This window comes from Chanos chanos, chromosome 7 (genome assembly GCF_902362185.1).
Source record: "Chanos chanos chromosome 7, fChaCha1.1, whole genome shotgun sequence".
Taxonomy (NCBI): Eukaryota; Metazoa; Chordata; class Actinopteri; order Gonorynchiformes; family Chanidae; genus Chanos; species Chanos chanos.
In genome coordinates, this window is record NC_044501.1 from 6928123 (window position 1) to 6983896 (window position 55774).

Below are 55774 nucleotides of genomic sequence, written 5' to 3' on the forward strand. Positions count from 1 at the left end.
TCTAACTCTGCGTGTGTGTGTGTTTGGAAGTGGGGAATGTTTAATGGTGCATTGCCACTACGGGATCTTAGACGTCTTGTTCTAGCATTAGTCAGCGATGCCTTTAAGAGGCTTTGGCCATAAAAGTTTTAATTTACTGACAGCAACACCGCACCTGATTCACCTATTCGAATTTAGCCATGAACCTGTAATAGGCTGGACAGGTGTGGAGAGCAGAATGAAAAAGATGACTGTCGAAGTATGGAGCATTTTATAAGATGGACTAGAATGTCCAGCTTAACTAGAATCAACTCACCTTCAACTGAGTACAGTAGTTACCCTTAATTTAGAATTTTAATTCCCCTCGCTTTCTGTTTCTAAGCTTATATTAGATGCATAACAGAACCAAACAGAATAGAACAGAACAGGGTGGGTTAACTCAGGACATTTAGAGAACCAGAGGCGTTTTCAATAAAACTGACACAGTTTGAAAATATATTCGTTTATTTTCTGTGTTGATTTGCATCGGGTGTTGTTGGTCTTTGGTAAAAGAGAAGATGTCATTTACTTTCAGCACCAATTTGGAGGGCCAGAAACAATTTCTGGGGTTTGTCCTCCAAAATATACACACTGCATTCAAAATAAAATACCAAGTAGTCAATAAATTAACATTTCTGTACATTTTACAAGGGCAGGACAGATTAACATCTCGGCATTTTTATTCCTCTCCTTTCCCTTCCTCGTTGCCATCATTCTCTCGGTTTTTAAAATTTTTTTGGTTGTCGTGTCATCATGCGACCTCGTGCTTAAGACAAAACGCAATTTCCGAAAATAACAGTTGCACAAAAACGTCCCACGATGACCGTTGGGGGGGTCGGCAGTGGTTTGCCGTCGCCCGGCTCCCGGACGAGATGGTACGCCGTTTGCGTTGCGTTTAGAAGCACTTGCGGTGGACGATGGATGGGCCGGCCTCGTCGTACTCCTGCTTGGTGATCCACATCTGCTGGAAGGTGGACAGAGAAGCCAGGATGGAGCCGCCGATCCAGACGGAGTACTTACGCTCGGGGGGAGCGATGATCTACGGCGGAAAGACGAGAAAAGAGAAGAAAGATGAGAAACGGAGCGATCCATGACAATCCGAAACAGCATCGGAAAAACACCATTATGGCCTCTCCTTACGATGCACTTATTGGGATTACGCGCAATAACTGACTGTGTAAATCATACAAATTCTTAGAAGAGTGCGTGCAAATGCAGTTACAACTGTGCAGGAGGTAATTACAGCGGCATTAAAGCTATTACTATTAATGATTGTAGTTCTCATAGTAGTAACCTAGTTGTTACAGCAATAATAAAAGAGAAATAGCATCAGTAAGGAGTAGAGACAGTAATATTTATAATCATAGTCACAGTAAAACTACCCGTAATGATGGCAGTTAGTGTAAGTGTTCTGATGATACTAGATGATGGTACTGGTTACAGCAATACTGATTTACTTATCTGTCTCCCGGATTGGCTGTAACTGCAATGATCTAAGTCTCTGTGTCATTGTAGTTATTATATGTATCGTTGTTGCGTCATTACCTTGATCTTCATTGTGCTGGGAGCCAGAGCAGTGATCTCCTTCTGCATGCGGTCAGCGATACCAGGGTACATGGTGGTACCACCAGACAGCACATTGTTGGCGTACAGGTCCTTACGGATGTCAATGTCGCACTTCATGATGCTGTTGTAAGCGGTCTCATGGACACCAGCAGACTCCATACCTGCACAACAAATCCAGAGTCCGGAGACAACGGAACTCAGAAGTCGGAACTCGAGGGGAAATCAAAGCACTTAGAGAACACTCAGAGGCTCAAAATGGAAACTTCAGGTGTGAGACCCGCGATACAAACAAATCCTCACAGACAATGTTCGCGTACCAATGAAAGAGGGCTGGAAGAGGGTCTCGGGGCAGCGGAAACGCTCGTTGCCGATGGTGATGACCTGACCGTCGGGCAACTCGTAGCTCTTCTCCAGGGAGGAGGATGAGGCAGCGGTGGCCATCTCATTCTCAAAGTCCAGAGCCACGTAGCAAAGCTTCTCCTTGATGTCACGGACAATCTCACGCTCAGCTATGAGGATCGTAATAAAACAATGATTTGTTAGCTACAACACTAAAAAGACGCATCTCTGCCCCCGCAAAGACCTTAATTACAACTTTTCGTTGTAAGATGCTAAACTGGGAGATTTAAGCTCGAGTGCTGGGCTCATGCAGGACGCAAAAAAAATGTGCGTCAGAGTCCAGGTGGGAGGAGAGGAGACGAAAGCTTACCGGTTGTGACGAAAGAGTAGCCACGCTCGGTCAGGATCTTCATCAGGTAGTCGGTCAGATCGCGACCGGCGAGATCCAGGCGCATGATGGCGTGGGGAAGGGCGTAACCCTCATAGATGGGCACGTTGTGGGTGACACCATCACCAGAATCCAGCACAATACCTGAAAAGAACCAATGAAATGTCTCACAGGTGAGTCAACCTCCAGAACAGGTGATTGGACAGAAGCTCGCACAGCGAACCTCATTACACAAAATAATAACCTCTGTGTGTAAGAGCACCAATAATGTACGCTACCATTAACTGTGTGTAGTTTTATTCTTGGTGTTTCACTATGTTGGTAAAAGTAAATTATATACTAAAATCGTATACTTATGAAAATGCTTTACGAATATACTATTACAGTGAATATACAGCTACTTCTATGACTATTACTACTACTATGACATCAACAGTAACAGCAGGTGATTAATGGCAGTGTAGTCTTAATCAGTGGATATCCATATAATGAAACTACAGGTGTGTCGACGGTGTTGGGCGTTGGCAGTCGAAGGGCTCTTACCGGTGGTACGGCCAGAAGCGTACAGGGAAAGCACAGCCTGGATGGCGACGTACATGGCAGGAACGTTGAAGGTCTCGAACATGATCTGGGTCATCTTCTCTCTGTTGGCCTTGGGGTTCAGGGGGGCCTCGGTGAGCAGGGTGGGGTGCTCCTCGGGGGCCACGCGCAGCTCGTTGTAGAAGGTGTGGTGCCAGATCTTCTCCATATCGTCCCAGTTGGTGATGATGCCGTGCTCGATGGGGTACTTCAGGGTGAGGATACCCCTCTTGCTCTGAGCCTCGTCACCTACGTAGGAGTCCTTCTGACCCATACCCACCATCACACCCTGGAGAGGAAGAAGACGAGGAGGAGGAGGAGGAGGTGTGAGATAGGAGCTGATGCATCACAGAACGACAGAACAACATCAAAGAAACTGATGGCGTGTGGCTGTTATGACAGCATTACGTTGCATTAGTACAGGTGTGGGTGGTCATTTTTTATGTGTTTTCATATTTCTCATAGTGCCTGGTAAAGTGCTTAACAGGGTTTACCAGGTAGGCTACTGAGCCAATAACTTTGAGACCATGTGATGTGTCGATTTTTGCGCTGATTCAAACGGTTCTGCATTTTATGCAACCGAATTTAAATACGAGAGTAAAAGACCAACAAAATGAGATCTGGTGGTGAGTGGCTGGATGGGTGGGTTGGGGTGTGTGTGATGTATTCACATACCTGGTGACGGGGGCGTCCGACGATGGAGGGGAAGACAGCCCTGGGAGCGTCATCACCGGCGAAGCCAGCCTTCACAAGACCGGAGCCGTTGTCGCACACCAAAGCGGTAGTCTCGTCGTCGTCGCACATGTTGATGGGTTCTAAGAATAGAGGCGAGGAACGCGATGAGGTCAGGAGAGTCAGGGAATCGAACTCAGCCTAGACACGGGCTCGTTGTCATTAACTTGGACTGCCATTAAACGTGACTTTGGAGATTTACGATTGGACCCCCTGCGGCATTACATGACTCAGCGTTGAAAACTATGCCAGCAACGCTCGAAAAACAGAAACTAAGCACAAACTGCTGGAGATGAAGAGACACTTGTTAACGCTGATCTACAGACATAACTGATCATTTGCTTAATTGACGTTTTTCTTTTTTTATCACTCATTCGCTGTTCCCAGATTTAATTTGGTGTCACTCAGTCTTAAGTAACTGCAGATATCCCTTTGAACGTAACAAAGGTTAGAAAAGCTCAGCATATCCCCGTTATATTCACTAGGCAACCGTAGCAAACGGAATAATATATATCAGATATCTGACAGCAACGCTGAAGTCCACTGCTCTCCATTAACCACCCCCTCCCGTCGCTGAACTGATAGAGCATCTCTTTCCATTCTACAGCATCTCAGTGTCTCCCATATAATATGTAACTGAAAAGAAGACTAATTGAAAACAAGTATTTTTTTTTATTTAACTGCTACAACTAATCTGCAGTTTCTGGTTCGAGACAAAGTTCAGAAAGCATTGCTACTATGCCTCCTCGTTTTCGGCAGGCCAATTCAATAGAGCATGAGAATAAACTAGAGGAAGACAGGACTAAAACAAGTTTTATAGAACTAATTTCTAGCAAAATTAACTCTAGTGAGAACCCTCGAGCACTGGTCGAATTAAATGGGGGGGGAAATCCAGTTTCCCTCAACTTTCCTAATCAAACTGAATTCCAGATCGCTTTCTTTAAATCTTTATTCCCCTTGCTGATAATTTCAGATTTACTGAAACTCCAAGTCAGTTATAGCGGTCCACGGTGCAACTTGCTGCCATGATGCGAGATTTACAGAAAAAAATACAATCCAACTCCACTTTCAGTATAGACCTCATAGCTCCGTTCCAGCGCACGCTGCCGTTCCCTGTGGTCTTACCTGTTCCTGCCTTAGAAGAAGCTTAGAGTTGCAGAACTCAACCGCTACTGCTGGGTCCAGCTAGGGAGTGACAGTGACTTCGGTAGCTTATATAGCCTGTGTCGTCCTCCTCTTTTTTTTTTGCTTGCTCGGACAACCGTTTGGAATGTCCATGTATTCCACGATAATTCTTCCCGTCCTTTACCCATATTAGGATCTCGGCTGGGGGTGGAGGGGGGGCTATCAGCCTGCAAACTGCGAACTGCGAAGCGTCGCGGTACCCAGTGCGCTGGACAGCCCATATATGGCGCTCCAGACCCGAATCCAAGGGGAGGTCGTCGGGCCACCGTGTATGGAGCGCTAAGGGTTGTAACCCGTCTAGTTCTTGCATGGCATATGGAGAAGTGAAGCTCCTTTAGGCGCGTCTACAAACCCATTGCCCTCACCTCTACTCCTCCAATAAAGACAGAAGCCAACTCGACTAATACTGCTGCAATGATGTCTAAGTAAGGGCAAAGCGACAACTTTGGAAAGTAGTAGACTGTCAGTATACTCATCGGGTAATTTATCAATCGATTCCCTGCGGGGGAAAAAACCCCGCATTGTTTATATTCATTAAAAGGGTTTATTGGCTCTCTAATTTTAGCGGTTTCACCTGTCATAATGTTGAAATAGTAAATATATTAACATTTCTGTGTTTTTAACTGAAGTGTTTGCTCATGGGGGGAAAACAATTTGGATTTGAGAACGCTGCAACTATTAAAATCTTTAAAGGCTTTGATTATCAGCGCCGCATCACACATGGAGTGGGGTGGGGGGGTGTTTCTGGGTCAAACACAGGGCGGGGCGGATTCAATTCGCATTTGGCTCAGTCACAACTTCCGCCTATCCCAAACTAGGATGGTTTCAATACTGGACAGCCTAGTGCTGGGTTGTCTCTGCGCACGCGGGGAAGGAGAGACAGGGAAAGATGCACCGTGTTTAACGGTCACTTCGAGCCTATCAGTGCAGCCTTTCTAAAGCTCGGGCACACTTCCCCACGTACAGTACCGATTTGGTGAAGTGCTGATTAATAGTCTGACTGCACGACATTCAAGTTCGGCCCTTTGGTTAAAAATAGTCAGAGGACGATACCGCTAAAACAGTGTCATAGCCAGGCCTCAAGTCTGTTGCCATGACAACCATCTCTACTTGCCAAAGCTTTTCAACATATTGAGAGTAAGTTTTTATTGTTGTTATTGTTGTGTTGTTGTTGTTATAGTTTTGAATGCAAGCAGTCTGTTTTACAGGATCAAACTATAATGAAAGTTCCAAGAGCAGCTTACACTGCATTTCACTTTCACAAAGCAAGCAAACACGATAGCTACCTATTAAAACCCAACTGCGCAAGATTATACGAAGAAAATTATACAGTTCCAGTGAACTTTAAGTAAATATTTGGATTTTGTATGGAAACCTATTCAAAGTTTAAAACGAGAAACTCCCCTCTTTTGGGTTTCCTCTCGCCAGCACCCCATATAGGGAGTCTGATATCTCCCATAAAACTAGAGTTATTTATTATAGATATGTCTCATTTACCCCTCCATCACTATTTATAGAGAGAGGGAGGGAGGGAGGGAGAGGGAGGGAGAGAGAGAGAGAGAGAGAGAGAGAGAGAGAGAAGGGGGGGGGGGCAGAAGACATTTGCGACTGCCAACCCCACACTGCAAGTAGATCAGAGACTTCCTTCAGGACTGGAGAAGGGAGTGACAGAAGGTTTTGAGAAAGAGAGAGGGAGAAAGAGAGAAAAAGAGAAAGAAGGTGGGGGATAGATCGCAATGAAGAGACTTGGAAAGAGAAACTGGGTGAAGACAGAGACAGAATGAGAGAGAGAGAGAGAGAGAGAGAGAGAGTGAGGACACTCACAACCGAATACGTAAGGTTGGAACAGACGCCCTGTCACCCTTTATACTTTTCATATTCGATATATACTCTTCAATTAAAAAAAACCAAAAAAAAAACCAGACAGATGCCAATTACAGAAATAAACAATTTATTAGGAAACTGCCATTTTCACACAAAAAAGTAAAAAAAAAAAAAAGAGGGAAAAGATAGTTGTATTCAAGTGTAGACTGAGAGCATGTGATTGGTGGGTTACAGTTGGGCTTGTAGGTAATGTTCATAGTTTGCTTTGACGAGAAACTCAAAGTAGGGCTTTGACTTCATACTCTCCAGTTCTTCCATTTGGAGCAGGTCCTTGACATCCGGCAAATACGTCTGTAGAGAAACACCTGGAGGGCAGAACCAGAGATTGGTGTAAGAGCCTGTGTGTGTGTGCATATCCGTGCCTGTTTAATTAGTTTAATTTCTAAACACAGGAACGGAGCAGAAAGAAAGAAAAAAAAAAAGGCAAAAGTTTCTGCTTCTGCTTGTACGTCTCTCGTTTTATTTAAGGCCGACGTCAAGAGCTGCTTGAGTGACGAACGTTTTCAGTTACAGACGTACATCCATGTCAGTCTATCTCTAGTTATACAGAGGGAATCCACAGACAGTAAAGAACAACCACTCCACCTCATAAATGCCAGCTCTGAAGCTAGTTCTGTTCCTAAACCGGGTAGAGGTATCGGCATGACAGAACTGGTTAGTTAATGTTGTGTGGTGTTGAGCACAGAATTGCGCATTCAGCAGAAAAAAAATATAAAAGTGTGCGCGTGTGTGTGTGTGTTTTTGTCTAAGTGAGTTTAACAGTACCCTCTGGTATGAATTTCTGAAGATGAAGTAGCTATACTTTGTGAGTGGGTGGGTGTGTGAGTATGTGTGTGTGTGTGTGTCTCTGTGTGCGTTTAACAGTACCTTCCTGTGCGAGTTTCTGGAGGATTCTGATGAAGTTGCTGTCTTTAGCTGCCACAAGAGGATCATCATTAGGATCAGCAGATGACCAACTACATAAAAAAAGAAAAAGAAAAAAAAAAATCGAAACATCAGCTTAATGAAAGCCCAACAAGAACACACACGCACATTTCAAACTAATACGGCAAACCTGGCCATTTCAGCACACGAGTCCCTGACAGTAAAAACAGTTTTGTGTTCACATCACTCTGGCGTTCCAGCTGCACTAGTGTTGAGATGTGAAAAGCATTAGAATGGCTTTCCAAGAAAACGATTAAACGAACGAGTGAGCGAGAGGGTGAGGGGGAGGGGAGAGAGAGGGGGGGGGGGGGGGAGAGAGAGAGAGAGAGAGAGAGAGGAAGCCATCTTCAGTCAAGAAAAAAGATAAGAAGAAGAGGGCTCGTACTTCTCTTTCCAGTCTTTTTTCAGCGCCTTGGCGAAGATCTCACATTTAAGAGCTTCAATGTCCACAGCGTCCTCCTACAGATACACACACACCACACACACACACACCACAGTCAGACACCTTTTCACTGCCGATACAGCTCTTACACTGGCCTCAAATATTATTACTACATTAATATAGATCTTACACTGGCCTCAAATATTATTACTACATTAATACAGATCTTACACTCACCTCTGATACCTATTAATACAGATCTTACACTGGCCTCACATATTATTACTACATTAATACAGATCTTACACTGGTCTTAAATACCTATTAATACAGATCTTACACTGGTCTAAAATACTTACTAATATAAATAAAGATTAAAAACCAATTTCAAATACCTATAAATACACACATACACAATGTCAAACATCCATGTATTATCAACAGAGATTATACATTAATGTCAAATCTCTATACATTAAAAAAAAACATATTGTACATTACAGTCAAACATCTATTTGTCGTCAATATAGATAACACACTATTGTCAAATGGTGGTTTGCTCTGAACACAGATAAGATTATAGTTACCAATACAGATTACACACTATTGTCAAATGGTTGTTTGCTCTGAACACAGGTTATAGTATCTACAGTATTATTATAGTATTGTTACTATTGTATTACTATTACTATAGTGTTATGGTATCTCCGTTTCACAGTGTGATTCTTCGCTGCGCCTGTTTTTTTCTATAGGCTGTGATAGAGGTGATGCAGTGACTACCTATAGTGACTGTGTGTCATTTACACATGCGGAATCTGTTCATACAGATCTGTTACCTCATCGATATACTCCAGCAGGTCCAGCGCCTTTTTAAAGTCGTACTCGTTCGCATCACGATTCTCATCGCAAATGTACAGCTACAGGGAACGAGGGAAAACGGCAAAAGAGACGAGCGAGAGAAAAAAAGAGAGAGAGAGAGAGAGAGAGAGAGAAAAGGCATCGTTAGCTGGAGTTTGTGGGCGGAAAACTGAAAACAGAGGAAAAAGAATGAGTGAGTGGGTGGGTCACTGTGTGTGTACGTGGAGAGGGTTATCTGTGTGTGTGTGTGTGAACTTTTCAGTGAGTAATGCAGTATAGGCAATACTATTTCAAGTTCAAGTTCAAGTTTATTTAGAGCCCAATATCACTGTTTACAGTCTCAAGGGGCTTTACAGGCCACAACAGTCAAATCAAAATATGATTTGTGCCGAGCTCGTGTGTGTAGGTTTGTTTTGCTTATGAATATGTGAGGGACTTTGTATTTACATAAATAAGAATGTGGTGAGGTCATGTGCACTGAGTAAAGGCGTGTATGTGTGTGTGTGTGTGTATTTTCTCACATTAATGAGGTTGTGTGCGCTGAGACAAGGTGTGTATGTATGTGTGTGTGTGTGTGTGTGTGTGTATGTGTGTGTAGATGTTCTCACATTAATGAGGTTGTGTGTGCTGAGAAAAGGTGTGTGTGTGTGTGTGTGTGTGTGTGTAGATGTTCTCACATTAATGAGGTTGTGTGTGCTGAGAAAGGGTGTGTGTGTGTGTGTGTGTGTGTGTGCGTAGATGTTCTCACATTAATGAGGTTGTGTGCGCTGAGTACAGGCATGAGATCTGGATTCAGTTGTTTCTCCTCCAGGAGCTCTTTGGGCAGAGTCTCTTGATGTAGTAAGAATCGCTCCTGCTCAATAATGTCTGCACACACACACAGAGACAAACACACACACACAGACACACACACAAATCCACAGAGACACACACACACACACACAGACCCACAGAGACACAAACACAGGTAGAAGCACAGGCACAGATACACACACACAGACACAGACCCACAGAGACACAAACACAGGCACAGACACACACACACACACACAGAAACACAAACACAAACAGACACACACACATACACAACCAACATATTTATTCAGTTATGCTATTCACTTATGATAGTCAAGACTTGGCTTGGTGAGTCATTGTGTGAGGACATAGAAGAGCTGCCAGTAAAAACAGGTGCAGTTGTAGAACAGAATACAGTAGTAATGCAGAAGTGTAAACTGTCAACAGTATGACATCACAGGTTATAATAAACACACGACGGCGACTACAGACTGTTTAAAATGGCAGTTTGTGTGTGTGTGTGTGTGTGTGTGTGTCTCTCTCTCTCACCGTCGACTTGTTTCTGTCGCAGGGCATCGGGCATGTCGGAGGCCAAGGCCGTGAGTTTGCTGAGCGCGAGCAGTGTCTTCTTCTTGACAAAATATCGCGTCTCCATATTGGCCTGACCGTACAAGGTCTTATGGGCCTGGGGGGAGGGGGGGGGGGGAGTTCAGTATGTACTGACAACTGATTCTAATATTCACATCAGACTCAAGTCACTCAGAATCCTCACATTGACGCAATGCTTATTCAATCTGGTTTTTTTTTGTATGTGTGATGCCTCCATTGCCAAAGTCCTCTTTGTGTAAGTCATATGGTGAGCTGACTGGTGTAGCTGACTTTCCCTCTGGAAGAGCTAACTGGTCTCTCCAGTTGAGGTGTGTGTATGAGAGAAAACCTATACTGATGGTTCTGAATGTGTATATGGTATTCCTAGCTGAGGGGTGTGTGTGTGTGTGTAAAACCTACACTCGGGTAGTCCTGAACATGTATGTCATGTAGATAGCTGAGCTCTGTGTGTGCGCATGTGTGCGTGTGTGTGTACAACTTACACTCTGGTAGTCGTGGATGTGGATGTCATGTTGATAGCTGAGTTGTGTGTGTGTGTGCGTTTGTGCGTGAGTGTGTGTGTAAAACCTACGCTCTGGTAGTCGTGGACATGGATGTCGTGGAGCCAGCTGAGGTGTGTGTGTGTGTGTGTGTGTGTGTAAAACCTACACTCTGGTAGTCGTGGACGTGTATGTCATGTTGATAGCTGAGCTGTGTGTGTGTGTGTGAGTGTGTGTGTGTGTGAGTGTGAGTGTGAGCGTGAGCGTGAGCGTGTGTGTGTAAAACCTACGCTCTGGTAGTCGTGGACGTGGATGTCATGTTGATAGCTGAGCTGTGTGTGTGTGTGTGTGAGTGTGTGTGTGAGTGTGAGTGTGAGTGTGTGTGTGTGTGTGTGTGTGTGTGTGTGTGTGTGTGTGTAAGACCTACGCTCTGGTAGTCGTGGACGTGGATGTCATGTTGATAGCTGAGCTGTGTGTGTGTGTGTGTGTGTGTGTGTGTGTGTGTGTGTGTGTGTGTGTGTATGTGTGTAAGACCTACGCTCTGGTAGTCGTGGACATGGATGTCATGGAGCCAGCTGAGGTGTGTGTGTGTGTGTGTGTGTGTGTGTGTGTGTGAGTGTGAGCGTGAGCGTGAGCGTGTGTGTGTAAGACCTACGCTCTGGTAGTCGTGGACGTGGATGTCGTGGAGCCAGCTGAGGTGCTGGTGGGCCTGCAGGAAGTTGGCGAGCTGCTGGTGCTGCATGATTGGCTGAGAGAGCAGCTTCCCACGCTTCCCTTTCTCCATGTACCAGCGGAACAGGAAGTCTGCGAAGTTCTGCCGGAAAGACGGACAAATCAGGGCCAAACGCTTCATTAAAAATGATTCCTATTCCTAACCTATAAGGTGTTGTACTAAAGTTTACTGTGGTTTGAGTAACAGACAGTGTATTGCATGGTGCAATTTATCTACAATTTTCGAAAGAACCTGTTTGTAGTTCTTCTCAAATTCAGCTAAACTATAGTGAACTGAACAGTGTTACATCATATGGTTAGAAGAAAAACGAAGGAGAAAAAAAATGGCTAAAAGAAAAAAAAAAAAAAAAAAAAAAATCAGGAAACACTCTATGAAGAGACCTGATTAAGTTAAATTAATTATCACAGGAAGGAAGCTCATGAGACGCAGACTTTTTAAACTATAGTTACCACAGTAAAGTCATGGACTTTCAAACTGCTGTTTCAAACTGCTCTATTTTAATCTATAATTCATTACTCTGCTTCACAAGGGCACCAAAGGAGTTTTGTGCTGAAAAGAAAATAAAAGGAAAAAAACCAAAAAAACAAAGTATATTCTTTTCAGAAAGAAGGACCATGATAGTATGAGAAGGATTCTAAGTCACTCTGCAGAAAACTTGTACTTTGTGAAATGTTTTGACTTCAACTTCAATTTCAACTTCCAGTTTACCATAAAAAAAAAGATTAAAAAAAAGGTTTGCGCATGCTGTTTGATGAGAAAAGGCAAAGAAAAACAAAACCATTTTGGGACCTGTGCGTTAAGTGCATCTCCTCTCTGATGTTTTACTTCTAACAATGTTTCCCCCTCTCTTTTAACTGGATTGGTCACTGGCATATCCATATGGCTTTAACCATGAATCTGATTGGTCACTGGCATATCCATATGGCTTTAACCATGAATCTGATTGGCAGAGTGAGTCACATCAAAGAGAGTAAAATTTATATCGTGTGATATAATAACTGTTTCTTTCAATGACACTGGCTTGAACCATCCGATTTTAAAGGAAAAAATATTTGAAGACTCTCATTGACACGGTTGAAAACTAACTCTTGTTGCACGGGCTAAGAACATTAAAACCCCCTTTAAGATGACTTTTTTGCTTTCGGATACGTTTTTAAACAGCGGGGTCGGAGGTTTTTTTTTTTTTGTTTTTTTTTTTTTACCTGATCGGCGAATTTGGTCATATAGTGCTGGAGGCGGCTCTGGTTCTCTGTCCTCTCACACATTTGGACCAGGATGTCAAAATCACAGTACTTTTCAGCCAACGCCGCCACCCACTGGTACTGCCGATGCTCCACTGATAGAGAGAAAAAAAAAAAAAAGAGCTAACATGCGTCTGTAATGCAACAGAAATACACACAGGGTCTCCCGTGTAAGAGACCATACGGGATGTGACATTTGGATAAGAGAAGAAAGGAACTCTTACAGGCAAAAAAAAAAAAATTTTAGCTCCAGTTCGTGTGAGTGTGTATGTGTGTGTGTGTGTGTTCACTCACACAGGGGTTTCAGTAGCTCGGAGCGTCTCTGTGTATGTGTGTGTGTGTGTGTGTTCACTCACACAGGGGTTTCAGTAGCTCGGAGCGTCTCTGTGTGTTTTCTAGCCCCAGTTCGTGTGTGTGTGTGTGCGTGCGTGTGTGTGTGTATATGTGCGTGTGTGTATGTGTATGTGCGTGCGTTCACTCACACAGAGGTTTCAGTAACTCGGAGCGTCTCTGTGTGTGTATGTGTATGTTTGTGTGTGTGTGTGTGTTCTCTCACACAGGGGTCTCAGTAGCTCGGAGCGTCTCTGTGTGTGTGTGTGTGTGTATGTGTGTGTGTGTGTGTGTGTGTGTGTATGTGTGTGTGTGTGTGTGTATATGTGTGTGTTCACTCACACAGGGGTCTCAGTAGCTCGGAGCGTCTCTGTGTGTATTCCAGCTCCAGCGCGTTGTATCTCTCCTGCTGAAGCGGTCGGCGCAGAGACGTCAGCTGGGCCACGTAGCCGCTCAGGAGAGAGTCCAACAGCGCCACCAACTGTTCGTTAAGAGCGTTACGCAGCTCTGAGTCGGCGTGAGGGTACACCATCTTCAGGATGACCTCATGCTGGCGGCTTATGGCTGTCCGCACACCACCTGGACCTCCAGACGCTGAGAGACAGGGAGGAGGAGGAGGGGGGAGAAGGTTTTATAGAAGGGACTCACACTGAGTATAACACACTGACTGAGATGGATGGATAGACTGATGGATGGATGGGTGGAGAAATGCACAGATGTATGGATGAATGGATATGGAGATATACAAATGGATGGCTGGATAGACAGACAGACAGACAGACAGACAGACAGACAGACAGACAGACAGATTTGCCTTTCACAGACACCACTTTGCCTTTCCCACCAGTGGATCAAAAACCGAAGGAACGAACAAAGAATAAATGAATGGAAGTTTATCAGCCAATCAGAGACTCCGTGGGAACAGCCAATCAGAGACCCAGTGGGAACAGTCCTGTTCTTTTCACCGACTGTGTCATGACAGATATTGCCTTTTATACTGGCTGATTTCTGAATCTGCTTTCCCCCATGACGAGCCCCCACAACACGGAGACACTGCACCTCTCAGTCTTTTTACATTTTAGATTTAAATGTTTAAACTCATTTAAGAGCCATTTCGTCCATGTGTTCAGCATTATACATCTGTGTGTGTGTGTGTGTGTGTGAGCTAGTATATGACTGTGCTCTGTAGTACTTGCCCGTGTATGTGTGTGTGTGTGTGTGTGTGTGTGTGTGTGTGTGTTACCTGTCCAGGGGATGTACTCAGGTTCAGGAGCTGAATTTTCAGGTGCTCTGTAGAGAGAGGCTTTCGTCTCTCTGTACTGCCCTGCGGCCTGGAGCATATCCTACAACATTTACACAATAAAACATTTACAAAACACACACTTACACTATGTATGTATGTAAAAATATGCATATATGAAGATCTATGACAGCAGTCATGTATGTACAGTAAAGTTATGTATGCGTGTGTCTGGGTCTGTGTTAGCCAGGGCACAGAGGGGTGTGGTGTACAGTACTGAGATACCTTTATGATATTGTTGACGTTAAGTACGACTTCGGCCCACTGGACAGAATCAACAGGGTTCTCCTTTAGGGCTTTCTCTTCTTCATCCAGCAAACACTCAAAGATGGACGAAATCTGAGACACCTGGACACACACACACAGACACACAAAAACACACAAACCAGATATCAGGTGTCAAACACACAGTCTGTATCTAAATAATTTCTGTGCTGAGAGAGTTGAGAGCTGGTTGTGTTTCCTCTCTAGGCTTCTGAGCATATAAGACATGCAAAAATATCAACATATTTCTCAATTCACTTCCAGACCCACACACACACAAACACATACACACACACAAAATGATCACAAAACTACAACATGACCTCTCAGATGATATTCTAAAGAGATACAAAGAAGTTGGAAAAACAAAATCAACGAAACAGAAAATATGGGGCGGGGGGGAATTATATTTCATACGAATTACCTCACTAAGAGAAAAACAAAACAAAACAAACAAACAAAAAAATACCAGACCCAGCAAACCCCACCCAAACACACACACACACACACACACACACACACACTCTCTTTGCCTCTCCTGTACCTCTCTGAAGAAGACGTCGGCAGGCGTGAGGCTGGCGGGAACCTCAGTGCTGCTCTTCGTCAGGGCGGAGAGGATGGCGGTGTTGACCAGCTCGGGGTGTTTGGCGTGATGGTTCTTCAGCACGATGGCCGCGGCCAGCTTCTCCGCGTGCTCGCACAGCAACAGCCGCGTTGCCATGGGAGACGAGCGCACCGTCGCAGAGCCCAACCGATCCAACAAGCCCATCTGAATTGGGGGTGGGGGATGTGAGGGGGTGGGGGGGGGTTACTTATTCAGTGTGTGAGAAATGCTGATATTTCTGTCGTTATTAATCAGTTTCTTCCCATCATGATTCACATACAGGCCCAACCCTGATTTCTTCACCAGGCTTGCAAACTGCAGGCTCACACAGTGTCATGCTCATTCAAAGTATCCAATCATTGAAAAAAAAACAAAAAACGGGGAGATTAGTTTTAGATTACCCCTCGACTAAAAAAAAAAAAAAAAAAAAAAAATGCATGCTGATACTTCAGTCAGGGGGCCAGGGCATACATATGATAATGACTGGGGGTGATTTCCCTGTTAGATATTCATCGTTTTAGGAGAGGGACTGTGGCAGTGTGTAATCTCTCTTTTCCTTGGGTTTTGATTTTTTACGTTTGTGAGAGAGGGATAATAGCAGTATGTACCTGTAGCAGTCTGAAGTTGTAGCAGTATGTACCTGTAACTGAGTGTGACTGATGCAGTGCATGATTGACACAGTGTTGACCTGTAGCAGTGTGTGACTGTAGCAGTGTGTGACTGTAGCAGTGGGTACCTGTGAGAGGAAGTCCATGAAACAGTGGTGAGCTTTCATTTTGTCCTCCAGCTGGTGCAGGAGGATCAGAGAGGTCAGAGTGAATCCGGCACTCTCTGCAACACAGCAAAACAGATTACACTTACAAAAACAAAAAAAATCCCCTAAAACAACAAAAAACAAATACTTTCATAGAACAACCTGACCTCCTTTTTCAGTCATGGGTATAATCCCCTTATAGTTAATAACCCAGGAGAGGCTTGTCCATAATACAGCTGGGGTAAAATATGATTTATTCTCCTCTCGACATATCTTTTCACTTGTTTATCGTCTCTATGGAAACGCATGCACATTTGTCTAGCTCTGTCCTCTTTCACACACTATCCTTTAACTCTTTCCCAATTCAGTGACTTTTTTTCCCCCCACACATACTTCTTTTAACTATTTTTTTTCTCCATCTCTCACTCACACTCACTGTCTGTCTCCCTAATTCTGTCTGTCTCTCTTACTCTCTGTTTGTCTGTCTCTCTCTCTCTCTCTCTTACCATCGGGTACAGACTCGGCCCATCGTGGGTCAGAGGCAGGGTAATCGTCCACAAGGTCAAGGTTAATCTGGGTTACGACTTTGTCCAGCTCTCCTCCCGCCCCTTCTTCTCCGTCATTGGGGAAAAGCTCGTCTGTCATGTTCTGAGCACCAAGCAGATCGTGTCTGGGGAGGAAATAAACAAGAAAACAGGATGAAACCACATTTTTTACAATTACTCTTTTAAGACTGGCTAAATCTACACTACTGAATCAGCCCATGGAGGCTGCAAACTGATATACTCTCTGAATTTCAAAACACATATTAAACAAAAGACTATTTTGAGGGTCAATTAAAAAAAAAACCCTTCAGAAACATGACTCCAAAAATTTAATTACAAGGAGGATAACCACTATAATGGAAAAAAGTTGAGTTTGTATAATGATTTCTGGAACACAAAAGCCTCACTTGAACAGCACATTTAAATAGCATGTTCAAAGGGCACAAATCGTCGGATTTCACAAACTCTGGGGAAACCTCTTACCGACAGAACTGCAGGAAAGCCGACTTCAGACGTTTCGTCTTGTCCTCCTGGGCAACAGTATCCGTTTTCGGCGGCGTCTCCAAAGGCGTTCCCTTTAAAAGCAAACGAAAAAGGGAATTCTTTAATCTTTACTAGTAAATTCTAAGTGAGACTCACCCCCGTTCGCAGTCACGCCTCAGTATAAATGCAAGGCCGAGTTTTAGTCTAGAACAATCCGCAAGCAGGGGTCTGGTTCAACTTAATCCATCGGTCTTAATGCTCACCTCAGGTCCAGGACCAGCCAGTGAAGTGCAGAGAGAGTCCTCCATGTTCTCTGGTAGTATCGAAGCGTTTTCTCTGGCTACCACGGCGACGAGCCCACTGTTCTGGGAGAAGAAGACGGGCAGGTTGGCACAAACGCCACCGCCGCGGATGTGGTCTCCTGCAACGGACGAAAGACACGAACGCCAAAGGGGTTTCAGCGCAAAACAACACTACGCTGCACTGCGGTAAGATGTTACTGTAGGCCTGGAAAGCTCTGAATGAATAGTAAATGAATCCATTGACTGTTCTGGTGTTGTAGAAAAAAAAAATCACGAATTCATTTCCGTTATGACATCGCTAACGCAATAAAAAAAAACAAACCAAAAAACCCATCTCCAGACATTCTCTGAGTGTCGAACCAAAACGTTTCAGTGTAAAATGACTAATCCTTGTGTGCACACACAGACAGAGACACAGATGCAGAGCAAAAGATTACATCCTAAAAACAAACTACTTCAAGAACATCAAACTCTACAAAGGTTGGGCTGTATTTACACGCGTAGCTTCCAGAATAAATGTCTTGAGGACAACCATCAAACTCCACACAAAGGAAAACATTAAAATACAAGAGTCAAAGCTACCAATACCGTCTGTGGCAGGAACACTAAACACAGGCAAATACATTTTCATATCCTTTCAACTTACAGCGTCAACACGCAGCTGTCAAAACTAACTGTAATTCACGTCTAAAAGTGAACAGATATGGTGGATTCAGGCATTTAATGGGTTATTTCAGAGCACCAGCTTCTGTCCCAAGAAAACTAGAGACACATAACCAGGAGTATCTGACAATACTGTCACAAACACAGTTCTGTTAAACACAGCTTTTTCTTTTTTTTTTTTTATCCCGTCGTCTTGGTGATCGCACGACCTCTCGACCTTACCGGGGGAGTTGAAAGCGATCTTCTCCTCGGGCAGAGAACCGCGGCCGGTCCCCGTGCTACAGGCGTACACCAGGTCCTCGTTGTAGAGGTACGCCGCGGGGCTGGTCGCCCGCGGCAACACCAGACGGGTCTTCTGCAGTTCCTCCTCGCTCTGAGAAAAACAAACATACAAACAAATAAACAAACCAACACACACACACACACACACACAGAGAGTTTGTTGAATGAGATGTCAGAGCCTGCTAACACAGAGGTGACAGCTTCTGAAAAGGATCAATTAAACTCCAGCGGTTTCTGAGACAGACCGAGAGTTGTCATTCTGGTGAGAATTTGCTCACCATGGATTCAGTGAAACCAGTGAAATACACTTGACACAGTCTGGTGTTGGGTAAAAAAAACAAAACAAAAAAAAGGGTAAAATGAGTCATCTAGTAGAAAGGCAGACAGCTAGTGAAACATAAACACAACACTTATTATATACAGAATACAGAATTACTACTGAAATATAAACGCAACACTTATTATATACAGAATAACTACTGAAATATAAACACAACACTTATAATTATTACATACAGAATGAGAATTTCCTCATGTAACCCTTTGTGTTTTTATGTTCTGAATACGAGTCAAGTTCTTTATTCTGTTACACTGAGTTTGGTCATACTCCGCGATGACAGTGAGTGAATTTGTACCTGAAATGGAGGGTTGTACTTGGTGACCTCTACAGAGAGTTCGTCTGACACCTGACTCACGTTGTCGGGGAGCGTAACCAGGCAGAAGTAGGCCAGGCACGGAGTGTCTGCCGGGTGCCAGGCAGCGGCCAAAACCACCAGCCCGTCCCTAAAACACAGCATCACATAAACCAGCCGTATTTACACTGAACCAAACAAACCCCCTGAGACATCACTAACGGAAATCTCACATAGACTTGAGTTTCACAAAAACACCACACAATGTCCGAATGTGTTAATGTTTTTGAATGTTTACAGGCATAACTGTTTCAAACAGATGTTTTAATACGACTGATAACAAAGAGTGTCCATCTGGATTTGGTGATTTTGGCTCCGTTACTGGGAACCATCTGAGGACTCCTTCATTTCGGTTTCAGACAACAGGGATAATTACGCAAGCTTAATTACGGTAATTATGAAGGCTTAATCAAACAGAGATAATGATTTAAAGACTACGCGGGGCCGAGTGGTTCTTTAAAAGCTATAATTCAGAGTGAGTGAGAGTGAGTGTGTGTGTGTGTGTGGGTGTGTGTGTGAGTGAGTGTGTGAGTGTGAATGTGAGTGAGTGTGTGTGAGTGTGTGTGTGTAACACTGACGGGCTGAGCTGCAGGTCCAGATAGCTGATGTTGACTCCCTCTTTCATCTCCGCATAGTTACTCTCAGAGCCCTGGACCAGAGAAGCAGGAGACAGACAGACAACAGAATCAGTTCATCACTGATAATTACAGTTAATTACAATGACGTACTAATTAACCACTTAATTACTCCCCCTGAATGAGTTTAAAAGCATACAGCACGCAAACACAACACACAACATTCACTATAACCGCAAAAGAATACTATACTTTGTATAAATTATATTATTTTCATTTTTTAATAAATTATTGAACTATATTTGATTCTGAACTGTCACGCATGAGAAAAGTACACACTGATAATACTGATAATAACAATAAGTATATAGTCAGGTTGCTCAAGCTAATGTGCTAAACCATGATATATCATGAACGTAGTTGCGTCTGTAGAGAACCATTGAACAGCAAATCAATTAAACAAGTGATTCCTTTATACAGAGTTCAAAATGCTTTTCACAACCCACTGGGCCATATCAGACTGCCATGTGTTTTTCCCCCCTTCTCTGCATGAAACCTTGTCTGATCTGGATAGTTTCTGAGCAAGCATGCGTGTGCATGTCCGTGTGGTGCGTGTGTGTGTGTGCGTGTTTGTGTGCGTGTGCACACACTCACCCAGATGGCGTCTGAGATGCTCTCCGCGAGGCTCTGAGTGGCGTTCCAGCTGTAGAGCTGCTGTTCTCCACTTTCATCCACCACCCATTTATTTAAGCCATCACTGGTCAGAGTGTACAGACAGCTCAACTCCCTCACCCACAACACACTGTGCACCTGACACACACACAGAGAGAGAGAGAGAGAGAGAGAGAGAGAGAGAGAGAGAGAGAGAGAGAGAGAGAGAGAGAGAGAGAACACAGTGTTTATTCGGCATGAAGAGGGGGAAAATGGGTGATAGATGGGGATAAGGCGTATAAAGGGCGTATGGAGACATAAAAGAAGAGAGAGGAGAGAGGAGAGAATAGGAAATGAGGAGGAGAAGAGGTAAGAGGTGAAAAGGGGAGGCAAGCCGGTAAGCGTGAGGTGAGGTGGTGAGAGGGGGAGTGAAAGACAGGAACGGTGAAGAGAAGGTATGGATGCTGTGATGGAGAGAAGAGAGAAAGGTCAAGGTGAAGGTACAGGTAAAGACAAGAACGGTGAGAAAAGGCAAGAAGGTCATAAAAAGGAGAAAAAAATTGTAAGGAGGAGACTCTGAGAGAGAGAGATTACACAATGAAACTGAAGACAATGAGAGGGAGAGAAAAGAAAAGGACAAAAATCCACCCCCTCCAACAAAACAAAAAACAAAAAACAAAAACAAAAACAAAAAAAAGACAAAACAAAAAAAAAACCCAGCAAGGGCTTTAACTACTGGTGAAATACCTACTACTAAAGACAAACTCTAAACAAAGTGGGTCAAAAACACAACCTTCGGCACTCGACCAACCAACCAACCAAATAAATAAATAAATGAATTCTTACGGTGACGTCCGTCGGAGGTCCTCGGATGCCGAAGAGGCTGGAAACTCGGCGGCCGATGCCAGACAGGACCCCCTGACCCTGCTGTAAAGGGCGCTGGCAGAGCTTTCCGGAAGCATCCGCCCCCATCCGCAAAAGCTGCCCTCCATAGGAGGATACAATGAAACTACCGCCCTAGAAAAAGAGAGAGAGAGAGAGAATGAGAGAGAGAGAGAGAGAGAGAAACACTTTCAGGCCAAAATATTAGTCTCGCCAAGATGTCGATCTGACTTGTCGGAGCATGGGTGAAATTAGATAAGCCAACGTGAACGATACCCAAACACAGGTAAACGTTACTCACCTTGACGGCAGTGACAAAGTTGCAGAGGTTCCCCCCCAGTTCTGCTGCAATCTCTGTATATGTTCCCTCATGAGCAAGACTGGACCAGCACCGAGCCATGCCCTCAGGAGACACCGCCAGCACCGAGATAGACTGGCCAATCACAACACAGCTGTTAGTTTTGACCACTCTGATTGGGCAGCTCTGTCACTTGATTCTAAGGTTTTGTTCTAATTACAGATAATATAACCAGGGTACAACACACCTCCTCGAACCAGTTCACCCTGCAAACAGGCACACTCAACAGCTTCCCACTGATCAGTATGATCAGATACAATCCTATGAACCTTCAGTTGCAGTATAAATAAAGAAGCGTGTTTATAACGCATACCTGTACAGGAGCAGTTTCCAGTCGGTCTGAGGCAGATATGGAGATAAGATCAGCACTGTAGGCAAACTCACTGGGCGGTAACTGCAGATCCTTACACACAGACAACTGCCACGCACACACACACATACAGACACAGACACACACAAACACACACACAAACACAGACACACACAAACACACACACAAACACAGACACACACAAACACAGACACACACAAACACAGACACACAAACACAGACACACAAACACAGACACACACACACAGAAGGGAAGGTGGGGAGAGAGAGAAAGAGAGGGGTATAAAAGAACGTAAAGAAAATTTTAAAATACCAGTTTAATTTTTTGTATTAAATGGCTTCATCTCCAATGAGAGGTGGTCACTCCAGAACGGTACTGTTGACGCGGCTGAATTAGTGTTTGTGTGTGAGTCTATAGGTGTGTACGTCTGTACAGATAAAACCAATCTGGTCTTGGTCTGAAACAGTAAATTTAATCGATACATGAAAACCGACAGGCTCATGCTCCCTCTATAATTACATGCATTTTACTTTCATCGTCTGTCACGTTCGGACAGAACTAGTTCACTGCCATGGGACAGAGCGCAGGATCATTTCATTCAGACTGTACCTTGGCAACGGCGGTCTGACAGATCTTCCAAATGATTAGTCTTTCTCCGCAGACCATCCAAGCCCATCCGGAATCCTCCACCTTAACGGATATCTGGTCGTCCACTACAGCACGAGCGGGCAGACAGACACATGACAGGATTAATGAATTGTCACTAATATGAAAACAGTACATATGACATGCTATATGAAAGTCTCGAGAACCACAGAAAACTGCTAATTCACCGTCAGCCATGGTCAGCGCCTCCATGACTTTGACAGGCAGCGAGGAGCCGAATGTTTGGACGTCGAACTTCTCGGTGTCCACGGTCGCATAGCTTTGCACGCGCGTGGGAGTAGATCTACACAGAAATATCGTATTTCAATGGACGACAGCATAACATTAAATAAAGTCACACATTGGTACCGAAGACACGTAGTTTCAAGACAGTATAACGAGAAAAATCGTATCTATCTGAAGCTTTGATTACCTCGCTGCCAATGAAGACCGTCGCGGGGAGAACAGAAGTCCAGGTGTACCAAGACTCTTTCTACTGCCTGCTCTAGTCGTGTGTCTTCGCCCCGAGCCTGGGGTGCCGCGAGGAGAGAACATACTTATATTTTAAGACACTACTTGTCCAGAAAACGTAGCACCAAGCTTATCAGAGAGAACTGTTACCGATTGTAAAAAGCCCTCTTTTAGCGCGCACATTTAGGAACTCCGACGCATACTTTAAACGTCATAGACCAAGCATTCGGGTCGTGGATTAGGTTTTTTTGTTTTTCAAAATAAAAGTCCAACAGCAGGCTCTAAAAACTTGACGTAAGGAACGAGTTCAGAAACGCCCCAGAACTGCAGCAACATATGTCCGCTAATTTATGTCCGCTAACTGTGACAAATAATGAAGTACCGGACCCGTTATTCGGGGACAAGCAGTGCTTTTTAGGCGCTTCAACTCAAGGAGAACAAAATAGATTATTATAAGCAAATGTACACAACTATTTACAAAATGGTTTACAACCATGAATGTCATCCGAAGGAAAAATCCAAATATCGAAGTAAACAACAAGCAAGGTAGAAATCTAAAACGCCAAAGAGCAAACGCGCATGAGCAAACACAAAGGTAAATGTGTTTTCCCCCGCAGCTGTTAAACAGAAACCTCGAACCCCAGATCAAGTAAACAGAGAAAAAAAGTCTCTAGACTCTTTTTGTTATGTCAAAAGACTCTCTGCTGGACCGAAGAATCCACACCGTAAACTGGAGATACTGAAAAACCCACGTCCTTTTAACACCGTCAACATATTGTGTGAATAATCATACGTGCAGCCTTCGGAATCAAATTAATCAAGTCAAAATACGATCATATTGGCAGAGATATGCGCAAAACATTAAGGGGGGCAAGGAGTGCAAAACACTGAGTTAATATATGAGGAGTAATAGAAAAATCAGGAAAAAACGTTGACGTTTCAAATAAGAAAAATGAACAAAAACATGCAGGACCTACAGTTCCCTGAAGGTGGACGCTCTTCAGAATGTATACTGTGAGAGACTGATTTTTAATACACTTGCGTATGCCAGAGAAACTCCTGCAATCTTACGTTTCGCAGCTCAGTAGTAGAACAACAGACATTTTTGTAACTCTGTGGCCTTTTACTGTTTGTTTCTGTTTTTGTTTTTAAATGTGCCAGTGTCTGTGTGCGTCGGTGCGAGAGGGAATTTTAATCTTTATGTAGTAGCCTACGTAGGACACTGTGACCCAGCAGATGGCGCTAGTGGGTTGAGGACCAGTGATGAGTGAGATCACAGGTGATTCTCATTGTGATGTCATACAGGCAGCGAGTCAGCATAGGAAAATGAAACTATAGAGAAGCCTTCTGGTGCTTCTAAGAAACCTCATAAATTACTGGAGAGGGTTTATGTTAGGAGGAGTGGGCAGCACAAGCTGTTTAGTCGTAAAGCCATTTCATTTACGTATAAACTGGTGGCGCAAATACAGCTGTAGACCTGTATTCTGAGCAGAGCAATCAAACAATCATCTTCTGTTTTTCATAGTTAAGGTCTCACTAGTTCAGACTTTAGAACAAGGGTGTGAAAATCCAGTCCTGGAGGGGCCATGGTCCTGCTGTTTTTCTTGTTGACTAACTGAATACAGTGTCTGATCGGCTGAAGAGCGTGCACACCCGTTTTCAAGGTGAAAATCAACAGGCAACTTAGAGGTGAAAACAAAACCGGCAGGACCCTGAGCCGACAGGACCCTGGTCCGGCAGGACCGGATTTTCACACCTCTGCTTTAGAACAAGCCCACACAATGTGACAGAGGATGTGGTGTAGACAGCTCTCTCTATAAGACTTGTGCTGTACATTACAAGAGACAAACTACTTTAATCCGCACAGATGTTACTTAGATTCTGTTTAACATATTACTGAAGCAACCATTCAAATATAACGTTAAAAGGTTATTTAAATGAACTCGAACAAATCTGTATCATCTGTAAAACAGAAATGTATCACCTTCAAATATAGTTGTAGCAACTTCTAAAAGCTTGGTTAAATAGGAACTGGTTTATGTAAATGTCTAAGTACAAGATTAAAAACAGACAGTTCACATTTTACTTTTTTTTTTTCAATGTCTCATCACAGAAAAGCATCTTAGAATATTTCTGTCAGATACTGGCTGTGTGACACTCCAGTTTTGTCTGCTCATTACTGGACTTTGCCATTCAGTTAAGTATTATCTACTTCCCTTTTCTACTAATCAAAATAAATTAACAAATGATTGCTCAACTGTAAATTCATGTTTCATCAGTTTTGACAGGCCGTTTTCATTAGAGTTTCAAATTGGTCTCGAGGTATATATTTAGAGGCTGGGAGGTTGAGTTTCACATATATTTGTCGCAACTAGAGGAACAGAACAAGACAGCGCTAACCACAGTTCACAAACTTCAGCCACTAGCTGGGCAAGTTAAGCCTTTTAAGTGCATGTGGAACATTTGACACTGAGCTAACTGAAAAACAGTGGCGTGTGCGTGTTTGCACGCATGCATTCACACACACACACACACACACACACACACACGTTCTGTCTGTTTGTTGCACTCTTCTCACCAACCCACCTCACCCAACTCATCTTGTAATGGAGGGATGTTTCCAGTTGCCTGTTGTGACCGTGGACGTTACATCTCTTCAGCTTTCATTCCATGACCTTATATGGAGATCAGGTCTATCTAACTACAACAGATTATAAAGATGCATCGTTATCATTGTCTGGTTCTCCTGTTGGTTTTCTTACTTGGTGGAGAAGCCCAAGGTGAGTGAGATCATTACTCACAAGCTCACTGTTTTACTTTTTCCGGAATCATTCTGGGCAACACAAATGTTTTTTGGCCTGGCTTTGAGAGATTGTATCATTTGAACTGGCTCCCCCGTTATATGGCAATGCTTAAATATTTAAACAGTATTAAACAATATTTAAATAATTTCCGTGTGTCACTTTCACCTCATTAGAGCTGTTCTCTTCACTTATGGTTCCACATATAAATGTACTATGTTTATGAATACAAAACTGCACCCAGATGATCTGATTACATCACCATGTGCCATGGAAATTTGTATGGTCATTATTCAGAGGTTTGATCAGTAGAACACATTTACAGTCATTTAATTTTTAATACTGTTTTAGAGCAAGAGTCCAGCTGTACACCATCTTTAAAAGTGCGACGGAACCAAGTCTGGAGGGTTTCTGTCATGAAGGATCTGAAAATTAACTGTCCTGTAGAATACTGCGACACAATCCCAGAGGTCTCCTGGTGTAAAGTCAGTGATGGATCAGTTTGCAAAAGTGTGAAAATGTCAGAGCACATCAGAACAGAATGGAAAAATGTTACAGAGAACACAGGGACCTCATTCCTGGTCTTCTTAAACATATCCATGGAAGATTCTGGATTGTACAGATGTAAAATACACGGTAGAGAGGAATCTGTCAGCCATTCCATTAATGTGACTGTAACAGGTAAGCATGAACATCAGTGCTACTGCTAATATATGAAATATTATCATCATTTCATGCAAGGGCGCTTAAGTAAGGACTAGACTTTAACCTCTTTCAGCTGCAGTCGAGGATACAGAGATCATGGCACATAAAAGCACGCCTGCAAGTACAGGTGATGATTTCTCACAGTATGTTTTTTAAATTGACTGCATTGTGCTTTTACAAAAAAAAAGTCTCTCAAATTGTCCTCTGTATCTAAAGCACAGACACAGCTGTTGTGAAATGTTTGTGAAATATTTTACTTTTTTTGTACGTTTTGCCCTAGACGGCCCAACTGAAAGTGATAACCAGGTCCCTCCTCCTGGAAAACTGTGGTACACCATCTTCATTATTGCTGGGATTGTGTTGTTTGTCGTCATAGTGATGGTCATAACCCTCTACGTTATCAAACGTCGAGGTACGATGTGTCCCTATTTTACACAGCAGCCTGACTTGAATGAAAACAGCGGAAATTAGACAAAATATACTAATCCCACTTGTCATGTGAAATATCCTCTTGACAGAATATTATGAAGTAGTTTACACCCCCGTCTTAGTATCTTTGGATTGTACTGAAAAGTAAATAATTATTTTTTTTTTTTCTCAACAGTTTGGAGTACGGCGGCATAAACAGTCAGAATCAGAGTTCCTCCTCCATGATCAACAGTGAAGGATCATCTGTCCAGTTTCTCCAGAACCAGCACCTCCTAAAACACCTCCCCTCAGCTCTGACACACAACAGCATCACAGCTCTCACACACCGATGATGATGATGTGGTACCTCTGTTTACCGTCAGTCTGGAACATTGTCTACAAAGACTTTTCGTTCTCTAATCATTGGTTTGTATGTACATATTGACTCTTACATTTCTCACAGATGATGAAATCTGCCTTTAATGTTTAGTTCTGTGTTGATTTTATTAAGTTAAAACAGAAACTACTGTTCAGACAGACACTCCTGTTCAAACCCCTTTCAGTGCTACCGACTGTCGTGGAACAACACAATCGTACCTTGTTGCATACTGACGTGGCTTTTTGCAATTTGACGTGTATGTTTTCTGTGTCTTCCTATCGTGAGTCTTATTGTGACTTTTGAGTGTACACTCTTCTTTTTTTACAATTATGACTGTAACACAATTTTTTTGCTTTCTGTAAAAAAATATATATATATGTGTGTGTGTGTGTGTGTTTGTGTGTGTGTGTATAACCCTATTTATACACACACACACACACACACACACACACATCTATATATATATATATATATATATATATATATATATATATATATATTCAGCGGCGGCTAGTGAGCTGGTGACAGAGGAGGAGGAAACACTCCCTTTAAATCTATCATTAGTTTCAACTTGTTAATCCGCCCTGATTAACAATGAAACTAACGATTCGTAGCATAATTGACACCAATCGCGTAAATAGAGTATGATTACAAATGTCATTTCGTGATAGTATTTCTCTTTACTGAACTGTGTTGCATTTGTTATACCCACACGTTCTTGTAATTTGTGGATAATTGTACTTTCCGCTCTCTGACCGACGTCAGGGAGTATTAATGTCAAATGCGCTCGTCTGATGTGTAAGATTCTGCCGTTTAAATGCTGGCGAAACACTGGCAATTATTTGAATATGTATTGGAAAACTAATCCCTCAACGTGTTTTACATTGTAGCTTTGTTATGTTACGAAATTCAGATTTAAAAAACGGAAGTAAAGTTATTGAAAACGATCTCAGTTTCTCAGAATAAACTTTTAGAAACAGGATCTTGTATAGCGTTGATGCCTACTGCATCAGCGTTGAGTGCAATGCACAATAAAGTTTAGCACTCAGTCCTCAACTAGTTTGCAAAAAACAGTAACTATCACAAAATGGCAATGTTAATCATTTAGCCAACTCTATTTATGCGACTGGTGTTAATTAGGCGATCCTGCACATCGTTAGTTTTATAGTTTTATTGGTAATAAATGCGGATTAACGGGAACAGGTTGAAATCAATAACAGATTTACAAGGGGAACTGTTTTCCTCCAGTGCTTCCAGCTCACCAGCCGCCTCTCTCACACACACACACACACAGGCGCTCTCTCTCTCTCTCTCTCTCTCTCTCTCTCTCTGTATATATATATATATATATATATATATATATATATATATATACAGAGAGAGAGAGAGAGAGAGATAGCCTATATATATAGGCCTGTATATATGACACAGCTTTGTTGAATATTCGATTCTGATTGATCAGTTACATCATTCTACGGTCCGTTATTTCTGAATAGCAGACCGCTGCGTTAGGGCTTTTCACACTGCGTATTGTAAGCCTAGGGATATCCTTAGCCCTTGGTTTAGAGTTGACCCTGGGATGATTCAGCCCCTTTTCACACACACATAGCCCAGGGTTACCCTAAGCCCAGGGCTGTGCCATTCACACTGCACTTCTACGGCTAGGTTCACACTGTCAGTCCAACACCGATTATTTGCATATCCAATCAAAATCCGATCTTCCTGATTGACTGTTCGCATTATATATTGCAAGTGATCAGACGAGATCTGTGTGTCCGGGTGGCTATCCTCATTTTCGTTGTTATCTGCATTGGTTGCTATGGTAATGACATTGCGCCCGAGTTTAGAAGTAAGCCTAGTTGATATGAACAAACTAAAGCGGAGAGTAATGACATGGGCTTGCCTGTTTATAACTTGGCAATGTGGAACCACGGAGCAAGTTTTATAAAACGGATTTGCAAAATGCGATTTGAATCGGCTTTCAAAGCAGATACGAATGTGGTTTGAAACGAATTTGTAAAAATCGGATCGCATGTGATTTCTGGCTGTTCTGACTTGATATGATCTGATACCAATCGAATATGCGCATAAATCGGATTTGGACTGACAGTGTGGACATAGCCTAGGCTACTAGCCTTGGGTTAAATGTCCGTCGGAACACGCGACTAATGTTTACATTCTGAAATGACGGGTGACTAACGGTGACGGCTGTTGATCTGGAAACAGGGGAGGAAGTTAGGAACAAACCCCCGCTTTAAATCCATCATTGATTTCAATCTGTTACCGTTAATCCGCGTTGGTTACCAATAAAACTAACGATTCGCAGGATAACTAACACCAATGGCGTAAAGAGAGTAGGCTACATGATTACCAATATAATTTTGTGATAGAGTTAGGCCTACTGTTTTTTGCAGACTCGTTGAGGACTGAGTGCTAAACTTTATTGTGCATTACACTCAACGCAGATTCATTATACACATAAAAGATCTGGTTTTTTTCCGAACCTAAAAGTTTATTCTGAGAAATTGAGATCGTTTTCAATAACTTTACTCCCGTTTTTTAAATCTGAATTTCGTAACACAACAAAGCTACAATGTAAAACACACTGAGGGATTAGTTTTCCAATACCTATTCAGATAATTGCCATCCTTGTTAAACAATTCCATGCCGTGGCTTTCGCTACACAAACAGCAGACAATCCACGTTTTTTTCGCCAGCATTTGAACGGCAGAATATTGCAAATTAGACGAGCGCCTTTGACATTATTCCCTGAAGTCGGCTAGAGAGCGAAAAGTACAATTATCCACAAATTACACGAACGTGTGGGTATAACAAATGCAACACAGTCCAGTAAAGAGAAATAACAGACCACGAAATTATATTGGTAATCATTTAGGCCTACTTTATTTACGTGATTGGTGTTAATTACCCTGCAAATCGTCAATTTAATTCAAGGCAGATTAACGGGAACAGGTTGAAACCAGTGACAGATTTAAAGGGGAGGTAATTCATCCCCTGTTTCCAGGTAACCAACTGCCACTAGGTGACTACCATTGTTTACTTAAGCCGCATTTCACACTGGCGCCTTCTAGATGGCTCCGTGTTTAGTCGAATTTCAGTAGACAACCCCACAAACTCGGGGCTAACCTTGCTCTGGAGTAGGGCCAGCAAGCCCTAGGCTAAAGTTGGGGTTGGCCCACTTTGGAATGTGCCAGTACTGTGCCAGTGTGAAAGCTTTCTTAGCCTAGGGCTAACAGCTCTCTTAGCCTGGGGCTAAGAAGGCTCTAAGAATGCTTTTAGCCCTAGGCTAGCTGCAGTGTTAAAATCCCTAGTGAATAAACCACAGTTGCTACGGACGCAGTTTTGAATCTAACGGACTATTTTTTTTTTTAGCGGAAGTAATAAAATAATTTTTAAACCAATATTTTGTGTCAAATTATTGATTTCTTTAGCTGTGTGACAGGCGAGGTCCTGCATCATCCTGTTGGTGTCTATTACGCAATAATGACAGGGGTACATCACCCCTTACGCATTTCTCTCTCAGGTCATAAAACATTAAAGCAATCTATAAGTGTTGAGAGAGAAAATGTTACGTTGTTGCTGACGTGTGACATGTTTTAGTTAGGCCTACGATGGGTGTATCTGTACCCAACATGTACAAAGTTTTTTCCTCTTATTGTTCCCTAAACAATACAGTATAACAACTATTTACACAGTAGTTACATTCTATTAGGTACTATACGTAATCGCGTGATGATTAAAACTATACAGGACGATGTTCGCAGGTTATATGCAAATACTACGCCACCTTATAGGCTATAAGGGACTTGAGCATCCGCGGACTTTGGTATCCACGGGGGATTCTGGAACCAATCCACCGTGGATACCGAGGGCCGACTGTGTAGTGGATTAAGATCTTGGTGAGTTTGGGTGTAAGAATAAAGGTGTAAGAGGACAGAGTATAGATGTGTACCTCAGTGTGCTTGGATCAGACAAAACATGTTGTATTTGGCTGGGGATTCAAATAAACTAGAATGTATGTGTGCGCAATTACATTCTTGGTCCATATACACTAGAAAACTTAGTTCAAGGTCCAAGGATTCCTTTTATAAGACCATAGGCATGTTACAGCCATGAAATTGTGACGCAGTGTTATTAACGTGAGGTTTTGCTCTACTGCCCTCTAGTGGAGGCGCAATTTATGGTAACTCCGATGAGAATCCAGATCGAAGAGAATGAATAGAATATTCATGAGCAAGAAATTAAAAGGGACAATTTTACAATTTTGTGAGGACTCTCCGTAACTTTTAATATTGCCAGTGAGCCATGCATGGTCCATTAAACTGATCATATTTGAACAATTTCTTGGATTGATATCATTACGTGGCCTACGCGGTAAACCATTACTAAAATACTCTGCAAGATATATAATATATATTTATATATTTACAGCCCCAAAAATAATGCGAGGCATAAAAATCACAATTAATAAACGTATCTAGGGTGGCGCTTCATCGGCAAACAGAAGGCTATAAACCAGAATGAATCGGTGTGTCCCCACGTGGCGTATGCGTCGGCTTCTGTTTTAAACTCTTTCTGTCCTCCGTGATAATTTCCTATTTCTGACTTTTAAATAGCGCTTCTGAAATTAAAGTTCTATTATTGGATAGTGATGTATCTATCAGTACAATAATTTGAGTACGAGTAAAAACCACAATAAAATTCCCCACTGCTTCTGAAAATACCCTAGACCCAAGTACAGGTCACAGACCTCATTCTCAGTTTTAGGGAAACAAAGTCACAGTGAAAGTGACATGAAGAGAGAAACCTTGGACATCACCTGGACAGATTTGAGTGTAACCCCCATGTGTTATGTGGAGAGAACTTGTCTGGACGAGATTACCAGGAGCCTGAATGGAGCAGGAGAAAAACAGTGATGTATAAAAAAATCAACAGGAAAACTGAGGGTTATGGATTTGACAAGTCCAGGAGTATGAAGTGTTCTGATAAAAGTTTACGCTGTCTGGTCTTATAACATATCTTCTCTCACATCCTCACTCTGACTGTTCTCTGACAGAATAGGAGTGTATCTCAACTGGGTGACAAGCCTCTGTCCTTCTACAGTGTCTCCTCTAAAACACTCTCACTGACCAAAACACACACGACCCTTTTCATGTTCTAAAAGACTCTCAGTGCCCCAGGGTATGTTTACCTGTGTCAAATAGAATAGCTTTGCATGTTCAGGAAGGCAAAGCGCTAGTAATTTGTTTATTTGTTTGTTTGTTTGTTTGTTTAGACTGACAAATTTACTGAACTGAATTTTTTGACTCTTCATGAAATTAACTTGAGTTCACTTCACCTTTTCCTGCCAACAAAGAAAGACCTTATGAAATGAATTTTGTAGGCTCTTATGATTGTTATTCACTGTAGCTGTGCAGCAAAACATCAGAACAGTTCAGACACCAGAACAAAGCCGGACCATTAGACAGAGGATGTGGTGTTGATGGCTGGCTCTAAATGGTTTGAGCTCTACATTACAGGAAACCAAATACTCAGGTTAACATGGATTATCTTTAAGATTAGATTAGATTCAACTTTATTGTCATTGTGCAGAGTACACCTGTACAAGTGTAAAGCCAATGAAATGCAGTGTTGTTTTTAAATGTTGTTTATTGTATTATAGAATAACCATTCAAACACAACCATGTACTCTATTGAGAACCACAACCAAAGTCCAAAGGACATTTTAAATTAGGTTGAACAAATTTGTACTATTTGTAAAATATAGATTTATCGCACTCCAATATAGGTATGGTAATTTCTAGAAGCTTGATTAATTAGTAAGAGATTTATGTAAAGGTTTATTTTTCAACAGTAAAACAGTGAAATGTAGATGAATAAATTCATTTAGGACAGTAAGGTTAAGGTCACTGTGTGCATTAAGTAATGGGTTTGTGTTTTACTCTTTTTGAATGTCTCATTGTAAAAGAAAAGTGTGTCAGAATATTTCTGGCTGCGTCACTCTCCACTTTTTTCTGCTGAACATTTGACTCTTTACCATGGAGTTAGTATTATGCACATTGCTTTTCTACCAATCAAAATGAATTATGAAGTGATGGCTCAACTGCAAATTTATGTTGATGCAGTTCTGACAGACTGTTTTCAGTATAGTTTTACATTTCTATTTAATGATATAATTGTACATTTTTTCCAGTAGTATGTTGGGAAGCTGTGTTCTCGTCTACACCTGTACTTCTGAGCTGTCCACTTGTGATCGGATCATCAAAATCGGATCTTAATGCAAGGTGTAAACAGGGCCATTGTGATGTCATACAGGCAGAGAGCAAAGGAAAATGAAACTGTAGAGAAGCCTTCTGGTACTTGGTCGACATCTTGGCTCTAAGAAGCCTCACATATTACTGGAAAGGGTTAATGTTAGAGGGGTGTGGGCAGCACAAGCTGTGTAATCGTAAAGCCGTTTAATTTACGTGTAAACTGGTGGTGCAGATACAACTGTAGACCTGTATTCTAGACGTCTGAGCAGACCAAGAGGGAACACACAGTCAGCTTCTGTTTTTCATAGTTAAGGTCTCACGATGTGACAGAGGATGTGGTGTTGATAGCTTTCTCTGAATGACTTTTGCTCTACATAACAAGGAACAAAACAATTTGGTCAGCACTGATTTTCTTTAAACTCTGTTTACTGTATTATTGAAGTGAACATTCGAATGTAACGTCAAAACGGATTTCAAATTAATTTGAATAAATCTGTTTAATTTTAGGCAGCAGGCGATTTGTAGGGGGATGATTGTTAACCTGCCATCTCCCCATTGGGTCATTATTAATCATCAATTAACGACTGCTTGCTCAACTGTAAATTCATGTTTAAGCAGTTTTGACAGACTGTTTTCATTAAAGTTTTAAATTGGTCTTGAGGTACATACAGTAGGTGATTTGTGGGGGATTATGGGATGTCAAGTTGCCGGTCGTACACCCACTGGCCTAATTCTCCGGTTAGACAGAATGCAGCTCTTCCAAGGAGATTATGTTGACCATTTATTTGTAAGCTTGGAGGAGTGTATGCGTGTGTCTGTGGTCTAGTGTCACTAACGTACACCAGAATAGAAATGATGTTTCAGCAAATGCAGAACTGTGTAACAGGACCAGCAGTGTCTCCGTACAACTTCGAAGTGCACACTAAGGAAGAAGAAATTTTGCGCATTGTGCAACCGCTAACAGAGGATTTTAAAGGAACAATGTCCTTTAACAATGGCAGGGGGTTTTGTACATGTTTTGTTATTTTTTTAATGGGGGGATGGCCTAGTGGTCACTGACACCACTCTATGGATTATATAGGGAGATGGCAGGTTAACAAGGGGGATGCATTTTGGGCATTTTGCTAATAAGCAGGATGGTGTCCCCCCCCATCCCCCTACAAATTGCCTACTGGGTGTACATTTAACCGTTGGGAGGTTGAGTTTCACATACACTTGTCAAAATTAGAGGAACAGAACAAGACAGCGCTAACCACAGTTCATGAGCTTTAACCACTGGCTGGGCAAGTAAAGGCTTTTAAGTGCATGTGGAACCTTAGGCACAAAGCTAACTGAAAAACAGTGGCATGAGCATGTTTGCTTGCACGTACGCATGCACACACACACACACACACACACACACACACACGTTCTGTCTGTCTGTTGCACTCTTCTCGCCAACCCACCTCACCCAGCTCATCTTGTAGTGGAGGGATGTTTCCAGTTGCCTGTTGTGACCGTGGACGTTACATCTCTTCAGCTTTCATTCCATGACCTTATATGGAGATCAGGTCTATCTAACTACAAAACGCTGTAAAGATGCATCATTATCATTGTCTGGTTCTCCTGTTGGTTTTTCTTACTCTGAGGAGAAGCCCAAGGTGAGTTAAATCATCACTCACAAATTCACTGTTTCAAACAAAGTACTGCTCACTTCAAACAATGCAATTAATTCAGTACAAATAAAACCACAACAACATTCCTGCTGCTTCTTAAAATACCCTGGAGCCAAATACAGGTCACAGACCTTATTCTCAGTTTTAGGAAAACAAAGTGACAATGAAAGTGACATAAAGAGAGAAATTTTGGACATCACCTGGACAGATTTGAGTGTAACCCCCATGTGTTATGTGGAGAGAACCTGTCTGGATAATATTACTGGGAGCCTGAATGGAGCAGGAGAAAAACAGTGATGTATAAAAAAATCAACAGGAGAACTGAGGGTTATGGATTTGACAAGTCCAGGAGTATGAAGTGCTCTAATAAAGTTGTCTGGTCTTATAACAACATCTGTCTCATCCTCTCTCTGACTGTTCTCTGACAGAATAGGAGTGTATCTCAAATAGGTGACAAGCCTCTGTCCTTCTACAGTGTCTCTTCTGAAACACTCGCACTGACCAAAACACACACATTCCTTTTCATCTTCTAAGAGACTCTCAGCGCCCCAGGGTGTGGATTCATGATAGTTCCTCTGTTTCCCTGTGTCAAATAGAATAGCTTTGCATGTTCAGGGAGATAAAGCACTATTTATTTGTTTGTTTGTTTGTTTAGATTGACAAATTTACTGAATTGAATTTTTTTACTCTTTTTTTTGACTTGAGTCCACTTCACCTTTTCCTGCCAATTAAGAAAGACCTCATGAAATGAATTTTGAAGGCTCTTATGATTGTGATTCACTGTAGCTGTGCAACAAAACATCAGTTCAGACACCAGAACAAAGCCGGACCATTAGACAGAGGATGTGATGTTGATGGCTGGCACTAAATGGTTTGAGCTCTACATTACAGGAAACCAAATATTCAGGTTAACATAGATTGTCTTTAAATATTATTTACTGTATTATAGAAGCAACCATTCAAACACAACCATGTAATCTGTTGAGCAAATAGAAGCAAATTTGTTGAACCAGTCTGAACTACTTTGAATAAATCTGTACTATTAGTGCACATGCACGTTAAACAAATTTGTACTATTTGTAAAATATAGATTCATCACATTCAAATATAGTTATGGTAATTTCTAGAAGGTTGATTAATTAGTAAGAGATTTATGTAAAGGTTTATTTTTCAACAGTAAAAAGTGAAATGTAGATGAATAAATTCATTTAGGACAGTAAGGTTAAGGTCACTGTGTGCATTAAGTAATGAGTTTGTGTTCGACTCTTTTTTAATGTCTCTTTGTAAAAGAAAAGTGTGTCAGAATATTTCTGTCAATATTTCTGGCTGTGTCACTCTCCACTTTTTTTCTGTTGAACATTTGACTCTTTACCATTAAGTTCAGCATTAACTACATTGCTTTTCTACCAATCAAAGTGAATTATGAAATGATGGCTCAACTGCAAATTCATGTTGATGCAGTTCTGATAGACTGTTTTCAATAGAGTTTTACATTTCTATTTAATACTATAATTGTACACTTTTTCCTGTAGAGTGTCGGGAAACTAATTTTCAGATCAGTGTGTGTGAGAAGAAGAACAAGCTTTGACCACAGAACAAGAGTTTTAACCACAAGATGGGGAAGTGACACTTGCTCAGTGCATGTGGAAAATGAGTAACAAAAGTAACTGAAACACAGTGTCAACTGCATGTCCGCATGCACCACACACACACACACACACACACACACACACATAGCACACACACACACAGCACACACACGCACACACACACACACACACACACAGCACACACATAGCATGTACACACACACACACACACACGCAGGTTGTGACTCTGGACGTTACAATTCTTCAGGTTGATCTTATAGTTAAACAAACTCTCAAACCACAAGAGAGAGTAGAGATGTGTTGTAATTATCGTCTGCTTCTGCTGGTAGTGCTCTCAGTCTGTGGAGAAGCCTGGGGTGAGTTAGATTCATACTCATAAACTTACTTTTTCTGTTTTTCCAAGATCATACTGGACAACACACTGGTTTTCCAGTCATGGTTTGACAGATTTTATCAGGTGAATTGTTTCCTTTATAATGCAGTATAGCATATTACTACAATATAATACAGTAATAAAAACACTTCTGTGTGTCAGTTTAGTCATATTATAATTGTTCTCCTCTTTTATGGTTCCAGAATAAAATATATGTTGTTTACAAATAGCAAACTGCTCCCAAATGATCTGTTCTTTCACATCAGTAACCATGGAAATTTCTGCAGTCATTATTTAGATTCTTGTTCATTTTTTATCTGTACCACATATTTAAATAGAATGTTTTAACAGGATGTTTTTACAGTCATTTGTTTCTGATACTGTTTCAGAGCCAAATTTCACCATCTGTTCATCATCTTTAAAAGTGCGGCGGAACACAGTGTGGAGGGTTTCTGCCATGGAGGATCTGAAAATTAACTGCACTGTAGGATACTGCAACACAATCCCAGAGGTCTCCTGGTGTAAAGTCCATGAGGGGACGATTTGCATCCCTGTGAAAATGTCAGAGCAAATCAGAACAGAATGGAAAAATGTTACAGAGAACACAGGGATCCTATTCCTGGTCTTCTTAAGCATATCCATGGAAGATTCTGGATTGTACAGATGTAAACTACACAGTAGAGAAGAATCTATCAGCCATTCAATTAATGTGACTGTAACAGGTAAGCATGAACATCAGTGCTACTGCTAATATATATGAAATATTAACTTAGTCATTTCATCTAAAGGCACTTATGTGATGATTAGAAATGACAATGACTTTAATTGTCTTTCTGTAACAGTCAAGAATGTAGAGGTCATAGGAGTTGAGAACAAGTCTGCAAGTGAAGCTGATGATTTGAAATTCTGTTTTTTATTGCCAGCGCTGTAGAAAAATTCTCAGTAATTCACGGTGTATTTAGTACGTAAGGCAGCGCCATGGGTTTTCACTGGAATGTGCTCTGTATGAAGTGTGAAAACTTTTCTTTGTACTTTTCTTTGTATCTCTAGTCATAATCAGGAGGTTTATTAAAAAAAGAAAAAGAAAACAATGTAGTCTATCATCTTCATTGTTGGTGGGATTGCATGACTTTCTTTCTTATGTATTTCAGCGGCAGTCAAGGGTGTAGAAGTTGTAAGAAGTGAAAACAGGACAGCAAGTAAAGCCAGTAATTTTTAACTGCATGGCAAATGGCCACGCTGTGTTTTTGTTCAAAATTTTCTTAAATTTTCTTTCACATACAAAAGCACAGTCACAACTCTTGTGTAACGTTTGCTTTGCAAGGGCTGTAAAAACCATATTCTTTTGTCCCAGACAGTACACATAAAAGTGATAATCTGGTTCCTCCTGATGAAAGACCACAGTACATCATCTTCATTACTGCTGGGATTGCATCATTTTTCTTCATAGTGATAGTTTTCAACCTCCTCATCATCAAATGTCAAGGTATGGTGTGTCTGATTTCAGTAACATAACAGCATGAGTCCAATGAAAACAGCAGAAGTCAGGCCAAATATACTTATCCCATATGTCATGTAAAATATAATTTTGACGTGATACTTTGAAGAAGTTTTTACTCTTTTGTGTAATTATCTTTTGACTGTATTGAAAAGTTAATTCGTATTATGTCAATGGTTTGAAGTAAATCACTTGGTTTTAGCTTTTATTGTTTCCTTTGATTCAACCTCACATTAAACTTGAGGATTCTAAAATGTCTTCGGTCGTGACAATATTTCAGGATTTTTGTTGTTGTTGTTGTTTATCTCACACAGCAATCTTACTGAGAACATTTTTTCTATCACTAGGCTCAAATCAGCATAGAAAAGATCGCAAATCTGAAAACCAGGTAATTAAAACTAAAGTTCTCTCCTTCAGTACACAACTCCAAGCTGACTGTGTGTGTTTAGTGTGACCTCCAACTAATAAATCTGCCCAATATTATTAAAGATCTCTGTCCACATGTAAATGTAAATGAATAACCTTACAACAGACACAGATAAAAAAAAAAACATTTTCAATGTTTTCTCAGCTTTATGATAATTCTCCATTTAGCAGATATCTTCTATATGGAGTAAACAGACCTAAAGACTTAAAGTTATACGGTCTGAAGTCCTAAAAGTCATGCAGTGTGTACTGTTACAACTTTGTGTACTCTTACAATTATATATATATATTTAAAATGAGAAACTAATTTCTTCAGATATTCTGTGGACAGGACGTTCTCACAACAGTAATTTATAAACAGTCAGAATCAGAGTTCCTCCTCCATGATCAACAGTGAAGGATCATCTGTCCAGTTTCTCCAGAACCAGCACCTCCTAAAACACCTCCCCTCAGCTCTGACACACAACAGCATCACAGCTCTGACACACCGATGATGATGATGTGGTACCTCTGTTTACTGTCAGTCTGAAGGTTTCTTCAGTAAAAGAATTATGGTTCTTTAGACATTGTTTTACATGTAAATGGTTATTGCAGCACCCATGCCTGATGAATCCTGTCTGTGGTATACTCTTTTTAGTGGTGGTGTCTTCAAGATTAAAAAGAGTTTACTTTTTCCTAAGCATCTGTTTGAATCTCCTTCCTCTGTGGTCGGCTGCAATGAAAGTTTTATACACTGATGTGTTTCTTTAGCCATTGGTTTGGATGTAAATAGTGGTTATTACAGCATCCTTGGGGGATGATAACACCTGTCTTTAATGTTTTTATTCTTTTAAGTTTTCATTTCACTGACCCTACTGCTGTTTAAACTCCCTCCAGTGTGGCTGTCTATTATGGAAGAATAAATCTAAACCTTATTTCATATTAATGCAACTTTTCACATTTTGATGTGAGTGTTTTCTTTTAATTGTCATTCATATTTTTAGGTAGCTTTTCAATATGTTTGTGTGTGTGTGTGTGTGTGTGTGTGTGTGTGCGTGTGTGTGTGTACGCCATGCAAAATGTTTACACGAGTACACGAGTATATTTGAAACATGGATGTTGCATTTGGCTGGGGATTCAAATAAACTATCATGTTTGTGTGTGCTGATGCCTATGGTTCATATACATTAGAAAACACGATTCAAAATTCAAGACATCCTTTTAAAAAATCACATGCATGTTACAGCCATGAAAAAAAATTGCTGAGTGTGACGCAGGGTTATTAACGTGAGGTTATGCTCTGCTGCCCTCTAGTGGAAGCGCAATTTATGGCTTTCTGACAATCCGGAGGAGAATGAATAAAATATTCATAATCAACAAATAAAAAAGGGAGAATTTTAGGCTTTTGTCAAGACTGTCTATAACACTAAATATTGTCAGTAAATCAGGACTGTGCATCAAACTGATCAAATTTCAAATGTCGCTTGCATTGATTTAATCACTTAAAACTAGTAATCAGAAAACCTGTACTGAAATACTTTAAAATAATGCAAAGTATAATAACAATCTCGACAAAACCACGTGTTTAGAGTAGCGTGTCAGTGGCAAACAACATAAACCAAACAGCCTTAGTATTCAACAATAGAGTTTTAATCTGAGACGTGCTGTTCCACTCACTCACTCACTCACTCACTCATTATCTAAGCCGCTTATCCTAATCAGGGCTGCGGGGGGTGCTGGAGCCTATCCCGGCGCTCATAGGGCGAAAGGCAGGGAAAACACCCTGGACAGGTCGCCAGTCCATCGCAGGGCAGACACACAGACAAACACACACACACACATCCATACCCGGGGGCGTCTCCAGTTCACCTAACCTGCATGTATTTGGACTGTGGAAGGAAACTGGAGGTTCCAGAGGACACCCACGCAGACACGGGGAGGGCATGCAAACTCCGCACAGAAAGGACCCTGGTCGCCCAGCTCAGAATCGAACCTGAGACTTTCTTGAGATGAGGCGACAGCGCTATCCACCGCCCAAAATTAGATAACTTGATTTACATTTTCACGACAAACACGCGTCTTTTCTGACAAATAAAAATAAAATAAAAATCTTTTTGTCATTTCATTTCATTAGGCAGACTTTTCCTTTGAACAGACTTTGCGGTACAAATCAGACAAAATGCAAACGAAAAGATAAAGTTGATAAACCTATGGCAAAGTCCCGGTTTGCGATATAATTTTCGATATCAACGCGCTGTGTCTGACAATATGAAAAGGCAAAGGCGAACGAGCCTTGAGTTATCGTTTCCCACTTTGGCTTTTCGTTTTTCAGTAGGCCTGCATGCAAATAGGCTAGAAAGATATTTTAATTTTGTCAGAAAAGACTCGTAATTGTCGTGAAAATGAAAATCGGGTTATCTAATTTCATTGTCATTTTGGCAGGATATGTGTGCACAAGTATTGAAAAAGAAAACGGGGTTTGAACTTTGATTTTACCGTTTTAATTTTTATTTTACCCTTTTCATTTTCATTTTCATTTTGGCAGGGGATTACCTCCCATAATTCCAAAGCCAGAAACAGAAAATAAACAACGAGGACAAGAGAAGATTTAACTAGACGGTGGGGGATAAACACCATGACAAGACAATTCGGTTTGTAAATGTTGCAGTACAATAAGAAAAGCACCGTTCACTTCAAACAGTACAATCAATTGAAGGAAAATGACCAAAGTTCCCGAGGATTCTGAAATTACACCCTCCACGCCCTTGGAATCCCCCACACAGCTGGTTTCGTTAAATTTTGGAAAGACAGCAAACACATTCACGGAGCTAGGACGCGCCACGCCGGTAAAGCGATACTTACGTGACTCAGTAGCCTATATGTAGTGCTTAGCCAGTGAAACAACGCTTCATCAGTCATACAGTAGCGATTACAGGCGCGACGTTACCAACCCGCACAAGCTCACAACGCCAGCAGATCCTAAAACACATTCACACCCACTTAAGTTAAACCCACAGACATACCAATACATACTTTAAAAAGTTGGAAAGAAGTATACAAAGCAGAGCCCTACGGTGAAGTGCACAGTCGATTTGAAAAAACTGTGTTGATATGCAGAATATGGTTAAGATTTTTCACTGCTTGCTGTCAAGTCCAAACGGCAAAACATGTTGACAGTTAAAATCAAATTAAGTAGGTTTATCTCATTCCAACGTCAGATTATCAGGTACTTTCCCAGCTTGTCTGTATTAAAAACGTAAGTGAAAGTAAACCGGGTATTATGAACCGCCGAGTTTTGTGACATCTGAAGGTGAGTGTTTTTGAGGGAATAAAAGCATAAATGTTGCTAAAAGGTTGTGTAGCCTACTGTTAAAGTAACAGAGTACTTAACCGTTGAATTCAGAATTATCAAGCTAAACACCAAAACACTGACAGAATTCGGGAATTTCACGGCAAAATTGGTCGTGTTCTTCCGTTTTCGGAACAGAAGATAAACAGACTTGGTTCCTTTAAAACAGTACTGGCAGAACATAGGTCGCTGATTGTTGTAATTCACTTTAATTTCAATTTCACTTTATTCACTTCAGTAACGTATGTGTGTGTATGTGAGGTACTGAAAGTATGTTGCGGATCACAGCTACTCTGTTTCTGTGACTTACAACGTCTTAGATTGTGTCATTTGCCATGTCATTATGATATGGGACCAAGAAATGCCTAATTAATCCCAAACTGAATTAAGGGTCATACCTGAATACGAGGCATAATGAGAGAACAAATTCAAAACAAATTCAAACTTAATTAAAAGACCGACATTAAAGGCATGTCTACAGCGCAAGCACATGCAAGTTTCTCATGAGAAGCGATAAATGTTTGTCCTGACAGTTCCTGTTACTGTGATCTGATATACGGAATTATGCCGATGTGATGAAAATAATCAAATGATGGCGCTATGGTACCCGCATTTATCAAGAATAAAAAAAAATGAGAGAGTGGAAAGTGTTATTACGTACTTACCTTTTAGAACCAAACTAATGTATGTGTGTGTATGTGTGTGTGTCTGTGTGTATGTATGTGTGTGTGTGTTTCTGTGCTTTACACCCATTCTTTGTGTCCACAGAACGAAGGCAGTTCACAGTCAGAGGCAGAGTCCCTGAGGGTTGATTTAGAGGGGGACCAGCCATGCGAAATGAGTCTTCCTGGGGACAGTGAGAGAGGGAGCTGTGCCTGTACAATGGATCTCTCTGCAGAGTGTGTGGAAGAAGAAACAGTTCCTAATCAGACCAAGAGACCAGTGTCCCCAGTGCCTAGCTATGTGTCTAAGAGGAGTAACCGGTCCATGCCTTTTCCTCCAGACTTCAGCAGAGAAACAGATCCCTCTGACCAAATGTGAGTTTTTGGCGTGGAAGAGAAAAAATGCTCTGTCGGCCAACATGAAAAAGACCTATTGTTTATAACCTGGTTTAACCTTAACTATGTCTTGAATATTTCATTGTTCAGGCTTAACTGCAGTCTAAAGCCTGTAGCAATGTTCTGGAAACTGTGCTCGTTCTAAATGCCACCCCACAATAAAACTTCCATGGCAGTTGATAAAGGTCACTTATACCTCTGTAAAGCAGTCTATAAACATCATTATCCCAATGTGGCACTTTTTTTTTTGTATCAGGGGTCAGCATATTCTTCCCAACATCACACAGACTCGACCTGATGACGTTTAAAATGAAAAACATTCTCCTCCCTGAAGTAGTTGTAATTGTAGGAATAGTAATGCCTCCCTCTCTCCCTCCCCTCTCTAATTACATTCTGCAGTATGGGATATACATGGCCTAGTTTTATTGATCAAATTCCCCCAGACATAAATGACAGACATAGCCAGATTTTTCCCTGAAGCTTGAGTTTAACAGACAACACACTGCTGGCAGTTTTACAGTAATCCAACAGCTGTGGTCTAAAGGTTAGAGAACCGGGCTTGTGACTGGAGGGTTGCTGGTTCGATTGCCCTTGAGCAAGGCACTTAACCGCAATGCTCCCCAGGCGCTTCCCATTATTTGGGAAGTATCTTTCAGTATTAAAATAAACATGCGAGACATATTCAGATTGCAATAAATGTGTGTCCTTTGTCCCAAGATTTAACCAGTGTGTGAAATGTTTCCAACCTTGAAAGTAAGAGTAGCATTTTGAACTTTTAACAGATGTATTAAAATATAATTAAAAAAAAAACCCAAAACAAAACAACCCCCACCCCAAAAAAACCCCAAAAACCAAATTTAATGCCTACAATATGATGTTTTTTCACATTTTAAAACAACACTCAGAGGAAATGCACGTCTATTCATGAGACTTATATGAACAAAACAGTCTATGTTATCACACTCAGACTGGTTTGTTCACACAGTTCTCACACAGTGTGTGTTAAACATGTGCCTTCAGAGGTCATTTAAATGACCGTTTCTTGCAGATTATATTGTAAATTGCACTAAATGTAATGTGTAGGTAAGCATATCAAATGCATAATCGTCTGTATTTGTGGCTTAATTAAGGCTGTATCTGCATCACCCTTCTTTCTCTCTCTCTCTCTCTCTCTCTCTCTCTCTCTCTCTCTTTCTCTCTCTCTTTCTCTCTCTCTTTCTCTCTCTCTGTCTCTCTGTCTCTCTGTCTCTCTTTCTCTCTCTCTTTCTCTCTCTCTGTCTCTCTGTCTCTCTGTCTCTCTTTCTCTCTCTCTTTCTCTCTCTCTGTCTCTCTGTCTCTCTTTCTCTCTCTCTTTCTCTCTCTCTCTCTCTCTGTCTCTCTCTCTCTCTTTCTCTCTCTCTCTGTCTCTCTCTCTCTCTTTCTCTCTCTCTCTCTCTCTTTCTCTCTCTTTCTCTCTCTCTAGGTGTGGCCTGTGTGAACGGGTTCTAACAGATCCAGTCTCCAGCAGGTGTGGTCACAGTTTCTGCAGGCAATGTATCAGCAAATACTGGGACCAGACCAGTTCATCAGAAGACAATGCCTGTCCCCTGTGTAGAGTGAATCCAAGAAGACATGCTGGTCTAAACCAATACAAAGAATCCATCTCAGCAGTGGATGTTGTCCTGCAGAGAACAGTTGAGTGTCATAAAACTGCATTGAAAAAGAAGCATGAACACTTATTTGAGGGCATCAAGCGAGAGGGAAACCAAACTGTCCTGAACAGCATTTACACACAACTCTACATCACAGAGGGAGAGAGTGAAGGGGTGGAAAATGATCATGAGATTATAAAGATTGAGACAGCATCCAGGAGACAAACCTCACAAGACACACCAATCAGCTGTAATGACATCTTCAAACCTTTGACGACACAAGAACCCAGAGGAGACAGAGAAGTAAATGAAATCAGAACAGTGCTCACTAAGGGCATAGCTGGCATTGGAAAAACAGTCTCTGTACAGAAGTTTGTGCTTGATTGGGCAGATGGAAAAGCCAATCAGGATGTGGATTTTCTGATTGTACTTCCTTTTCGGGAGCTGAACATAGTTAGAGATAAACAGTACAGTCTTCATGGACTTGTGTTAGAGTTTCACCCAGAACTGAGAGAACTGGACCCAAACAAATATGATGATTGTAAAATGGTGTTCATTTTCGATGGTTTAGATGAGAGTCGAATTCAACTGGATTTTTCTCACACATTGTCTGATGTGAAAATGTCATCATCAGTAGACATACTGACATCAAACCTCATTAAAGGAAATCTTCTTCCTTCTGCACTCGTCTGGATAACCTCGCGACCAGCAGCGGTCAACCAGATCCCCTCTCAGTTTCTAAGTCGTGTGACAGAAATTCAAGGATTCAGTGACTCACAGAAAGAAGAATACTTCAAAAAAAGAGTCAGTGATCAGAATCAAGCCAGCAAAATCATCTCACACATCAAGACGTCTAGGAGCCTCCACATCATGTGTCACATTCCAGTGTTCTGTTGGATTTCAGCCACTGTGCTTCAGAAGATGCTGAATCAAGACAACGATAAAGAGATCCCAAAAACACTGACTGAAATGTATATATACCTTCTCCTCATTCAGACCAACACAAAGAACCAGAAATATGAGGAGAAAGTGGAGAGCAACCCAAAGGATCTTCTGGAGGCAAACAAAGAAATCTTTCTGAAACTTGCTGAGCTGGCTTTCAAACAGTTGCTGAGGGGAAATATCACATTTTATGAAGGGGATCTAAAAGAATGTGGCATCGATGTCAGTGAGGCCATTGTGTACTCTGGGATTTGCACTGAGATCTTTAAGGAGGAAGCTGTGCTTCATCAGAAGAAGGTCTACAGCTTTGTGCATCTGAGTGTTCAAGAGTTCTTTGCAGCTCTTCATATTTTTCACTCTTACATGACCAAGAACATGGAGGTACTTCATGAGTTTCTGGAGGAAAAGTCAATCGGTAGGCCGCAGTTTTTCTTCTTGGATAAGCTGTTGAAGGGAGCAGTTGATCGAGCCCTGAAGTGTAAGACTGGACGCCTAGATCTGTTCCTCCGCTTCCTTTTCGGCATCTCACTGGAGTCCAACCAGAAGATCCTACAGGGCCTACTGCCACACACAGAGGACAGCTCATGGAATCTTCAGAATTCAAGCAAATACATAAAACAGCTGGACAGGGAAGACATCACTCCAGAGAGATGCATCAATCTACTGCACTGTCTGAGTGAAATGAATGATTACTCTATTCGTAAAGAAATTCAAGATTTTCTCAAATCAAAAAATTATGCCACCAAGCTCTCACTTGCACACTGCACAGCACTGGTCTCTATGCTGTTGAAGACAGAGGAAGTTCTGGATGAGTTTGACCTGAAGAAATATGGCACATCAGAGGAGGGTCGTAGGAGACTGATTCCAGCCGTGAGGTGCTGCAGAAAAGCTCTGTGAGTTCTTGGTCTCATACTCTCTCAGTAAAGTATATTTGAGATCTTAACTGAGGAGTGTAAGGATGAGCAGTGCATAGTTGGAGAAGAAGTCAGACAAAAACAAGTTGGCAAACACAGTGAAATACTTGGTAGTCGGTTCCTGAAACAGTGCTTCCTTCTACATGCAGCAAAACTGGCTTTGCATCAGCCCATGAATTTGTCTAAAATGTCAGCAGATTCCATAAGTCAAAACTGGATTAATAAACAATGCTTGTCACAGGCCTGGACGGGTAACAAGACATGATACCATTAAAAACAACTGAGTATATAACCGGTGTGATTCATATTCTCCTTTAATAGTGTTAAGAGTACGGTGTATTTCAAACAGTCTTTGGCTAAAATGCTGCTAATGAAGTTTGTTTGAAGGCTTCAGAGAAACTGGACAGTGACAATTTCAAAATAATTAAATTCTTGGCATTTGATCTGTTGCCCGATATCTCCTTAAACACTCATTATTACCGGTTTCTGGTTGTTTATGGAGATATGGCTGCTAATCCCATAATAAGTCTTCAATAATTGATATATAATGCTTTTTGCCATAGAAAAATACCAAGGTGTGATACCATTAAAAACAGAGTATACTAAACACAAGCCATTCTGAATGGAAATGTTCTGTGTCCCTGTCTAGATTTGCTGGCTGTAAAATCAATGTACAGTCCTGTGAAATTATAGCTACAGCAATGCAGTCAGTAAACTCACCCCTGAGAGAGCTGGACCTGAGTGACAATGACCTGCAGGATTCAGGAGTGAGGCTGCTCTCTGCTGGACTGGCGAGTCCACACTGTACACTGGAGATACTAAGGTCAGTGTAAGCCAGTAATTGAAAAAAAAAATCATGAGTTTTAAACTTGTCAGTGAAAAAACTGGAAAAAGGAATCTCTGTATAAGTTAGTTCATGGGGCTTAGTGCTGAAGTTCACATTTGTTGTGCGTTTACGTCCATACGGAGAGAAAAAGAAAATAACTCATAGACATGACACTGATTGTTTTATGAATAATGGATACAGCAAGCAAATATCTTTTGTTGGCTAACTGGACATTGGTTATTGTTTGAACGTCCACCAGAACTTCTACGCAGTTTATCTGCCCTGTGTGTACTTTAAAAATGTACAAAAGTCATCGTTACACATAATGCTTTAAGAAATGTTCTCTCTCTCTCTCTCTCTCTCTCTCTCCCTTTTCTTTTCAGGCTATCTGGCTGTTTAATCACAGGGGAAGGCTGTTTTTCACTGGCTTCAGCCCTGAGTTCAAACCCCTCACACCTGAGAGAGCTGGATCTGAGCTACAATCATCTAGGAGAGTCAGGAGTGAAGATGCTTTCAGATAGCCTGAAGAATCCTCACTGTAGACTAGAGAAACTCAAGTAAGCAAAGCTTGTTTTCAAGTATACATGTGTTTGTGTGTGTGTGTGTGTGTGTGTGTGTGTACATGGATATGTGTACACACACAAGATTTGGCATAAAACATCCACTTAACATGTGTGTGTCTTACGACCTTTTTCTGTAGTGTTGACCATGGAGGAGAGATCAGGATGAAACCAGGACAAGGAAAATGTGAGTTTTCTTTAAGAGGGCTCTCTCTCTCTCTGTCTCTCTCTGTCTCTCTCTCTCTTTCTCTTTCTCTCTCTCTCTCTCTCTCTCTCTCTCTCACTCTTTCTCTTTTTCTCTCTCACTCTCACTCTCTCTCTCTTTCTCTCTCTCTCTCTCTCTGTCTCTTTCTCTCTCTCTCTTTCTCTCTCTCTCTCTCTCTTTCTTTCTCTCCCTCTGTGACATGCTCTTTTTCCCTGTTGTTTAATATGGTGCCCTCCAAATAATTTCCTTCTCCACATCCTACTTTTCACAGATACCTGTGAACTGACACTGGACCCAAACACAGCACACACATCTCTCTCTCTGTCTGAAGGGAACAGAACGGTGAAGCGTGGCAGGAGGCAGTCATATCCTGATCACCCGGAGAGATTTCAATTTTTGGAACAGGCGTTGTGTAAGGAGAGTTTGTCTGGACGGTGTTATTGGGAGGTCGAGTGGGCGGGTGAAGGAGCCCGTGTTGGAGTGACATATAAGGGAATCAATAGGAAAGGAGAGAAACGTGACTGCGTTCTTGGACTCAATGATAAGTCCTGGTGTCTATACTGCACCGAGAATTGCTACTATGCCTGGCATGATAATATTCGCACTCGCATAAATGCTGTAAAACCCTTTGGCAGAGTAGGGGTGTATTTGGGCTGCACGGCTGGGATTCTGTCATTCTACAGCATGTGCCCTGATACAAGCACACAGACCCATGTACACACATTCCATACCAAATTCACTGAACCCCTTTATCCTGGATTTTGGCTCAGTACTGACTCCTCAGTGTCCCTGTGTGAGATAAAGTAACTTCATACTTTTGGGGGCAGATAGCTCACACACACACACACACACAGGATTATTCAGATACTGTTCTAACGGACCTGAGGGCAAACCCAGGCATTCACCCACATAGTGTAAAACACAAATGTATAGACACACACATCTACACATCATGCCCCAACTTCCTTTGTATAAATTAACACAAACCCATGGCTCATACTCATACAGAGTCCTTCACTTGTATGTCTTTTGCCTCTCACAACACACGGACACATACACACGCATGCAAGCACACACAGACACATACACACTCACACACACACACACACACACACACATAAGTACATATACATGGATTTCAAACAGGGAGATTATACATTTTAATTATACATTTTATTAATCACAACAGACATGATATCTTTTTGCCTTAATTTTTATGAATATAACTGTCACGTCTTTAATAGTATACAATTCAAGATAATGCAACGAAAATCACAGACATGACTAATTATACATTTTATTAATCACAACAGACATGATATCTTATGCCTTAATTTTTATGAATGCATCTGTCACCTCTTTAATAGTACACAATCCAAGCTGTCACTGTTTTTTTCTCATTATAAGGCTTAGTTGCCTGTGGTCATGTTTTACAAAACAAGAGTCAATGCATAATATGAGGTAATACAGAAAATAATCTTAAAACCACTTGTGAAATTGAGACCAGTTTTGTGAGTAAACATTTTGTCCATGTCCTGTAAAAAAGCTAAAGAAGGAGATATAAATAAATATGGCACGCATGACCCAGTAAAACCAGTTTGTTCCTGCAGTCTACACCTGTCTCTCTCTCTCTCTGAAAAGTAACCAATCCTGTTCTCCAAAACACAGATGCGGTCTTCTTTATGCTGTGTGTATCTGTGACCAGTAGATGGCGACAAAATAACGCATTTCGTCTACGTTTATTTATGTGGTTGGATCCGGCCATTATTGTTTTATTGATGGAGAAAGGCTTTCATGAAAAGACTTTTACTATACACTCAATTCTTGGTATATACATTCAGTAGTGTATCTTTCCAGAAAAAGCAATGAAAAATGACACGTAACAGCAGTTCAGTTTACAAACTGTTGCCTTTCATAGTAATTATTGAATGACTGTGATAAATTATTGTGGTTGTAGTATCACAAAGAATCATGCTCATGAGAAAACAGAAATGAGGAAGTAGAATTATCTATGGTGAAGCATCACACGTTTTCACTGTTTGCCTGTGCATTTGTTGCCGAGAAGTTTAAATCCGGCTCTGACTTTCTTGGGTTGTCAGCCATGGACAGCGTTGACTCAGGCCAGAACAATCACATTATGACTTCTTCACGCAGTTACCACAAAAGGTTGTGATGCTGCACATAGCGAACATAGGAAGAGTTGAAGCTGTGAAGACCGAGTATTATGTGATTACAGCCGTGTTCTCAACTATGCCAAGCCATAGACTCAAGTGGCGATTTATCAACTTGTGATAAATTCCCCCACATATCAAAAGACGAACCACTTTATCTTCCTAGCCCTCTGTAATAAATGGAGTACAAGGCTGATCCAGGATCAGTCCAAATGTGCTCTGTAAGAGATGAGCTGCAGTCACAGTTTCGAACGAATACAGGGACCAGTCTGGTTCATCAGGAGATCCTGCTTGTTTTTGGAACATGTCCGATCCTACACCAAACCAAAAAAGTCCAACTCAACGTTGGATAACGTTAAACAGAGTACTGCTGACCGTCACAAAACCACCCTGAACATTAAATATGAATACCTGTCTGAAGACATTACACCACGAAGAGGAAACGAGAAACTGAAGATCATTTACACGCATTGTTATATCACAGAGGGAAAGAGTGATTGGGTAAGTGGAAAACATGAGGTTATGAGGACTGAGACAGCAACCATGAACACGACATGCACAAGACACACCAATAAAACTGTAAGGACATTTTCAAACCTTTGACAAGAGATTTCTGCTAACTGAATCAGATAGTTGACTAGCTTACCACAGTGTCACGGACATAGGATGTGATGTGACATAGAATAACTGAGACTGAATGACAGAGTAATACAAAATTCTGATGTTAAGTAAGCGATTGAATCTCCTCAGGGTGATAACCTAAAGCGTGTTCACCCTGGTGGTAATTTGATATCCCCAGCATTGGCCAGGTTTGCGATTAACCATCGGGCAAGATCTTTGGTGCGAATCACCAAAGAGACCCGCCCACTCCCCCGCCCCGAACATTCGGGAACACACGGAATTTGCGTGACAGGGACAACGGACGGCAGCAGTGAATGTGCGGCTGAGCGTAAATAGATGTTAACACCTGAGCACATCAGTCTTATCTGAATCTTAATTTCAGGTCGCCCTGTAGAGCTCGGGCACCAGGCACGCGTCATGTTTCAATACTTGGCCGAGCAGAAACACAACAATCAAAAATAGACCAAGCCACTTACCGCGGTACATCTCCTTTGCCTTTCCAGGTAACCAGCGGCTCTGTCTACGGTATTTGATATCCGTTATGACCACTGATTAAACTTTTAGTGAACAAGTCAGCTCAAACAAGTATAAACTTAATATCACTGGACAATATGATAATAATAAGAATCTTTTCTTGTCCTAGCAAAGCATAGCAACCAGAGCCGGGTTTGTAACTTTAATATATATATAACACATTCATTTATTGTCACCAATACATTTGTATATATGTATATTTTATTCGCGTGTCTCTTTCTAGATGGTGAAATGTGTGATGTGGCTCTGACTGGGTTCTGTGTTTTCTCACATTCAGCTTTTCACACGGAGAGGAGACACGTGGAGAGAGGCGCCCGTACACTGATCGCCCCGACAGGGTTGATCACTTCCCACAGGTGTTGTGTGGAGAGAGAGTCTGTCTGGATGCTGTTACTGACAGAATGAGCAGCAGAGGGACGGTGGTGGAAATAGGACTGACGTATAAAAGGAATCTGCAGGAAAGGACGAGCTGATGACTGCGTTCTTGGACGCAACCTGAAAGGTCAGGGGTGAGGCTTTAAAGGTTATTACGCTGTCTGGCATAACAATATGAAAAAGTCCAAATTTGGGCTTTGCTGGGTAGCTGTCATTTTGTCTTTCTACAGCGTTTCCCCTGATACACACACACACACACTCACACACACACACACACACACACACACACACACACAGAGCCACATACATACACTTTAAATTCACTGGGCCCCTCTATGCAGGGTTTTGAACCAATAGTTCAGTGTTACTTTCTCACATACAATAAAGTACTTTTTTTTTTTAACGGTAAAAAGAGGACAACAACATTATGAGTTTTTTTAAATTGTGCAGACGCATTTCTTTATACTCTATGAACCAACCTCCAAATTCACAGTTGGATCATCTGAAAACACCACTGACACTGATCATTGTCATATAATCTGTACCACTGAATATAATCTGTATTTGTAAACTGTATGCAGCTTAGTATAACCTGCAATATTTTAAAAAAGACCCCTTCAGGCACTTGTAAATACAAATAGGTTTCAAATAATGCACCAGAAAAAACTGACTTTACATTAGGAAGTCAGTATTTGGATTATACATGTCTACATATAGTATGTGTGAACTATATTTTCCACATGATAGATGTGCAAATAAAATTAATGCTGTATCTGCGAGATTAATTTAAAAGGTTTACTGTGTGTGTGTGAGAGAGAGAGAGAGAGACAGACAGACAGACAGACACTGTTGTCATTTCACTACTGTTACTGTGACACAATAAAAAAAAAAAAGCACAGGTAAGTAGAACACAGTCAAAGACATGCAGATATTTCTGTGGTTCTGCAACGGACAAAAAAAGAGAGTGGAGTTTTCTTTTCTTTTTTTTTGCTATAGTTTGAAAGGTTAATTTCTCTCCCTTGCTTCAGATGCCTCCCTTGATCTGCATGAATTCCTGAAGTGGCAGCGCCCCCTTGTGTTTATCTGTTGGATTGCAGGTCTTTCTGTTCTCACCATTCTGTTGCTCATTGCGTTATATGGAGTGAGTCAAGGTGTAACACATATTTTTATGTATATTCACAACCGCACTTTACATTGTGTCAGTATGTGTCTGAATGAATTACTTATTCATGTCTCTGACCGCCAGGTTTAAAGCATTCAAGGACAGAGAAGAAGGTACAAAAACAGGTAAAAAAAAAAATTAAACCTCTGTTCTCTATTATGTCTTCTTTCATTAGTTATTATAAATCCTGACTTTTCCCAGGTTTTATTCTGAAAGTGGATGTGGAGTAGAGCAGATGGCGCTGGTAATGGTGACATTCAGCACCAGTTGTGCAGTGTGTATTGGTTTGGTATTTATTGTTTATTTATTATTGTTTGTCTGATGTTGTGTGGATACTGCTTTCTGTACAACAAATTGCCCCTGGGGGGATAATAAAGATATTCTTGATCCTTAAAGAATAAAAGTGTGGCTGTGCATGTGTGTTGTGTGTTGTTCATCTATGCTGCGTTTTTCACTTTACAGAGTTTTGTTTCAATCTGACGTGAAACGTGTCCCTTATTTTCACCGAAGTACCACTCTGTCAGAGAATGGACAAGTTTTTACATCCATTCATGGACTCCAGTGACAAGGGCTTGTACTGAAGTGGAACAGATTTCAAATACATTGAATAGACATTGAAAGAATCACACAGACTAGTTCTACTGTTAGTGAGAGTCGTTTTATTTATTTATTTATATATTTATTTATTTATTCCATCTCTTCCATTCATTCACCTATTTAAATATTCCAGAATCATTTTCCTCTTTCCTCTTTGGTTCTGTTATGGAATGAGGGTTAACAGTTCTTATAAATAACAGTACTTAATGCAATCCCATAACTAGAATGAGCAGTTTAGACCTCACTTTGACCTTTCCAGTTGCTGTAGGACACAGCGGTTCAGGCAGTCTGTTGTCTGTTATCTGTTGTTTCCCTGTTCTAAGCCAGTTGCTGTAGGACACAGCGGTTCAGGCAGTCTGTTGTCTGTTGTTTCCCGGTTCTAAGTCGGTTGCTGTAGGACACAGTGGTTCAGACAGTCTGTTGTCTGTTGTTTCCCTGTTCTAAGCCAGTTGCTGTAGGACACAGCGGTTCAGGCAGTCTGTTGTCTGTTGTTTCCCTGTTCTAAGTCAGTTGCTGTAGGACACAGCGGTTCAGGCAGTCTGTTGTCTGTTGTTTCCCTGTTCTAAGCCAGTTGCTGTAGGACACAGCGGTTCAGGCAGTCTGTTGTTTCCCTGTTCTAAGTCAGTTGAAATCTCGGGTGAAGTCTCATGAGACTGTGGTAAATGCTGTGGTATGTGACCATCATTTATTCAGATAATTCACAGTATGATCACAGCCTATCATATGATTTTTACTTAGTGGTTACACTCAGTGCAGTATGCAGTAACGGGCATTTAACCTGCACATACCATGTTTGCAATCAAACGTCAGCTATGAAATGAAAAGTAGGTCCTTCCACTGTTTACACACAAACTTCATAGCATCCTGAAATCCTTCAACACTCAGTCACCAGACACAGACATGGTAGCGCAATGTATTGTCAGTGAATTCAGTAGCCAGATGCTAATTCAGATTCTCACTAGAGGACAAAGGGCCCCATAGCAAACATACAAATGATCGCTTGAGGTGAAAACATATTCTGGAAAAAAAACAGAAAACAAATTCAAGAAGAAGAAGCATGAAATATGAATGACAGTTAAATAGTAAAATAAAAATTGCCTTTGAAATTGAAACATGCATACACACACATACACACACAGAAGGGGTGTGTCAAATTCCTCACCGCCCCTATGTAAGCAGTGGGCGGAAGATGGTGAGGCAGTACCGGCAGGTTACGATACGGTAAGTAGCCTGTTTCAGAAAGCCCATTGTAAAATATTTTTGAATTTTGTGGTATTTGCTGTTTGAAAAAAAGAATGACAAATTGATCTAGCCTAAGCACTATGAGATACATCAGGAGTGTTACTGTGCAGGAGTCCAGACATGGTGCCATGGTGACATTTTGTTTGCGAAACTTAAACTAAGAACGTCAAGATCATTTCTGGAGCCTCTCCAAGCTCCTCTTATTTTAGCGTTTATATGGAATCGTTTGTGTTAAATTCGATGCATGATGTAATTTTGTTCTTCAAACTTCAGAGCTGAAATCATTCTTTTAGGGTGTGACGCATGGCGCTGAAAGTAAAAACCTATCATACTTGACTGGTCTAACCTGTTTACGTCTGTGAACTGTGAACTCTTGTGAATGTGTTCCATGCATAGACACAGACTTCCTCCTCATAAGATGTAAACAAAAAAAACATTCCATATATAAAACTACCAAAAGACTTTTGAGAAACTATTGCCGGAAAAGCATAAAGCAGTCTATGATCTGAGCATCTGAAAATAAGGAGGACTGTTCTTCTTTACAGCAAATTGTCTTTTTTTTTTTTGTTATATGTTCTCTGCTTGCAGTGGAGCATGCTTAACGAAACTGCCTGTTTAAGTGCTACACTGAAA

General features: G+C 41.5%; 3 protein-coding genes across 4 annotated transcripts; 1 reads left to right on the forward strand and 2 right to left on the reverse strand.

Annotated features, from left to right (window-relative positions):
- Positions 1–905: 905 nt before the first annotated feature.
- On the reverse strand, positions 906–3694 carry LOC115816671 (actin, alpha skeletal muscle 2). 2 transcript variants are annotated; one of them, XM_030779709.1, is made up of 6 exons: positions 3566–3694; positions 2855–3050; positions 2294–2455; positions 1902–2093; positions 1564–1745; positions 906–1057 (listed from the first exon to the last, which is right to left on the reverse strand). In XM_030779709.1, exons 1-6 carry the CDS (start codon positions 3692–3694, stop codon positions 914–916), a joined length of 1005 nt encoding a protein of 334 aa, XP_030635569.1. In that variant the 3' UTR covers positions 906–913. The 2 variants fall into 2 exon arrangements, with proteins under 2 accessions (XP_030635569.1, XP_030635568.1); XM_030779708.1 differs by having other exon boundaries at positions 2855–3179.
- A 3165-nt stretch (positions 3695–6859) lies between these two features.
- On the reverse strand, positions 6860–22929 carry nup133 (nucleoporin 133). The gene is made up of 26 exons (XM_030780372.1): positions 22808–22929; positions 22563–22678; positions 22339–22442; positions 21711–21815; positions 21341–21472; positions 21004–21174; positions 20161–20316; positions 19510–19580; positions 18875–19022; positions 18180–18330; positions 17256–17413; positions 16993–17084; positions 16471–16634; positions 15947–16041; positions 15151–15375; positions 14568–14690; positions 14286–14385; positions 13385–13636; positions 12674–12807; positions 11394–11552; positions 10200–10335; positions 9604–9722; positions 8834–8914; positions 8001–8074; positions 7559–7647; positions 6860–6996 (listed from the first exon to the last, which is right to left on the reverse strand). The coding sequence occupies exons 1-26, from the start codon at positions 22927–22929 to the stop codon at positions 6860–6862; spliced, it is 3414 nt and encodes a 1137-aa protein (XP_030636232.1).
- A 2635-nt stretch (positions 22930–25564) lies between these two features.
- On the forward strand, positions 25565–49246 carry LOC115815937 (protein NLRC3-like). Its single transcript, XM_030778906.1, has 8 exons — positions 25565–25625; positions 26632–26763; positions 39389–39443; positions 44821–46827; positions 47498–47671; positions 48058–48231; positions 48375–48421; positions 48711–49246. The coding sequence occupies exons 1-8, from the start codon at positions 25565–25567 to the stop codon at positions 49244–49246; spliced, it is 3186 nt and encodes a 1061-aa protein (XP_030634766.1).
- Positions 49247–55774: the final 6528 nt, after the last annotated feature.

Coding starts and splice junctions, on each gene's coding strand:
- LOC115816671 (XM_030779708.1), bottom strand. CDS start 3,694: ATGTGCGACGACGACGAGACTACCGCTTTGGTGTGCGACAACGGCTCC. Junction 3,180..3,565: donor TCGGACGCCCCCGTCACCAG/GTATGTGAATAC, acceptor CTTCCTCTCCAG/GGTGTGATGGTGGGTATGGG. Junction 1,058..1,563: donor CCAGCACAATGAAGATCAAG/GTAATGACGCAA, acceptor TTTCCGCCGTAG/ATCATCGCTCCCCCCGAGCG.
- nup133 (XM_030780372.1), bottom strand. CDS start 22,929: ATGTTCTCTCCTCGCGGCACCCCAGGCTCGGGGCGAAGACACACGACT. Junction 16,635..16,992: donor GCTTTCCTGCAGTTCTGTCG/GTAAGAGGTTTC, acceptor TTTCCTCCCCAG/ACACGATCTGCTTGGTGCTC. Junction 10,336..11,393: donor ACGTCCACGACTACCAGAGC/GTAGGTCTTACA, acceptor CCCTCCCCCCAG/GCCCATAAGACCTTGTACGG.
- LOC115815937 (XM_030778906.1), top strand. CDS start 25,565: ATGCATCGTTATCATTGTCTGGTTCTCCTGTTGGTTTTCTTACTTGGT. Junction 39,444..44,820: donor CTCAGCTCTGACACACAACA/GCATCACAGCTC, acceptor TTTCTCTCTCTC/TAGGTGTGGCCTGTGTGAAC. Junction 46,828..47,497: donor AGGTGCTGCAGAAAAGCTCT/GTGAGTTCTTGG, acceptor GTCCCTGTCTAG/ATTTGCTGGCTGTAAAATCA.